Source organism: Nannobrachium achirus, assembly GCF_963921795.1.
Source record: "Nannobrachium achirus genome assembly, chromosome: 12".
NCBI classification, from domain to species: Eukaryota; Metazoa; Chordata; class Actinopteri; order Myctophiformes; family Myctophidae; genus Nannobrachium; species Nannobrachium achirus.
In genome coordinates this window covers 22,136,717-22,208,805 of record NC_137832.1, presented here as the reverse complement: position 1 = coordinate 22,208,805, position 72,089 = coordinate 22,136,717, and the positions used below count along the sequence as shown (strand labels likewise).

General features: G+C 40.7%; 1 protein-coding gene across 1 annotated transcript; it reads right to left on the bottom strand.

Moving 5' to 3' along the window:
* Positions 1 to 38,437: 38,437 nt before the first annotated feature.
* LOC308294941 (syntaxin-2-like) lies at positions 38,438 to 51,922 on the bottom strand (the record flags this gene model as incomplete). Its single annotated transcript, XM_080737880.1, has 10 exons — positions 38,438 to 38,533; positions 38,844 to 38,954; positions 40,559 to 40,696; positions 41,741 to 41,814; positions 44,351 to 44,459; positions 45,449 to 45,522; positions 45,600 to 45,674; positions 47,935 to 48,034; positions 48,129 to 48,224; positions 51,800 to 51,922. 10 exons carry the CDS (start codon positions 51,920 to 51,922, stop codon positions 38,438 to 38,440), a joined length of 996 nt encoding a protein of 331 aa, XP_080594006.1.
* Between the last annotated feature and the right edge of the window lie 20,167 nt (positions 51,923 to 72,089).

Here is a 72,089-nt window from a genome sequence, read left to right as displayed (position 1 = left end):
TGTGCTGGGCTCTGTTGGGCTATACGAGGCAGTACAGTACTAAAGCCTAGACATGTTCATGTAAAACTATTGGCTGTGTACACAAAGTCATGTAAAACTATTGCCCGTATATACAGGGGTTAATTATTATAATTGAATTTAAGGACACAACTGTTCAAGTGTGGAGAGCTACAGAGCTGGCGAGAGCCTAGTGCAGTGTTCCAGACGGATCCAGCCTCATATACTCCCCTTATAAGTCAGTGGTTCAACTATGGGACCCCTAGAGGGGTCTCCATACTCCCCTTATAAGTCAGTGGTTCAACTATGGGACCCCTAGAGGGGTCTCCAAATGATCTTGGGTGGTCCCAAATGTTTAGCTTAATGTGAAACATTGTGTTTCCACTCAACAGTATACAGAGGCTATCTGCACATTTCTAAAGAGACAATTTAAGGACTTTTTAATACTTTTAAAATTATAAATTAAATATTAGGGGCAGAAATTGTGAAAATATCAGATCTACATGCTCACGCCGCCCTGCGTTGTGAGGTGTTGTGAGCATGTAGATCTGCTATTTTCACAAGGCCGTGTTTTACAAAATGTAACGCCTCAACTCTTTGTCCAAACAGTGAGGCATTGTGAGCTTGAAGATTAGCTATTTTCGCCATCTGTTGGAACCAAGTCAAATAAATGCAAGGCCTACAATTCTCTGTCTGTCTGTCTGTCTGTCTGTCTGTCTGTCTGTCTGTCTGTCTGTCTGTCTATCTGGCAATATCCTCAGGGTGTCCAGTCAAAACACCACAAAACTGACATTCAAGGAGTAGTTCACCCCCAAAATGACTTATTTTTTCAATGTATTACTCACGCCATGGAGACTTGAGTTCAATAGAAAAAAAGTCACTTTGGGGGTGAACTACTCCTTTAATGAAATGTTTTTCTTCTCTTCACCCACACCAAATGATCACCACTCTGTTTTGTTACACACGTGTGGTTCTAAAGATGAAAGAAAAATGCAGGGCATTCACAATCCGGCTAATTAAACAACAAACAAATTGGAATTATCAGAAATATTAGTTAGTCGCACGCATACTGTACCAACAAAACACAGTAAGTCCAAATGGAAAACAAATACACTTGCACTGATCTGAAACATTCTCTCCCAGTGAACTTGACTGACCAGGGAACAAAGACAGACTGGTGCCACTCATCAAGCAGAAGCCACTGATCAAAAGAAGGCACTAATTGACCACACCTGGCTTGGTGTGTTGACAGCAAGGCTTATGCAGGCCAACCTACTCTGTCCCTGGCATGTGCGAGGTGCTTGTAGATCTGTGAGGTGCTTGTAGATCTGCTGTATTGGGTTTTTTAACTAGTTTGAAGTGTTGGTGCCATGCTGTGACAGCTTGAAGCAGGGATGGCTCCCCACAAACCCAATTGTGATGAAAAATATTTATGAAATAAATAAATGAAATATATATATATATATATATATATATATGTGTGTGTGTGTGTGTGTGTGTGTGTGTGTGTGTGTGTGTGTGTGTGTGTGTGTGTGTGTGAAAGACAACTGACTTTTATGTAAACCATACTATATGGACAGTTTGTTCTGCATGTCACTATGCTGGAAAGTGTCCTAATCGGGAGATAAACCCTGGGGGTCCCTGGAGGGGTGGAGGTTGTGGATTGGCAGGCAAGGAGTGTGTGTGCAAAGTTTGGCATTGAGTAATATGCTGGCTGTGTACACATGTTCACAGCGGCGTCAGTTCAGGAAAGGCTAAGGTATGGCAACATGACTGGTGTCTTGCAAGACACCAATCATGTTGCCATACCTTAGCAACAGGCACGATGAAAAGTACATTTAATTATTTCCCCCCTGTAGCCAAGGTATGGCAGCTGCCATAGCTTGCCATACCCAATTGACGCCCCTGCATGTTCACCTCCAGTAGGTTGGGAAAGTAGCCTGCCACCCTGTGGAAATAGGCTTGAACTGCAAGATAGGACCCTAAAACAAATAAAATGGAATAAAAAAGCATCCGTAAGACGGATGGGCGAACAAGTGGTGTCCATACGTAGATGGGGTCCCAGAGGACATGTAGAGCCCACCCCCTTATTTTTCACGCCCCCAGGGAACACACAGCGGGGTTTGGAAATTTGTCGTGTACACCAGCCCTAGGACCTCGGCTTCGTGGACCGATTTAACGATAGGGGTAATAATAAGGGTAATAATAATAATAATAATAATACCTAAGGTTAATATGAGCATCAAAACAATATTTTAAATACATTTCTATCAGTGTGTGCATTCCGGGGCTGGACCACACACTGACAAATGACATCATCAAATTGCAACAGGCATTTCCCTCTTGAGTAAACGATAAAAACTATTTAAAAAATAAATACAATATTTGTTTTCCGTTTTAGTAGTAGTTATAGAGGGTAATTATGATGTATTACAGCATATTTATTTGGCTTATTAGCCAGGGATCCTTCTAAAGGATTCATCAGAGATGGCAGATAAACTTCACACACAGACACTTCCATGCCCATCTCATCTCATTTATGCTCAAAAGGCCCTGAAAACAAGGCTCCAAACTGCCTAAGGCCCCTATTATACGGATACGCTGCCTCTCATTTTGGATTTGCTACCAAAACGGCATCGTTTTCAGTGCTCCTGTATGGAGGCAAACAAGACGGTAAGGATCAGTTCATCTGAGCAATGCTTATATGAAATGGTGGAGATTCTACAAATACAGGAACGTACACGGTGGACCAATTGACCGAATTCACGTTACGCAACGATTGAAGGGGAAAACCCTACTAAAAGCCTATAGAGTTAACACAGAAATCGCAAATTTAATGCAATTTCCAAATAGTACAGTATAAAATACGGCTAGCATGATCAAGAGCACAAGATAGTAAAAGGCACAAAGCGTTATAATTTACTTTACCGTTCGAAATAATTATTTGTTGGCTTTAAGTCCAGCTATTTATGTGCGCGTACGTGGGCGGGCTGTGAATAGGGTCTATAGGAACAAAGTATAACGCTAGCTGAATTCAAATTGTTTTGTTTTCTAATTTGAAAAAGCTCTTCAATGGTACAAATATCCCTCAAACTCTTATATAAATACCAGTAAGACGCCCTAAGGGCGGGAAGCGACCTCACCCTATAGGGGAACCACACTAACAGAATTCCTTTTATGCCCATATGTGGAGATCCCTGATGTTATCAATGTTAAGAACAGACTCGGGTAAAGAACATGGAACCGAGGAAATTTGGACCGAACCAAATGGCCCGAGAAAAATACAGATTTTGTAGCCCCGGACCGAATTGGCTCAGAGAGTGATTGGATCCGATCCGAAAAGGAGATTAGTTAAATTGGATCCAACCCTAAAATGATAAAAATAATCCTGGAAGACCCGTGCTACCCTCTAACGCAGAACACAAATACACCTCACTCATTTAAGACATGACTACAAAAACATGAATAGTAGTTGGCTGTATTTCACTGTTAGTGTGACTAACTGGTAGGAAATATGACAAAAAGTTAAAGGAAGGAAACGTGGCTGGTTAGGGTTAGAGTGGTCAATTTTATTTATAAAGCACTTCCGAATGTGTCCAAGGTGTGTTTTTGAGCTTGCAGTGCTTTAGAAAGGAAGTAGCTGTGGAATAGGCTAATGTATCCACTCTACAGGAACATAATTTATCAAATATGCAATACAATATTTAATATAAACTTTCCAAACCTCACCTGCAAAATGTAGTATCAAACACAGTATGTTCAACTTAGTTAAGGCAGTGTTGGACCTTTTTTTCTTCTTCTTTATTTTAATAATTACTGTGTGTGCACACTGTAATTCCCTATAGCCTTAACCTAAGCCCTAAATACCTAATGACCTGACCGAAACCGGCGTTAATTTATTCACTGTACTACTGTACATAGATAGCCACATAAACCATGCCACAACACTCCATACAGCACAAAAAAGGGACACAATGCTCGCAGATACAAACACCTCGACATGTTTACAAGGTATAGTAGCATAACCAGTAAGACTCCCTAATCGGGAGATAAGCGACCGTAGGTCGCTTATCTCCACAAATAGGGCAAAGATTTGTTTTTCCAAAATCTTCCTGATCCATGTTGATGACATGAGTGTAGACATACTGTGTAGTGATTTTCGTGATTTTAGGGCAAAATTTGTAGGAGCAGTGTCCAAAAATGTGTTTTTAAAAATCGGCCTGAAGGTGGCGCTATATGGGACAGATTCATGTTGATGGGATGAGTGTAGACATACTGTGTACCGATTTGCGTGATTTTAGGGCAAAAATTTTAGGAGCAGTGTCCAAAAATGTGTTTTGCAAGAATCGGCCTCATGGTGGCGCTAGAAGAGGGCCATGTGAGAAATGAGGGGTGGGGTGTCCGCCGAGGCGGACAAATAGGTACCGGCCCCGGCTCTCCCGGTCGCTCCTAGCCGGAGTTACAGCATTTTATGTGAGCTGCAGTGTAGGGGGTCCTCCACTGGGGGCACCACCACTTTTGCATGCGTTCTGGAGCACCAGGAGTCGGTGGTCCCCGGGAATTCCCCCTGAGCAGCCCCGTTGGGGTGGTCATTTGGTCATTTTTGCACATTTGGTCATTTTTTACATCTGGGGGTCCCCCAGGGACCTGGGGGTCCCTGTAGCTCGGGGGGTCCTTGGAGGTTGTAGTTTGGCAGGTAAGGAGTGTGTGCAAAATGTGGCATGGATGGGGGCAACGGTTGTGGAGATATGAGCAGGGCAAAAGTGTGACGTGTGACGTGACTCACGGACGGACATTTTTTTACACCTGGGGGTTCCCCAGGGACCTGGGGGTCCCTGGAGCTCCGGGGGTCCTTGGAGGTTGTAGTTTGGCAGGTAAGGAGTGTGTGTGCAAAATTTGGCATGGATGGGTGCAACTGTTGTGGAGATATGAGCAGGGCAAAAGTGTGACGTGTGACGTGTGACTGACTGACTCAGGGACGGACGGACAGCCGGTGGAGGTTTTGGTAGTAAATGCGACCTACGGTCGCAATAATCACGCCATTGATACAACAGAATCAGAAACCATATTCATCATTTCCCAAACCACAGAGTCGTACTTTCCCAAAGAAGGGAACTTCCAACTTCCAACTGTAGCAGCTGTAGCATGTACCCTACAGTATACTGTACTGTACTGTACTGTACTGTACTGTACTGTACTGTACTGTACCGTACCTTACTGTACTTTACCTTACTGTACTTTACCTTACTGTACCTTACTGTACTTTACAGTAACTTACTGTACCTTACTATGCTGTTCTGTACTTTACTGTACTGTACTTTACTGTACACTACTGTGCCTTACTGTACTGTACCTTACTGTACTGTACACTACTGTACCTTACTGTACTTTACTGTACTTTACTGTACTCTACTGTACCTTACTGTACTGTACTTTACTGTACACTACTGTACCTTAATAAACCACATAAACCATGCCACAACACTCCATACAGCACAAAAAGGGACACAATGCTCGCAGATACAAACACCTCGACATGTTTACAAGGTATAGTAGCATAACCAGTAAGACTCCCTAATCGGGAGATAAACGACCGTTGGTCGCTTATCTCCACAAATATCACAAGATGTCAAAATCATTGAAGGTTTACCCTACTAACCAACTGTTTACCATAGCAACCATGTTTTTTACCTTAGCAACCAACTGTTTACCCTAGCAACCAACTGTTTACCACAGCAACCATGTTTTTTTTACCCTAGCAACCAACTGTTTACCCTAGCAACCAATTGTTTACCATAGCAACCATGTTTTCTTACCCTAGCAACCAACTGTTTACCCTAGCAACCAACTATTTACCATAGCAACCATGTTTTTTACAGGGCCTGGGATTGATGACATCAGAAATCTCCATATATGGGCATGAAAGGGATTTTGTTTCTGGAAATATGTCTGTGGGGTGCCACATTTGGAATAAAACACTTACATCACACATCTGGATATCCATACAGCCCATCTAGTTTGCCTGTGTCCATTTATGCCCATATATCTGATGACATTGGGACAATGATCTCCATATATGGGCATAAAACTTATGTTAATTAGTAAAGCCTGGGGATCTCCATATATGGGCATGAGGGGTACCCTAAAAGGGCACCATCTGGGAATAGCAAATATAGTTATCCTAGAAAGTGAAAATCTTACATCAAAGGCCATAACTACCTACCAACCACCATACTGCATTCCTCATTTAACTACCTACCAGTAAGATGCCTAAGGGAGAAAAGCAAAGGGCGAGGTTGCACCATTTCTTGGTCTTCTGGCCAGTGATGTATATCGGACCATTTAACCATATATGGAGACATCTGGTACCCATAGATATTCACAGATATGGGCTTAATATTGATGACATAAGGGATCTCCATTGATAAGATAAGAATTATGATACATAATTCTATGTTTGTGTATGAAGCTCATATGACCATAAGGTTATATATTATGAACTGAGCGTACAGTATAGAGACCACATTTTGGTCGGATACTGTAGGGCTCAGGCTATTAGATTACAGGTCATAATAACTTTGGCTGCCCTGAATGTAATCATGTTTTGATATACTGTGATACTATGATATAAGTCACTAGTGGTGGAATATTACCAACACTACGTGGCACTTTCTTCCTGTTATTTCCTTGTTATGATATGGGAACGAATCAATGAGTTCCTACTACTTCCTTGTTATGATCTGGGAACCAATCCATAAGTCCCACGATCTTATACTGTCATAACTGTACTCTTTATATACATGTTAAACTTCCATTTTGAGAGAGAGAGTTTTAGAAAGCTGCCGCTATGGTACGCTCACTGTTTGTCTCCTCTGTCTGACTCCTCTCAAAATACAGCAATCTATGGACTGTCCTTTGGCTCGTGTCTCTTATTTTGGTTATGGATTTTATCCATAATCCATATTTATTTAACATTAATAACTTACATTTCAATGGTCCATCGAGCGAGGATACTGTTTGTAACATTGGCCGACTGAGGGACGGATAAGTGTTCAGGGCTGTTAGCCATTTAAGGTTCACTTTCTCTCCCCCGGTGGAACAATGTTGCAACACGTATCTGGAACCAGCCAGGAAATCCTACATTTCTGTATTTTCAGACAAAGGATTTTATTTAGACAACAGTGTTATCTGAGTTTTGGATTAATGTGGAACCTGCGTGGACATCCGGGAGCAGCGGACCGTGTTGGACCGTCGGACACAAGAGGTTGGATACTCCCCCGGTCCTTGGCTGCACCTGGATCTCTACGCCTGGCAAATTCCTAAGTTGATTAAGATAAGTACATATTTACTTAGTCCCCGTAACGTGTCGTGTCTTTGAATTTTGAATTAACGATGTTAATGTAATGATAATTAAGATGATTTGTGAATTATGTTTTCTCTCTCCGTTGGAGGAGTCTGCTCCTAATAATGTTTTGGTTTGACACGCGTCGTAAATTAACCCTTATCTACTAGATACAGATGGTCGTAAAACTCTTTGTTTCATCTTTGTTTCAGGGTGTATGTACAACACCTTTAATCTATTTTTAACTATTTCTGGTTCGTGCTCTCGCTCTCTCATTGTGATGAGGCAGAGACAATACTGATTTTCAGACTTTAACTTTTTCGGTACGGTCGTCGTCTTCCACAAGTTGTTGTTCAACTTGTTGTCATTATTTGTTTGGCTTTAACCTAGGGCGTGTGCTGTTAGTCTGCCTGTTGGTTATAGTTTAATTGTTCCAAGCGTGCGTTTTTTAAATCAGCTTGATGTTTTTGTCCTCCGCGAGTCAGTGTCTGTTAGATCAATTTGCAGAGTGTTTTGTCATTATTTGTTATTAAGTGTGCCTGCTATGCAATAGCAGAACACTTATTGTAATCCGCCATACTTAAGTCAGTCAGTCAGTCAGTAAGTAAGTAAGTAATGTTCTTGCAAATTTCTGCTCGTAATAACTGCCGCACAATTTACGCCACCGCCGCAATATATACATCAAAACGTGCGGCTCGGCCGGGAATGGTGTGCTATTACTTTTCTTTCCGATCCGCGTTACCATTGCGACGTAATTCACAAAAAACGACGCCAAAATACCCCATTGACTTAGAATGGGGGAAACTTCGGCACGTAATAACTGCCGCACAATTTACGCCACCCCCGCAATATATACATCAAAATGTGCGGCTCGGCCGGGAATGGTGTGCTATTACTTTTCTTTCCGATCCGCGATACGATTGCGATGTAATTCGCAAAAAACGACGCCCAAAAACCCCATTGACTTAGAATGGGGGACTCCGAAAAAAACCCAGAAACCTTGGCGCCACATAACTGCCATACTTTTGCCTAGCAACGTGATTTAAACTTTAAAATGCACACACAACTTTGGGATGAGCTGTAATTGATTAAGCCCCGCCCCCTCTGTAACAGGAAGTGTCCTTCGCCAAACAGGAAGTGCCTCTATAACTCATGAACCGTTTGTCGTACAGACTCGCGGCTGGTATCATAATTCTTTTTTTTTCTCAATTTTTTTTTTCTCAAATTTTTTTTCTCAAATTTTTTTTCTCAAAATTTTTTTTTCTCAAAATTTTTTTTTCTCAAAAATTTTTTTTTCTCAAATTTTTTTTTTCTCAAAATTTTTTTTTCTCAATTTTTTTTTTCTTTCCGATCCGCGATACGATTGCGATGTAATTCGCAAAAAACTACGCCCAAAAACCCCATTGACTTAGAAAGCCCCGCCCCCTCTGTAACAGGAAGTGTCCTTCGCCAAACAGGAAGTGCCTCTATAACTCATGAACCGTTTGTCGTACAGACTCGCGGCTGGTATCATAATTCTTTTTTTTTCTCAATTTTTTTTTTCTCAAATTTTTTTTCTCAAAAATGTTTTTTTCTCAAAAAAATGTTTTCTCAAAATTTTTTTTTCTCAAATTTTTTTTTCTCAATTTTTTTTTCTCAACATTTTTTTTCTCAACATTTTTTTTCTCAAAATTTTTTTTTCTCAAAATTATTTTTTTCTCAAATTTTTTTTTTCTCAAAAAATTTTTTTTCTCAATTTTTTTTTTGTTTATCTGTGTCCTCCTGTACATTCTCTATCTTGATTTGACACATTTTCTGTTAACAAAACAGCTGGCACGACATGGCGACTCTTGTAACTGAACAAACCCTTGCTATAGCAATGAGTACTATCAGAATATAGAGCTATTTAACACTTATTTTAACCTAAGGAAATCACCCACCATTAAACAGTTTGGTTTTTAATGAGCTGATGGAATGAATAATTATAACATATAAGGTAGTGAAAACTGGACTCACTGCGTACTGTGATGTTGACAGCATTGCTGTACTCTTTCAGTCCAGAGGTAGACTGACACCAGAACACACTGCTGATTGCATAGGTTCTGCTGATAGTGCATATGGTCATGGTCGAGGCATATGAACACTGTATGCCAGTCCAGTCTCCTCTGAACCACTCCACTGCCAATCCCTGTGAGTCTCCCTCACAGGTCAGTGTGACAGACTCATTGATGAAGTGTTGAGATCTGTCTGGACTCACTGTGAGAGAAACTGAAGAATTGAAACGATCTGAAACACAACACAGTGTCAGTGGTCAAACAAAGAGCACTGTTACAATGGCACAGTGGCTGACAAAGTACGCAACTCCAGTGTGTGTGTGTGTGTGTGTGTGTGTGTGTGTGTGTGTGTGTGTGTGTGTGTGTGTGTTCTCCATGATCGCCACCTTGTCGTGGTGGAGAGCCTTGTGTGTTCCAATGAACCTTAGAGCGATGCTGTCGGGAGCTTATGCTCCTGGTATAGGGTCACCCATGGTGGTAAGGTCGAGGGGGAGGTTCCAGACTAAGAGCAGTCCAAGCATTGCCCCACTGCCTTGTGGGCTAGTCTGGGCGGACAAAAGGCTAGGGGAGCACACCCTGAGAGAAAAGCAAGTGCTGGTTGAGTTCCGGCAGTCTCCTGCAGCTGGGAGGAGATGCCGGTCGTCCTGCGTTCCCCTTGCAATCGGATACAGCTCCCTACAGCGAAGAAGTGATGCTGGAGTATGCGCATCCCCTCCATCACTCTAAATAAATTCAGGCGTAGGTATCTGCTACTGACTCAGTGAGTTCCACCACACTCACACATTTCTACTGGCGATGGGGTACCTGGTGACGGGAGCAGGTCTGAATGATCTGGAAGCTTCTAGCTAGGTCCCTGCACTACTCTTTTTGATGCAGCAGCCCAGTCCATTGGCTACAGCAGGAAGAACTGGTTTGACAAACACTCCATTCACATCACCTCTCTTCTCAATAATATGCATAAAGCCCACAAAGCTTCACTCAATAACCCATCTTCTGCTGCCCAGAAAAAACAATGGCAAGATCAAAGGAGAGAGGTCCAGCATACTCTGAGGCAACTTCAAAACCACTGGTGGGTATCCAAGGCACAGGAGATACAATCCTACGCAGACAGGTATGACATGCACAACTTCTTTGGTGCAATAAAAGCCACTCATGGCCCAAGAACACATACTGTCTGCCCCCTCAGAACAGTGGATGAATGTTCCCTCATTAAGGACCAATCCCTAATTGTTCAGAGATGGGGGGAGCATTTTGAGGCTCTCTTAAACCAGCCAGCCTCAGTTGATCTCAGTTCTGGAGGATCCCCCAACTCTGCCCTCCATCCTTCCTTCACTGAGGTTTGTGCTGCCATAAGGGCATTGAAGAACAATAAATCCCCAGGACCAGATTCCATCCCTGCTGAGATCCTGAAGCAGGGGGGCTATCTATGCACCCGAGCAATCCATCGTTTCATCTCCCTAGTATGGTGGGAAGAAAGCATTCCTCAACAATGGAGGGATGCAAACATTGTCACCATATATAAAAACAAGGGTGACAAATCCATCTGTGGAAACAGCAGGGGTATAGCACTTCTCTCCGTTGCAGGCAAAGTCCTCTCGAAAATCATGCTCCATAGGCTTATTGAGAACATCACTGAAGACCTTCTGCCGGAGTCCCAGTGCGGATTCAGGAAAAACAGAAGCACAGTGGACATGATCTTCACCTCGCAGCAGCTACAGGAAAGAAATTGTGAACAAAAACAACACCTGTTCATGGCCTTTGTGGATCTTTCCAAGGCATTCGACACTGTCCACGGTGACCTACTTTGGAGAGTACTTCTGCACTATGGATGCCCGGTGAAGTTTGTTACAATCCTCCAGCAGTTCCATGATGAGATGAGGGCCAAGGTGACGATAGGTGGGTTAGAATCTGCCTCCTTCAGAGTAGGCACTGGTGTGAGACAGGGAAGTGTTCTCGCACCGGCCCTTTTTAACATATTTCTCCTGTGTGTAACAACACTTCTTCACAAGGAAATGGAGGAGGGGAGTGGGGTAACCCTAGATTACAGACTGGACGGGAACCTTTTCAACATTAGGAGGTTACAAGCTACAACAAAGCTCCAGACCAAACATATTCTGAAGCTCCATCATGCTGATGATTGTGCCCTATAGTGGCACACACACCAGAGGCACTGCAGGCCACACTGGCGGCTCCAGTGAGAGCCTACAGCAGAATTGGACTGTCGGTAAACACCTCAAAGACAGAAGTCCTCTGTCAATGGTCTTCAGAACCCTCACAGACACCACCATCCTTCTCCATTGCTCCACCGAAGAAGAGGCTGAAGGACCAACTAAAGACCACTCTAAAGAAGTGTGGAATCAAGCCTGCTTCCGGGAAGACTCCTCCTGGCGTGGACAACAAGGAGTCCAGCTGGCAGAGGAGAACCGGACAAAATAGCGCCCGGCAAAAGGTCAGAGGAGGAAGGTGGCCAAGACTGCACCTGCCCCATCAGGTCAGACATTCACATGCCCTGTCTGTGGCAGACAGTGTGCGTCCCGCATTGGATTATACAGTCATCAAAGAACCCACAAATTATAGCAGAAGTCATCATCAGCCACGATGGACTACCTCAAGCAAGTAAGTAAGTGTGTGTGTGTGTGTGTGTGTGTGTGTGTGTGTGTGTGTGTGTGTGTGTGTGTGTGTGTGTGTGTGTGTGTGTGTGTGTTAGAGAAATGAATGTGCTTTGTTACTGTCCACTGTTATGATGACTCAATGAACAAAACTCAAGAAAGGCAATGTTAAACATGTTAAAGAAATACAAATTGAAAACTATTTAGAAGTATTATGAATATGATGAATTATGAGTCACACTCACCACCAGAAAACACAAAGTGATTGTTACTGAAGTCAGTGTAATAGACTGGGTCTCCTCTCCCAGCTCTACACACATATCCTCCTGTGCCTGTAGGACCAGGGATGATGTAGGAACCTTCTACAGTCCCATTGAGGCTACCAGGTAAGAGCTCATTGTAAGAGCCTTCTGGTTCAAGAACAGCCCTGTACCAGTAGAACCTCCAGTCTGCAGCTGATCCTTTAACTTCACAGCTCAGAGTCACTGAAGCTCCAGGACTCAACCATGTAGGAGACACACTCAGAACAGCCTTGGGTTGATCTGTTTGGAAAGCACATTTCTCATTGTTTATAATTGTGGGCTCGCCTGTAACAGGCGAGCACACTTTAGATGTTGTCATTATTTATTTATTTATTTATCTAGTAAGTAGACGGGATTTTCGGTTCCTTTCTACTCCTACATACTTAGTGAGAAAATGAAAATAAAAACATCAATGTGTTCAGCTTACAGTGGGGAAGTGTGCTATTACTTTTTACAGCAATCGGCCAAATGGTGGCGCTGTAGGAAGCCTTCGAAAGTACGATCTTTGAACAGGTATAGCTCATGCTGTGTTATACATACAGCCATGAAACCTGTATACACGTATGCGTCTCCTCATGCCGAACAACTTTTACCCTCTGACTTTTGACCTCTGACCTTTAGGTCTCCCACAATTTTGAATTATATGAAATACAGTAAAAATCTATCTCCTCCTGGGATTTTTGAGTTAAGCGCACAAAACTTTTTTCACATGGACTTTGGACCAATACCTATACAGTGTATGTGGTGAGAAGTTTGTACGTTAAACCATTAATTTTTAATAATTCAATTCATATTGCGGTTTTATGCAAATTATTATTCTGCCTCTAAATCAAACATGCAAAGTGTTACTTTCATGGCATTTGGCAAACATGTAGAGGGTTAGTCCAAATATCCCTGAAACCAATCTTATTCCAATTGGCCAAAGGGGGGCGCTATACGAAGCGTTTGAAAATTCAAACTTCAAACGGACATAAGTCTTGACTCGTTTCGTTTGAAGACATGCAACTTGTTACACGCGTGCTTTGACTCAAGCGGAAGACATCTGTGTCGTTGTTAAGTAAGCTCCGCCCTTCAATTATCCGCCATTTTGAGCAGTTTGTATAACGCGTAAACCCGCTTTTATTCTGGAATTTTCGCATCACGTGCACAAAACTTTTTTTACGTGAACTTTGGACCGATATCTAAAGATCTGTCAGATCGGATTTCTTTAACATTGAAACATGCTTTTTTAAATAATTGAAACAATATTGCATTTTTATGCAAATTATTCTTCTGCCTCTAAAACATACATGCAAAGTCACATTTTCATGACAAAATAGTGTAGATGGTTAGTTCAAATATCACTGAAACCAATCTTACCCCAAATGGCCAAAGGGGGGCACTATATAATTTTGAGCAGTTTGTAAAACGCTTAAACCCATTTTTATTCTAGGATTTTTTTTGCAATTTGCATGAAACATTCTACACGCAATCTAAGGACCTTTATCTAACATGCCTATGAAGTGCACACAAAAAAATTATAAAATAATAATAATAAATATAGCTGCAAGCAGCGATCAAGTGTCCAAAGCCAAAAACACCTCAAATCATGAACACAGCCTGGGATGTGCGTGAAATCTTGCAAGCACATTCCCAATAGGTCAAGGAACAGATACCAACCTTCTCACATTGGCCTGTTATAGCGCCACCAGCGGGTCAACTTTTGCATAACACATTTTTGGAACAAAATGGACCAATCTTTGACGTCAGTAACGTCAAAGAGAGCACTGCCTGCGATCTTGACATTTTGTGCTTTTATAGCCATTGTTTTCTGGCTTGAAGCGAGCCCACAATTGTTTCGAAGGAACAATATTTTTCTAGTTTAACATGACATTTGTCTGTTGGAGTTATTGATATTGATCTATCTGCTCGCAATTCCATTGTTCCGACCGTCTCTCTCTCTCTCTCTCTCTCTCTCTCTCTCTCTCTCTCGCTTCTTTTCTTTTTATCATTTTACCATTGCAACGTAATTCGCAAAAAACAACGCCAAAAAACCCCATTGACTTAGAATGGGGGACTCCGAAAAAAACCAGAAACTTTGGCGCCACATAACTCTGCCATACTTTGGCCTAGCAACGTCATTTAAAATGTAAAATGCTCACACAACTTTGGTCTTTTTCCGACCAATAGGGATGAGCTGTAATTGATTAAGCCCCGCCCCCTCTATAACAGGAAGTGCCCTTCACCAAACAGGAAGTGCCTCTATAACTCATGAACCGTTTGTCGTACAGACTCGCGGCTGGTGTTTTTTCTTTTCTCAAAAATCTTTTTTTCTCAAAAAAAATTTTTTCTCAAATTTTTTTTTTCTCAATTTTTTTTTCTCAAATTTTTTTTTCGCAATTTTTTTTTTCCGCAAAAAAATTTTTTCAAAAATTTTTTTTTTCTCAAATTTTTTTTTCTCAAAAATGTTTTTTTCTCAAAAAATTTTTTTTCAACTTTGTGGCGAAACTAATTATTTTTTTTTCTCAAAAATGTTTTTTTTTTCAATTTTCTTTTTTCCTCAACAAACTTTTTTTTTTCTCAAAAAACTTTTTTTTTTCTCAAAAAACTTTTTTTTTCTCAAAAAACAATTTTTTCTCAAAAAACTGTTGTTAAAGTGCGACCCGTGATAACGGCCAAAAATGCGCCAAAACGCCACTAATTCGTCGAAATGGCTGACTTCCTGTTTGGTTTCTGATTGGCTGCTGGCCTTGTGACGTGGGTAGAGCTGCGAGGGCCCGGTCATCGCTGCTTGCAGCTTTAATTCATTAATAGTCCATGACCTTAATTGGGGCCTATTTCGCCAAACAGGAAGTGCCCCTCACCAAACAGGAAGTGACCCGTTTTCTCGTGAACCGTTTGTCGTACAGACATGTGGGTGGTGTCATATGGTGCAAAAAATGCTAATGTTAATAACGCTAATGCTAACACCAACCGCTACACAAGGTTGCAGGCACACTTAAAATTTCTTAGAAATTTTCTTTTCTAGTCTGTTTATACCGATAAATACTGTGTTTATTTAGGTCTCTCACTTTCATGGCTTGGCCCAGCCATTGGAAAGTGAGAAACAATATTTTTATCTTTAAAACTATTTTTATGGACCAGTTCTGTTTTCTGTAATATTAAGTACTTTTAAGACGCTTTAAAAGTTCTTTGAGAAATTAAAGTTAAGATTTAAGATTAAGAATAACTAACTCAAATTATTGATGTCTAAATTAATTTAAACTATTGTAACATTAAGATTTTAGAGCCTCCCATAGGATTATGGTTGTGTTTACAGTATCGATAATTCCTGAGAATGAATTTACTGTACTGTATGTGTGTGTGCGTGCATGCATGTGCGTGCGTGGGTTTGAGGTGGAGTGTGTGAGCTCAACCCCCCCCTCTCTCTTCATCGACGTGCATGTGAGCGTGCATGTGAGTGTGTGTGCGCACTTCTGAGTGCAGCGTGTGTGACTGTGTGCATCTGCCAAGGTCAGATTGTTTTTGTGTCTGATATCTGTTGTTTTGGGAACACGAGAGTGTTTTTGACCTCCTCTCTTAGTTTTCCACAACATTCTGATTGTTTACTGTCTGAAGTATTTTGTTTAATTGTTCTGTTCTCTTACTGTTAAAAACTTCATTACCCATAAATCTCTTGTTTTAAAACTTCCTGTTCCCTGGTTACCATAACAACCTTTAGCTGGGAAGGACAAAGTCACTTCCCCTTCTTTTCGCCTTGGGCGTCTTACTGGTACTAGACACAGTGTCTAGTAACTCACTATCCCTTCCTCACTGCTATACTGTATGTGTACAGTGTATGATTTAAAGCCCTTTTTATTGATTTAAATAATTTAAATTATTTATTTAACTTTAAATGTCACAACCTGTTGTAACATCAGAGGGGTGTGATGTATCTTTTGTTTTTTCATTTTAACATTTTTAACATTGTTTTAATTTGGTTTTTCATTGATTTAAGATTTATTTGAAACTTAATTGGAAATATTTCTGTTTCATGGGCTGGACGGAGAGATGGAGAGAGGAATGCAGAGTGTGGGGAAGGAGGATCGGGTCAACGGAAGAGACCCAGAAGAACCCACAGCTTCTGCATGTCCTCACCGCCGTCTCTCCATGCCCCACCATCATCATCATCATCGTCATCATCATCATCGTCACCACCGTCATCATCGTTTTCATTTTTCATTCTTTATTTTTATCTGTTCATTACATTTTAATTCTGTCTTCATTCATCTGTAAAAAACGATGAAATATTGTGTCACATTTCTTTAACTTTAAGGATTTATTACAGTCCTTTTTGAAAATTTGAATTTCTAAATATTATTAAAGTCTTCATATTATTATTATTATGATTACCCTGATAAAATGTTTAATGTGGAGGTCATATGAACCTCATACAAAAATTAAAAGGGTAGATTGATAAGATAAGAATTATGATACATAATTCTATGTTTGTGTATGAAGCTCATATGACCATAAGGTTATATATTATGAACTGAGCGTACAGTATAGAGACCACATTTTGGTCGGATACTGTAGGGCTCAGGCTATTAGATTACAGGTCATAATAACTTTGGCTGCCCTGAATGTAATCATGTTTTGATATACTGTGATACTATGATATAAGTCACTAGTGGTGGAATATTACCAACACTACGTGGCACTTTCTTCCTGTTATTTCCTTGTTATGATATGGGAACGAATCAATGAGTTCCTACTACTTCCTTGTTATGATCTGGGAACCAATCCATAAGTCCCACGATCTTATACTGTCATAACTGTACTCTTTATATACATGTTAAACTTCCATTTTGAGAGAGAGAGATTTAGAAAGCTACCCCTATGGTACGCTCACTGTTTGTCTCCTCTGTCTGACTCCTCTCAAAATACAGCAATCTATGGACTGTCCTTTGGCTTGTGTCTCTTATTTTGGTTATGGATTTTATCCATAATCCATATTTATTTAACATTAATAACTTACATTTCATCCATATATGGGCGTAAAAGGGATTTGGTTCCCCTGGCATCACAGGGATCTCCATATATGGGCATAAAATGGATTTGGTTACCCTGGCAACACGGGGATCTCCATATCTCCATATATGGGCATAAAAGGGATTTGGTTCCCCTGGCATCAGAGGGATCTCCATATATGGGCATAAAAGGGATTTGGTTCCCCTGACATTACAGTGATGTCAGTGGCTTGTTCTAGAGAGGGGATCTCCATTTATGGGCATAAAAGGGAATGTATGTATGATGATGTCAGATATCATAGACGTCATAGGACTTTCACATAACGAATAACTGAGTAAGCATGTAAACCCGTAAAATCTATATTTGGGCATGGCTGATTTATGACCTCATCATGATGACACAAGCAAACACAGCTGAATTGTATAAATGATCAGTGCAGAAACCAACAGAAGTATTTGACCAAGACTCTTGCTAGGGTAAACAGTTGGTTGCTAGGGTAAAACCATGGTTGCTAAGGTGGTTGCTAACGTACACTAACAGACCAGCAACAACAGACTGTTGCCACAGCAACATACACAAAGGTTTGTGTACACATGTGGTGTGATGTCATACTGATGCGGAGATATGAGCAGGGCAAAGGTGTGACGTTTGACGTGTGACCGACCGACCGACCGACCGACGGACGGCCGGTGGAGGTTTTGATACTAAACTGCGACCTACGGCCGCAATAATCACGCCATTGATACAACAGAATCAGAAACCATATTCATCATTTCCCAAACCACAGTGTCGTACTTTCCCAAAGAAGGGAACTTCCAACTTCCAACTGTAGCAGCTGTACCATGTACCCTACAGTATACTGTACTGTACTGTACTGTACTGTACTGTACTGTACTGTACTGTACCATAACTTACTGTACTTTACCTTACTGTACCTTACTGTACTTTACAGTAACTTACTGTACCTTACTGTGCTGTTCTGTACGTTACTGTACTGTACTGTACTTTACTGTACACTACTGTGCCTTACTGTACTGTACCTTACTTTACTGTACTGTACACTACTGTACCTTACTGTACTGTACACTACTGTACCTTACTGTACTTTACTGTACTTTACTGTACTCTGCTGTACCTTACTGTACTGTACTTTACTGTACACTACTGTACCTTAATGTACTGTACTGTACTGTACTGTACTGTACTGTACTGTACTGTACTGCACCTAATTGTACTGTACTTTACTGTACTCTACTGTACATTACTGTACTTTAATGTATACTACTGTACCTTACTGTACTGTACTGTGCCTTACTGTACCTTACTGTACTGTACTGTACTGTACCTTACTTTACCTTACTGTACATTACTGTACTTTAATGTATACTACTGTACCTTACTGTACTGTACTGTACTGTACTGTACCTTACTGTTCTGTACTGTACTGTACTGTACTGTACCTTACTGTACTGTACTTTACTGTACTCAACTGTACCTTACTGTATTCTACTGTACCTTACTGTACTGTACTTTACTGTACACGGTACTGTATTGTACTTTACTGTACTTTACTGTACACGGTACGTTATTGTACTTTACTGTACTCTACTGTACCTTACTGTACTGTACCTTACTGTACTGTACCTCACTGTATTGTACCTTACTGTACTTTACTGTACTCTACTGCACCTTACTGTACTGTACTCTACTGTACCTTACTGTACTGTACTCTACTGTACTCTACCTTACTGTACTTTACTGTACTCTACTGTACCTTACTCTACTGTACTTTATTGTACTCTACGGTACATTACTGTCCCTTACTGTACCTTACTGTACTCTACTGTACTGTGCTGTACTGTACATATTCTATGTGTTCTAGATCTATGTTTTTTATTCTGTGTTCTATGTATACTACTGTACCTTACTGTAATGTACTGTGCCTTACTGTACCTTACTGTACTGTACCTTACTGTACATTACTGTACTTTAATGTATACTACTGTACCTTACTATACTATACTGTACCTTACTGTACTGTACTGTACTGTACTGTACCTTACTGTACCTTACTGTACTGTACTTTACTGTACTCAACTGTACCTTACTGTATTCTACTGTACCTTACTGTACTGTACTTTACTGTACACGGTACTGTATTGTACTTTACTGTACTTTACTGTGCACGGTACTGTATTGTACTTTACTGTACTCTACTGTACCTTACTGTACTGTACCTCACTGTATTGTACCTTACTGTACTTTACTGTACTCTACTGTACCTTACTGTACTGTACTCTACTGTACTCTACCTTACTGTACTTTACTGTACTCTACTGTACCTTACTGTACTGTACCTTACTGTACTTTACTTTATTGTACTCTACGGTACATTACTGTCCCTTACTGTACTTTACTGTACTGTACTGTACTGTACTGTACTGTACTGTACATATTCTATGTGTTCTAGATCTGTTTTTTATTCTGTGTTCTATATTTTTACATTCTATGTGTTCTAGGTGTGTGTGTGTGTGTGTGTGTGTGTGTGTGTGTGTGTGTGTGTGTGTGTGTGTGTGTGTGTGTGTGCGCGTGCGTGCGTGTCCCTACTGTGTGGTGCCCCAGTATGGCCCTGCACTGCCTATACTGTGTGGTGGCCCAGTGTGGCCCTGCAGTGCCTATACTGTTTGGTGCCCCAGCCTGGCCCTGCGCCGCCTACTGGCCAAAATTTGCACCCAGGCTACCTTACTAAGGTATGAGGAAGAAACGTGCAAGTGGCAGTGTGCGGGTATATTAACCTTTATTGTTGATTTCATCATTAGGATACACAGGGGCGGTTTTTATAAACTGGGGTTCCCCACAAAGGTAGTAAAAGAGGCCCCCCCCATGAGCTCGCGTGAAAAATAGGTATGCGCGAAAAACAGTATGCGCGCGCGCGAAGCGCAGGAATTAAAAATGCCACCCTCCAACTCAATACCTATTCTGAAAAAGTGATGATTTAGCATGACAAGACAATGAACTTGACAAGATAATGAAGAGCAGAGGCAGAGGAAGCCTATTTGTTGTCATTATGGTTGGTTTTAAATACCTAACCACAATCATTTTGGATCTATTTGATTAATTTAAGAAGAGTACAGTAAGGTAAGTAAGGTAATCAAAGGTATATAGAGTAGGCCTATATGTATATTTTTATACAGGACATATTTGATGCAGGACAATAATTATTGCCAGACCCATGAAATGGGTAGGCCTACATAAGCAAATGTCGGTCTGTCCGGGTTTTCTATATAAAGGGTATATATGATGATGACATGATGATGACATGCCTACAAAAGGCATGATGTCATAAATGATGATGACAGACAGGGGGTCTGGCACAACCAGGTTGACCTGGTCTAGTTTTAATAACAATAAGGGAATATCAGTGAATAATAATACTTAATTTTTTTTTTTTTTTTACAATTTCTTTTTAATTATTATTATTATTATTATATTATTATTCCAAAGTAAATGTGGGTCTGTAGATTAATGTATGTTAAATTGGGGGTCCTTGAAATTAAAATGGTTGAGAATCACTGCTATAGAGCTGTAAATATCTTCTCTCATGGGGGTCCCGGCATATCTTTTCAAATGGGGGTCCCCCATAGGCTAATAAGTGTCAATTTGGGGGTCCTCTGCACAAATACATTAGAGAACCATTGGTCTAGCACACTGTTTCCCAAGCAGTGGGTCGGCTTCCATTTGTGGGTTCACCAGCGATTTCACCAGCGATTTACTGAGGTTAGGGTACTTACAGTAGGGTTAGGGTTAAGGTTAGGTTTACGGCAGGGCTACACCTACACGTTTGTCTCTTCATGCCAAAAAAAAGCTCCTTTTAATTGGATGTAAGTCCTGGAAAAGACACGCTGTGATTGTAGTCACTTTGAGCGGCAGAGTGCCTTCCACACTTCCACCAATGCTTTTTTACGAATCCCACCAATGAACTGCAGCGGTGGATGAGGTATCTGGCTTTTTATATCTACAGTATGGGTTATTGTGGCCTCCTGTTGGTGCTATAATAGGCCAATGTGAAACGGTTGCCACGTCTTCTTCTGCCTTTAACGGCGATTGGACGATGCATGCATGATTTGAAGCATTTTGTTCCAAAAATGAGTTTTGCAAAAGTCGACCTGCTGGTGGAGCTATAACAGGCCAATGTGAAAAAGGTGGCATTTGTTCCTTGACCTAGTGAATAGGGGAATGTGCGGGCAGAATATCTTGGAAATCAAAAGCTCCGCTCAAGATTTGTTCAAATAGCCAATTACAGTAGGATGGAATATGAAATATCTGACAGATCCAGCTTTATTACATGACTATTATAGAGATACTGTAAACTGATTTGTGTAATTTTTGGATAAAATCTTAAGGAGTAATATCAAAAAATGGGTTTTACATAAGTCGGCTCCTGGTGGCCTGAGGCTGATGGCTGATGTGAAAAATGCAGGGCAAAGGGAGTGCCTACAAAGTTTTACACTGATCAGTGGAGGAGTTATAGGCAAAAACACAAATCAGCCTTGAGGCTGATGTGAAAATGTTTAAGTTGCATTTCTTCCTCTGCCTAGTGGGAATGTGCGTGCACGATTTCACCAAAATTGCACGCTGTGTTCATGATTGGAGACCTTTTGTTAAAAATGGACCAATCCTGCAATCTTAAGCCAATCTTAGACAATCAGGATGGAATATGGAAAATCGGACAGATCCAAATCTTGGCCATCTGGCCAGTGATGTATATCGGACCAGTTACCCATATATGGAGACCCCTGCATGATATAGTCAACAATGTTATGTCAAAACATGCCTATATATGGGCATTACCAAATATGGGCATTCCCAGATATGTCCTTAATATTGATGACATTGGGACAGGGATCTCTATATATGGGCATCATCTGGGAACGCCCATACTGTATATGGACATTTTATTTATTTTATCCTTTATTAACACGTTGCAGTCCGAAATAGAATGGTGGTTGGTAGATTAGCCGTGAAATTTCTATTATTGTATTGTGATCTGAGACATAATATTATGTTTATAAACATGACCCCGCAGCCCCTCCATCTTGAACAGCGCCGCTGTTTTTTCTTTTTTTTTTTCCCCCAGGCCAGTAACTCACCATGATTTTCTCGATCTCCGTTGGGATAGAATGGGGGTTTTGGCCGATCGTCGATGTCCCCGTGCGTTTCGCGTGCGCGATCCTTTCACGTAAATGTCCCCGCAAATAGTCCATGTGTGACTGAAGAACAGAACTGAAAAGTTTCGCTAGCATAGCCCCAAGCAAGGCTGCAGGAGGAGCTCGAGTGTGTAGACAGTAAACGGATGGGTGGAAGGTGCCTTGGAGAAGGAGAGGCGCTGACGTCACCTCTGCTTCATGCACGGTCTGCATGAGCTATCAGTGCACGAGTGGTGACTAGGGAAGGTTAGACGATCGCCGATTTTCGGATCAAAAGCTTTTATTCCGGTTTTAAAGACAAAGTCCGGGAATGTACGACGTGGCTGAGAGTCCCTGGGGGGATGTGCGATATAGTACGGTTTTAACATTAAGGGGCCCCCCTTGGCTTAGAAGGTGTTAATATATATCCATATGCATTTATGGACTTAATATTAAAGTTTTCGGGGGAGGGAGGGTGTAAATCAGAGTAAAGCAGGCTCTTGGGCCAGTTAGGGCCTGGGATTGATGACATCAGAGATCTCCATATATGGGCATAAAACGGCTATTGTTTCTGGGTATGCCCATATATGGATTTATTATTTTATTTATTATTTTATTTATTTTATTTTATGCTAATAATAATTATGAATCCATATGCATACAATATTGTTATGCCCATACATGGAGATCCCTATCTGAACCAGCCACACAGATATGGGCCATGGCTTGGCCATCTGCCCAGTGATATACTGTATATCGATGACATCAGGGATCTGCATATATGGGCAAAAAAGAGATTCTGGGGAATACCCAAATATGGACTTTTACATAGGTGATGTCACCTGTGATGTCAGCTGTGATGTCACAGTGACAAGGGAACCAATAGACAGTACAAATGTGTACTGACTAATGGACAGACGGACGGACGGACGGACGGACGGACGGACGGACGGACGGACGGACGGACGAACAAGCTGCAACATTTCTCATGGTATACTGCAACCTTCGGTCGCAACAATATAATAGACTATATATTGCATCTTTTCAAAAAGGGACACGTGGACCAAGTTTTTCTAAGATAGACGTTTTGGACCAAAATTCTCCTTTAACCCCTTGTATCAATGTTACACATTGTGGAGTAAATTACTTACCTTTGTGATAAAGCGGGTTGGCTTTGGGATCACTCTCCATGACACTGAACATGTTCATAATTTTACAAATGAAGATTTTAACCTTCCAATCCATATCACTGAAGATCATCATCTGATTAGAGTCAGAGGGCGCCGTCCATTCGTCATCTTTCTTCCAGCGATAGGTGACTGGGCCTGAATCTGTGACGTCTCCACCATCACAGTCCAGTGTGCAGTTGGCTAGGAGAGGTCCACATGCCAGTGGCGTGGCCTTCACTGATGGCTTTGGGACATCCTCTGTTGGGAAAAAAAAAGAACGAAAAGCTCATATTTTCTGGTGTTGATGTTTTCTCCGGACTTCAGCTGGAACGTTCTAATGAGGAAACGGACCCCATCTCAAAGGGTCTGTGGCCAAATACTTAGCATTTTGGGGGTCCTTCACATGAAAAGGTTTGCGAACCACTGACATAGAAACATATAGGTTTTTCAAAAAACATTAGAAGGATTTGAAATATTCAAAGACTTACGCAATCTTTTCAAGATTTTTCAAAAATAGCAGATCTACAAGCTCGCAGCATGCCGCGCTCTGAGCTGTAAGGTGTAATTGCCCAGCCTTAACAGGAGTTGTCCACACTGGCATGAAATATACCCACTTCAAAATGACTGGCTGATATTATTTTAAACCCACTAGGAGCACTAACTATCATGGTGAAAGTTGTTGGAGATCATGGGTGCTTCAAGGGATTAAACATTTCATCACAGCTTGCATTTCAGCAACATGCCCAGTTTCCCACCACCAGCATCAAACAGTGCAAGCAGAGTGCAAAGTGAATCTGCTTGCATGTGGGCTACATATCTGCAGTTCTGCATTCACTGTTATGGTTTAAGTGATTTCCAATCAGGAAAGGCCTGTAGCCTACAAACACCTCCCATTCATCACCCATTTTATATTTATTGGATACAATGGTAACTTAATATCAAGCCCTAAACATTGGGGAATATCACTTACTAGTCAAAGTGCAATGAGATGGATGCCGGTTGTTATCCTATATGCATCTGTTGCTAGAAAACCCTAATCCATAACTTTTCAACATCAGAAATAGTTTACAGCTTACACATTATTCATTGCTTAGGAGGCAGCAGCATCACAGTAACAGGGACTAGGCATTTGTTTCACTTTCTATTCTCTTCTTCTCCCACCCTTTCTGAGTCTTCTGGGGGTCCCGGCATATCTTTTCAAATGGGGGACCCTGGGCTAATAAGTGTCAATTTGGGTGTCCTCTGCAGTCTGTACGAATACATTTGAAAACCATTGGTCTAGCACACTGTTTCCCAAACAGTGGGTCGGCCTCCATTTGTGGATTGCGGACACATTTTCATGGGTCACGAGTAACATTTCCTATTTAGTTTTTTTCTTTCATCAAAAGATTTTCAAAAACACCCCCTCCCAAAAAAACATAAAATAATGTTTCATGAATTGAACATACATTCAATGTAGAGTCAAAGAAATTCCATGAATTAGAAGAAATAACTAGTGAAACTAGCTGATCTACAAACTCAAACGGGTCATCCTACTGATTTAGACACAATTCTTCATCCTTGAATTGACAATCAAGAATGTTAATGAGAAAACATTCATTCACCCTAACCATTACATTTTTTTTAATTTTCTCTTCTGAAGACAGATGGTAGAAGTACCGGTACACACATGAACCATAACATTTATCCTTCACAGGACACAATTCATACTTACTGATCACTTTAACTGCGTAAGTCTGGATCAATCGACCGTTTACGTGCACAGAATACGTTCCACTGTCTTCTATGGTCAACATGTTGACGACCAACTTGCCAGTGACTGTATTCAATTCTGTGCGTTCTTTATATGTCCCGTAGTAATCCACTTCAGGACCTAAGACCATATCCCATTCTGCTATCTTATTGGGGCCATGTTTCCACAGGATGGCAGTGAGGGGTTCAGTAAGAGAGGAACGCACTGGATCCAATTCAAGCGTTTGTCCCAGTTGTACGTATTTCAGGGCTGTGGAGAAAATGATTTCAGTCACATTAAACAGTTAAAGCAGCCAGTAATGATAATAAAGTAAAACAAAACTATAAAAAAAAAAAAAAGTTCATGAGACTTGAGTCAAGGTAGATATCCTAAAAAAAATGGGTGTCTGTAGATTAATGTATGTTAAATTGGGGGTCCTTGAAATTAAAATGGTTGAGAATCACAGCTATAGAGCTGTAAATATCTTCTCTCATGGGGGTCCCGGCATATCTTTTCAAATGGGGGTCCCCCATAGGCTAATAAGTGTCAATTTGGGGGTCCATTTTATATTGGATACAATGGTAACTTGATATCAAGCCCTAAACATTGGGGAATATCACTTACTAGTAGGGTTACCAACCGTCCCGTAAAATACGGGATCGTCCCTTTTTTGGAAACTAAAAGACGTGTCCCGTATTGAACTGAAACGGGACGCTCTTTGTCCCGTATTTTAAGGTTGGGGGATAAATATGAATGACGGGATGATTTAATTGAGAAATGACAGCGATTCTGCCTGTCAGAGAGCTTCCACTTCCACTCTGCTCTCCTCTGAGACGATAAGTGCTGCATCCCATTGCTGTGAGAGGCGCTGCGCTGTTTGTAAGCAGCTGATTGGCTTATTAACATACGGCTCTGAGTGTTGCTAAGACACAGTCTCCGCCCCCTACACACTCCCTTCCCAAGCATGGGCTGTAGGTTCACTCCACAAGTTGCCTGCGAGAGACGAAACGAGTGCGTGCGAGCGACCATACGACAGTGCTCGGCTCAGAACATTGTTTAATGTCTTAAAAAAACGTGTGACAGAAGATTGTGTACAAACATATTAGACATGAATCCATGATAGGTGATAGGCTAAACAAAAAGGTGAAAAAGCAGGCAAGCAACAGAAAATAAGCCATGGATATTGGTATTCCTGGGAACACTACAGTAATCTTGTCTGCCAACTAAAGCGACCCCAGACAGGCTGGTATGTGAAATAACATAAGCATGCGTTGATTTTGTTTTTAAAACCTAATGGTTATTGCTGTATGCCAATATGATTAAACTAGTGTTGGGTACCAGAGAGTGGGCACATAAGGACCAGGTAGACCTAGGCGATATGTTTTGGAAAATTGAGAGACACCCGAATTAATATTGTGAAAGGAAACATATGATTTAATAGAGGAAAATACCCATTTTAGCCAACTTTATAACCGAAAATATCAGATTTTTCGGCCCAAAGACACCCGAATTAATATTGTGAAAGGAAAAATATGATTTAATATAGGAAAATGCCCGTTTTAGCCAACTTTATAACTGAAAATATGCGATTTTTCGGCGCCGCCTTCGGCGGCGCATGTTTACTTAGAAACTGTCCCGTATTTGAAACTCTGGGAGTTGGCAACCCTACTTACTAGTCAAAGTGCAATGAGATGGATGCCGGTTGTTCTCCTATATGCATCTGTTGCCATAAAACCCTAATCCATAACTTTTCAACATCAGAAATAGTTGTACATTTACAGCTTACAAATTATTCATTGCAGCATCACAGTAAGTAACAGGGACTATGCATTTGACACTGTTTCCCAAACAGTGGGTCGGCTTCCATTTGTGGGTTGCGGACACATTTTCATGGGTCGCAACTCGCAAGTAAGATTTCCTATTTAGTTTTTAATTATTTAAAAGATTTAAAAAAATCCCCTCTCCCAATTATTTTTTTTAATAAAATAATGTTTCATGAATTAAAAATAAATTCAACAACATTTTGCTAATCTAGAAATTCCATAAATTAGAAGAAATAACTTTGAGATGTAGTGAAAATAGCTGATCTACAAGCTCAAACGGGTCATCCTACTGATTTAGACTGGAGAGTATTTTTTGCAGGTCGTTCAGTCCGAGTGTATCAAAAATGCACCTCGGTTAAGGTGGAGACAACCTCCCGTTGGCCCGACCAGGTTAACATTCACCAGGTTAGCATTCATCAGCGTCGGCAGGTTAGCATTTCACCAGGTTAGCATTCACCAGCGATTTACTGAGGTTAGGGACTTAGGGTTAGGGTTACGGCCGGGCTACACCAAGCCGTTTTGCGCGCGTCAGTGCGTATGCGCGTGTATGCGGGGCGTGCGTGCGTATGCGCGTTTTGGATAGATCCAATGTATATCAATTCAGCCGGCTACACCAGGCTCACGGATCGCGCGAACCACGGATACGCATGCTGTAAAAATAGGATCGGTTCTATTTTTTACATACGCGTATGCGTTTTGTACACAGACTCTCTGGTCTCCCGCACATATACCCCCTCCTTGGTGTAGCCAGGGGCTTTTCGCACACGCACAGACAACGCACGCATACGCGCGCGTTTTCTGGTGTAGTCCGGCCATTAAGGTTAGGTTTACGGCCGGAGGGTCTGTGTACAAAACGCATACGCACACGTACAGGTACAAAATATAACTGATCCTAAGGAATGCGTATCCGGGGTTTGCGCTATCCGTGCACCTGGTGTAGCCGGCTGAATTGATACACATTGATTGGATCTTTCCAAACTCGCAGACGTGCGCACGCCCTGCAAACGCACTGACGCGTGTGAAAAGCCTTGGTGTAGCCCGGACGTTAGGTGTAACTCCATCCCCCTGACTTTCGGCACCTCCGTGCAGCCAATCACAAGCTTCAGCTGCCTTAACCCAGTTGCTTTTTTGATATAGTCTGACTGAACGACCTGCAAAAACACTCTCCCAATTTGGACACATTCGTTAATCCTTAATCCTTGCATTGACAATCAAGAATGCTAATGAGAAAACATTCATTAACCCTAACCATTCAAATTTACATTTTCTCTTCTGGAGACAGATGGTAGAAGTACACACATGAACATATGAACCATCCTTCACAGGACACAATTCATACTTACTGATCACTTTAACTGCGTAAGTCTGGATCAATCGACCGTTTACGTGCACAGAATACGTTCCACTGTCTTCTATGGTCAACATGTTGACGACCAACTTGCCAGTGACTGTATTCAATTCTGTGCGTTCTTTATATGTCCCGTAGTAATCCACTTCAGGACCTAAGACCATATCCCATTCTGCTATCTTATTGGGGCCATGTTTCCACAGGATGGCAGTGAGGGGTTCAGTAAGAGAGGAACGCACTGGATCCAATTCAAGCGTTTGTCCCAGTTGTACGTATTTCACTTGCTGGGCTGTGGAGAAAATGATTTCAGTCACATTAAACAATTAAAGCAGCCAGTAATGATAATAAAGTAAAACAAAACAAAACTCATGAATCTCTTCTTAAACAAAATCGAACAAGGTCAACTGCACAGTCGAAGTTAAACTACGTTTGGGTGCCAAAAAACTAAAGAAGGGAACGAGTAAGCATTAGGGTAAACGGCTAACAACACATTTCTTCCAGTGGTTTTAATCTAGGTAGTGTAGTACCTGTTGTAATATTGGTTTTCCTTTGATGGCAGGGAAAACCTCCTGCTGAGACAGCTTGACTGGTTGAGATGGGTGAAAGGAGTGCATGTTTTGCTTCATGCATAAACAATTATGTCCACCACGGGTGCATAGCGTTGTTCAGACGTCTCATTACTCCGATATTGCGTTCGTCCGACTCTCCACATTGGTAACACCATCTCTAACCCTAACCCGAACCCTAACCGCATGCCGGACTAATGAAACGTCAAACTTTCAGAATGCTCCGGTCAACCACAGCTTGCCAACTCAGATGGTGCGCTTGTCGCTCAATTGTCATAAGGCAAAGGCCCGTAGCAAAGGCCCTGGATCCCATGACCTGGATAGTCAGCTGCGATACGGGATACGATTAGCAAATTGTAATCTTGATTGATACGGGGACACTAAGGCTTGCCCACCTGCCCCGGCAGGTAAATAAACCTTTCGGGCAGCACAGCAGGTGAAGTTTGCTTTCAGGTTGCCCGACCGGGCAAGGGGATAGTGAGCGGACCCCCCGGGCAAGTGCTCATTTGAGAGGGGACGCAACTGTCTATAAACACAAAACACCTGAACGTGGCCAGCGTGCTCTGTTTTCTGGTCTGTGGAATATAAAATAAGAGCACTGTTCACTATGCTGTTTTCACTGTTACTACACTTTAAAATATAAAATAACAAGTGTGAAACTATAGACATAATCATTCATAGCTATGTATGTATTTGGTATTTGGATTCGATGGTATTTAGGTATGACATTTTTTAATTGCACTGCCCCAGAAAGTAACGATTTATTAAGTAGAACATGACCTGTACTTGCCCGACAGGGAAGTGCCTCTGAGACCTTAGTGTCAACCAGGGCAGGAATTTCAGGGAGGCAATGAAGGCCATGGCCGTCGTTGCCCCTCAGTTTGGCCTTGTGCCCCTCAAACCAATGGCATGACCTGAGGCCACAGTGGCCTTACTCCAGCTGACTGTACCCCTATCCCTATAAACTTCTTTGCCTTTTTTTATATTTTGGAAAACATTTTAAAATACTTCAAATAGCCGATCTACATCGGCAGGGGTCATCAACATGTCTGTACACGGACAAACGTGTCTGTGGAACGGACATGGACAAGTCCGTGGCACATTTAGTATTTTGGTTATCATGTGTACATAATCTATCCTAAATATTCAATAATAATAAAGCATTTGTTTGAATTATTTTGGGGACTGGTAAAGTGTCAGGATGATTAATAAGTCGTGTTGGCTACATGATTGCATCAGGTGAGGATGCAATGCAAGACAAGACAGAGAGAGAAGTAATGTTTGCTAATACTTGTTCCACTGGTATACCTTACATCACACAACTTACGTCTTTCTTACGCACTCTTTCTCATGAGTTTGGCAAAAGACAAAAGAATAAAACAATATTTGTTGATGGGTCAATGAATTGCAAAAACGATGCCGTGATAGTGAAGAAAGGGAACTTGGAAAGACTCTTTCTGACCAACCACAAATCATTTGACTGCTAGAAGGAAGTGAAGCCTTACGTATTTGTGTACCATACATGGAACTGGATGGAGCTGGATGGAAAAAAAGGAAAGAAAGGTTTAGTGATATTGAACTAAACTAAACTGATATATAATTTTTTTAAGACCTCATCTTTAAACCAATGCAGTAAGTTTAACCCTTAAATTCAATTAAATTCAATTCATTATTTCAATGGACTAAAATCTTGTTTTATTTGATGGCCTTCCTGCCCTAGCATTTGGCCTTTGTGCCCTCAAAAAATGGACAACACCAAAGGCCAAGTGGCCTTGCCCCTAAAAAGACAAAATTCTAGGCCTGGTGTCAACCCCTGTTGATAGATAAACTCTAAGAATTTGTATTGATTAACCTGTTGAAAAGTCTATGAACGGAACCCAGCAAGTCTACACTTTTGGGTGTGTGAACCGCATAATGTTAGCCATGTCAGTCATGCCAGACTAAAACCAGACTTCACACTCAAACCCATTTCTCAGAAAGGGTGAGGAAGGGCTGTTTCCTTGTTCTGCTGTGCGTGTTACATATGTATTTGTGAGTGCTGACCATAGGTGCTGACGACTTCCTTCCTTCCTTATCTTTGTGCCTTTTTGATCAGCGGTGCACCCATCACACTCCGAAGACTTTTAAGTTGAGAGCACCATTTACATTGTTTTTCTAAAAACTGACGCCAAACATATTGAATGAGAGAAAGAGAGACAGCAACCGTGGTTTTGGCAAGAAATCTACTGTATAAATGAGAAATTCTGTTGGCATGAAAAAGTTCATCTTCTTTGAAAACAATCAGGCTCATGCTCAGGCATGGTTTGTGCACTTATGCTGCACTTGGTGACATAGCGTTAGGTATGTGCATGAGGTTTATAGAAACCATCGCAAACAAGTTGGCCTACCGCCCGAATTATCTGTTTGCAGATACTCCAATGTTAGACAAGTTACTGTATATAGTTGAACCCCCAAATAATTTAAACAATTTTTCAATGGATTCCCGGCAGCCATTGCAGACGTCATCTTGAATGACGCCTTTCCAGAAGTTAGATTGTCCAAGATTTTTAGTATGATATTTAGCATTTCCAAATAACAGAATCCATTATATCATCTTTTAATCAATTATTTGGTGGTTCATATACTGGTCCGTCTAAATATTGTATGTTGTAGGCATATGTTTTCCCCATATTTATTTCATCCTGTGAAAAAAATATTTTAGTATTAAATGTCCTAAATACATATTATTGTAAAATTGTTGTCATCTGCGAAATACAGTCCAGTGACTTGCCTCAAGTCTCAAAGTAATCAGATGTCCTAATATTAAACCAATGTAGAAAAGGGCAAAATATTATTATATAATAATTATCTTGACCAGTAATACTATTTCCACACAGTCCCCCAGTAAAATCGCCATCACCTACCTGATGCCATGCAGATGCCAGACAGCGCCAACAGCCAGAGACCCAATGGAGCGCTGAGACCCACCTTTTTGTCCATTTACCTAAAATAAAGTATAGGCTATACTTTAAAATAACAGAGGACAATAACACGGTGTTATAACATCTGTTACAAGTCATAACTACAACTTACATGTACTTACAGACAAATAATGTCCAAGGCAAAAACGTATAAGAAGAATTCTCAGCAGAGAATGTGTAGAGCTCACTTGTTCACTGGAGAAATACTGCCTCTACTGAGTTCAGTTTCTCTTTTGCTTTTACGTTTAGGGGGAAAACAGGGTAAGATGAACCTGTGGGTAAGATGAACCACACCCTGTATCTTTAAAACTATACACATGAGTTGTCATTTAACCTTAAAATAAGAACACACACATCATTTGGCTCCACCTGGCTGTGGAGTTGACAGACGTGGCAAGCATATTTCTATTCTACCCCAAAAAGTGTTTTTTTTTTGCTGGTCGAAGTAAATGTTTTACTTTTATGTTAAAATTATTTTTATGTTAAAGCAAATGTACCCAGGTCTAAACTTTAAGCCTAGGTTTTCACTGGTTTCACCTGACAACAGGGGTCTCTGCTTTTCGCCATCTCAAAATGTAGTTTGTACTGTTTTCTGCAGATTACACTGAGACAGTTTCAGACTGTTTCAGGATCCACATTGGACAGAGACCACATGGCCTACTGTATCATACTATTATAATTTCGGGGCGTGACAGCGGATCTTTAATACCTTTTTTTGCCAAAATCGATGGGTGGGCCAGCTTTCTACATGGGTGGGCATGGGCCCACCCAGGCCCACCCATAAAAACGCCCCTGATTGATTAGGTTTCTAATGGCCCAATTGAATCGTTACCAGGAGGAGTTACATTTCAGTTGAACAACAGAGGATCCCCAGTGGAGGCATCTTCACATAATGTTCTAGCAGATAAACATGAGAGAGACAGCCTATACGAATGGTCATTGCCCGTTCGAACATAATTATGTGCTCCAAATTATGTGCAGTTTGGGTTATGGGGTGTGCACAGTATATAAATAAGGGAATAAAGGGTCTCAGAAGTAATGTTGGAGCTAGACATATCAGTGATGTCAGTCACTCCAAATTTGGGCATCGTTTATCAATCAATCAATCAATCAAACTTTATTTATATAGCACATTTACAAACAGTCAAGCTGAACCAAAGTGCTGTACAAGTTAAAAACAAAAACATTTCAAACAATTCATGGAACAAACAATTAAAAGCAACAAAATAGGGAACAATAGACAATAACGCACAAGAAATAATAATAATAACAATAATAATAAAAAAGGACTAATTATTTTTTATAAAAAAAGTTTATAGTGTCAGTGATGTCAGCAAGCGTCTATATCAGACAGACATCCGATACCGACAGACAGACATTCAGTCATTTATTAGTAGGATAGTCAATTGGTCAGACAGCCATAGAAACAAAGGATCTGCACTGAGCCCAGGTCACTATCAAGCTTTGAGGAGGTCTCATTTCTTAATACCAATGCCTACTGACTGTGTTGTATAAATTGCCCAATAAGGTGAATGAAAATAAAAGCCTGGGTACCAAGGCTAGAAAGGACATGGCTCCTGTCTACTACAGCACAAGAAGGTTAGCCAGTTGTGATGTGAAAATGATGTGTAAATCGAAAAGATGTTTCTGACTATTATGTCAGCTCTTCTCTATTATCTGTATGTGAGAGGTGAGATCACAGCAGAAACAGACCACAAGCCACTAAACTCTACCTTTAACAAGCCTCTCTTCAATTCACCCAAACGGCTCAAGAGCACGCTGCTCACATTACAGAATAACAGCCTCAAGTTAGGAAGGATTCAGGCCAAAGACATACACAACCAACTCCTCCATCAAGCCGTCCATCTGAATGTTACCAGCCTCCTCCTGATTCAGATCTGAAAGCACACAGGGAAGATGAAAACCTGGTATAGTGCCACAGGATTGGCCGGACGACCTAACCTATAATCTAGCAATCAGCTTTTCAAATGTGCCCCAAATCCTTAGCATGGATCTGATCTGTTCAGACAAGCAGGCAAAGACCTTCCGCCCGTATCTCAACAGAAAATATCCATTCTGCCTTCAACATGTGGGCCCCAGATCACCCTGGTGGATGTAGAGGGAACATTCCACCAGTGTTATTGGGAAGCCCTGAGACCAGCAGATGGGGAGGCCCTCAGACACCTTCTCTGGCAGGTTAGTTTAGTGGTTCTCAAACATTTTGGGCTTCAGCACCCCTTTTGTCTGATTTCTGAATCCAAGTACCCCCTTTAATCGACAACAACATTTTGATTAGAAAATACTGATATCAGAAGTCCAGTTTTGATGTCAATATGTTGAAAACATTGTATTGTGTGTGTGCTAGTCAACATTCTTCAATTGGTTTAAAGCTTTACGGAGCAGCACATTCACATACATGTGACAATGTTTTATCACTAAATATAACAGTAAAATAAATGTTTACATTTTCCATTTCTCTCAAGTACCCCCTGTTGTACCTCTGCGTACCCCTAGGGGTACACATACCCCCATTTGAGAAACAGTGGGTTAGTTAAACTACCAAACAGACTGAAACATTAAAATCAGACATGATCGTCCTACAACTCCCTCACCCACCCAGCACTCCCTGCTGACACCAGTATCCCTACCTGGCTTCTAATTGTGTTCGTATTAATGCCCGACAAAGCCGGAAGCACCATGGTGGATTCAAACCTACAACCTCCATGATGGTGGGCAGGGACTTTACCACTGCGCCATCGAGCAGTTCCCAAACTGACGCTCTACCTCCTATTAGGCACTGATGGTTTATCATTATAAACATTGATAGCCGAAAGCCGAAAGATAGTTGATAATAGTTTTTCTCTAAGTAGGTCCTTAAGTTGTACAAGCTTCTGTGAAATGTATCATACCAGTGACTTAATCAGAGGAAAAACAGGCTTGATTGTTTCTTAAAACAACGCAGCAACAATATGATTTCATGTGTTAGACCTTGACCTGATAACCATAATATCCCTTGATCTGACATTTGCAGATAATTTGCTCAATGAACTAGTCAATTTGCATGGCCCTTGTAAAGGTTTTGATAACTGATAGCTGAAGATTTCCTTGATCCAATTCCAGAAGAATTCTAAAAGTACAAGTACACAGAAGTCTATTTGTGCAAAGTGCTCATTAGTTTAGAAGTAAACAGCAGTTTATGTTTCCCTCCAAACAGTCCATAGTTCCAAATATTATGGCACTTAACCACTTAAACCCATAGATCTGGTAAACTGAACCTGAATTAACTCAGGGACTGCTTTTTGTCTACACCAAATCTCCTGACCAAAAATAGTCGATTTATAAGTTCACAATACATCGTTGTGAGCGTGTAGATCTGCTATTTTTGGCTAATTTTCCCCAGTCCATGATCCAACCCTACAATCCCCCTCACTCAGTTCAGCTAACACATGGAAGCTGTCTGAAACTTCCCTAAAACATCTGAGACAACGCTCCACACGTCCCAGACTCTTCTCCCATCTGGCTCCCAAACTGTGGAACAAACTCCCCATTGCAGTTAGAACTCACTCCCAGATTTACGCCCCAATCTGAAGACTCACCCATTCAGACTCCACCTTAGTCTGTTACACTTTGGTTGTGGAAATATCCAACCTTAAACATAAAAATAAATTCTATGACTGCTTTTTTTATAATATCATAATTTTACTTCATTATAAAATACAGTGAATTATATCAAAATGTGCGTACTTGAAATAACAGTCAAATGTACTGTAACATTTTACACTACAAATACAGTGACATAAGAGGTTACATACATACTGTACAGTATGAAATATTCAAAAGGCACTTTCGGGGTCATGAGCAAACAGGTAAAAATGTATTGGATAATTGTACCATTAAGTAAAGCAATGATTGCCATTTGATTGATATATAATTCTTTCAAGAGATGTGGGCACAATTTAGTGTTATTGTGAATGGTGGACACACACATTTATGGAATTATAATTTGAAAACCTTTTGAGAAAAGGCCTGAGCTAGTATTCCTTTAATTTACCTGATGATAATCATGATACATTTAATATGAAGAATAAAGATATACACAAATATACACACATAGGTCAATACAAAATGAAGAGTGGTTTGAAGTTTATGTTAAACTTTATATTTTCTGTTTTAACATTAACTATATTAGACCACAAAAACAAACAAACATTATAAAAATATAAGGGTGCTTGCTAACATGGCATTGTATTCGTTAACACTATAGAATAACTATCTACTATAATAGATCATTCACAAACTGATAGTTAATGAGTTACAGTACTAATGACTTGCTAAATGTTTTGTAAATAGTTGGTTAAGGGTTTATAACTATGCCTTATAATAGATCTCTCACAAAGTGGTAGTTACTGTATAAATGCCTTTTAAATGTGTGTTAAGGATTTATAACTATGCCTAATAAATATTGAATTGATCACAATCTCTTCAATTGGTCTTCACTAATTCTAAGATGGCATCATTTTTGTCTACCCAACATTATGGTGCACTCATCACTGCAGGACTTATATTGAGAAACTGGAAGAGATCTTCCACACTGGGGCACGCAGATTGGACTTAACACTGAGGCTGCATCTTATGAATATTTGATTGCCAGGAAGTATGGGACGATTTATTTTTGTATATTAAAGGTTTGTTCCATTAATCACTATTGATATAATTATATAAGAATGAAGGGGGTATTTTCCTTGGTTTTGTATTTTATGTGAATTATCTAATGTAAAAGTAATAAATACTTTTATGACAAAAATAAATAAATAAATACCACTCCACCGGAAAAATCACCCGTTCATTGTTCAGAGTCAGCTTCATTTGAAAAAATAATGGTGTCATCATCTGTTCAAACCTGCTGCTGAGCCAACCAATGGATGTTAGAGAAGTAGCGTGAGTTGGCAGCAAGGCTTGTAACGAAAGTTATTCGTCAACGAGTTGTGATCAGTTAAATATTTAAACTATAATCATGAATAATTAACATACATTTAACAAGTAATTATTACCTCTTAAAGTAACAGTTTGTGAATGATCTATTAACTAGTTATAACAGAAAGTTATTCTAAAGTGTTACCGATGTGCTAACTGCTAAGAGGATACTTTAAAATGGACTTTCATGGAACGTTTGCAGAGTCCAATAGTTCAAAAGGAAAACAGACAAAAGGAAATGATTAAACATTTTCACTTCCTTCTCCTATTAAAACAAAGACAAAATGAAATGTCTGTGACATGGCAAATGTTGAAATGATGCTACATACTTTTTTTCCTTCTTATTTCTTTTCACGCATTGTCCAACAATATTGCTACATCCCACTTAGCAGTTGGCAAATTCACTCTCCAGACATTCTCCAACTGGTCTCTGTTATTTAGGAGCAGCTCAGTAACATCTCTTAAAGTAGTATAGAAAAGCAGTGCATTCTGAGGTCTGTTACCACTGGTATAAAGACAAGTAGGTCAGGTCATTCACATCATACACACTTACTCTCTGTAGTGGTCGAGAGATTGTCTTCGTAATGCTGTTGAAGATTGCTGCGGGATGTTTGCTTTAAAGGGTACAGCAGACTGTTCTCAGCTCCTGAACTGCTGAATCCATCACACAAAGATTCCTACTAATATGATGAGTAAAAGGAGGAGACTTGCTGCCCCACACATGGCAAGGTATATCATTTTCTGTTGAAGGGTAAATATGGGGAGATAAGTCAACAATGTGTCTGTTCCAAACGTTATCTACAATAGGCCTTGCTGGGTACACTAGTCTGCAACAGGCATATTAACCATAAGTAAATCGTTGAAAATATGGAAAGTGGATTAGTGTGAAAAGTGGATGCATTAGGGATGGGACGATATGAAAATGTCATATCACAATTATTGTGACAAAAGAAATCGTGAGTTACGATATTATCGCGATGATGAATATCCATTATCCTGGGGCGGAACATTTGTCAAAAAATGGCAGATCTACAAGCTCACAACGCGTCGCAACGCAACGCGTTGTGAGCTTGTAGATCGGCAATTTTTTGGCAAAGACATTTGTAAGAGTGAAAAAAATACTGTATCAAGTACGTATAAGTATCTTTTAGCAATTATAGAGGGTTTAAGTGGTACCGGATTTGCAGCTCGGCAGATAAAAGGTGAATTGATCCCAGTCCATGACAGAGGACGATATCACGATAAATGAAATATCCACGATACAATTATCGTGAGTGTTTTTTATCACGATAAACGATAATATTGCTTATCGTCCCATCCCTAGAATGCATGTTGTACTCAGGAAACGAGGCAATGTGAATGTCGGCTTGTCATTACCGTAACTCAGGCAGTGGGTCAGAGCGCTTCTCATACAGGAGGTTTTTTTAGTCCAACAGACAGGCCAACAATTAGTGCAATGACAGCAAGCAGGATCAACAGAGCAAAGGCAATGATAATGTACATCTGCCAAGTGAATAGAAGGCAGTCATTAATTACACACCTTACCCTAAAAATAGGACTGTACTGCAGAACCAACAATGTGAATACAGAAACAGACTCGGCTATAAGTTGCAATATTTATCAGACATTCTATATGAAAAGGGACCGCTGACACTTTAACTACGTAAGTCTACAAACTTGTTCTTTGTTAATTAATTATCTTTTGTAAGTAGACTACTTAATTTGGCGAAAGATACATTCGTTGTCATACAATGCAGGGGCTAATGACCAGAAAAATCCAGTGTGTGACCGTTGGTTAGGAAATGGCACATACCCTGCGGGATTTTTTCTGGTACCTCACTGCTTTTTTAGTCTCTTCTTTTGCACGGCCAATGTATTCAGCAGCATTGGAGACGTTATTTTCAATGTTATTGACCATATCCCCCTGTAGGGTGGGTAAAGGTTAGTACATTCATGTGTTAAGACTGTGTCAATAGTTTATACTGTATTTGTTATTGGGACATTTCTCTAAACCCACATAGTGATGTATTTTTGAGAAGAGACAAATGAGCAACATAAAGTACGGTAACATACAGTACATTGACAGACATGTTACAGGGATAACAGGACAGAGTGCTAGAGGACAATGCCAGACATACTATAGAAACACTACTTTCTACATACTTCACTATTACATAAGACCAAGCAAGGAATTGACATTCAAAAATACCGTAGTTTATGATTAACTAATTATGCTTATGTTGAATCACAATGTTTAAAGCTGTACTATGTAACCTTTCTCTTCTACCCCGGATTTGAAACCAGGTCTCCTGTGCAAATGCTGAAATCTTTACCATTGAGCAACTAGAGCCTGCCTGCTTGTTCAGGGGATAAATTGAATTGACCTTCAGTCCAAAATCTGTGTCAAACCAGGAACGGGATCGCGTCAAAGGTCATGTCTCACCTAGACACAGGATCTACAGTAAATGTCGCAATAGAAGAGCAAGGAGATAAAATATAACTACCCTAATTGTATAAGTTGTATTAAAATGTTCTACCTGCTTTAAAGGTAATATGGTGAAGGAAGCTCTTTTACCCATATCAACATCGCTCTAAGACAGTGGTTCTCAACCTTTTCAGGCCGCGACCCCCAAAATAATCCTAATTTTGAACTGGGGACCCCCACCCTGACAAGCACTAAGAGTTGAGGAATTACATTTTGTATAACGTTGCAAGGCCTTGTAAGCTTTGGCTATTTTCACAATTTCTCCCTCTAATATTTGACAATTTGGCCAATGTTTAATTTGTCATTTTAGAGGTATTAGAAAGTCCTTAAATTGTCACTTTAGAAATGTGTAGATACCCTCTGTCTAAACACTTAAACTTCATGTTGGTTTGTTTACTGTTGAGTGAGAAAACAATGTTTCACATTAAGTTAATCATCTGGGGAACCCCCACAAAATAATTTGGAGACCCCCCCTGGGGGTCCCGATCCACAGGTTGAGAACCACTGCTCTAAGAGATAACCAGTGGTGTAAAGTAACTAAGTACTCTTACTTAAGTACTGTACTTAAGTACAATTTTGAGGTATCTGTACTTTACTTGAGTACTTCCAATTTCTAATACTTTTACTTCTACTCCACTACATCTCGGATCCAAATATTGTACTTTTACTTCGCTACATTTTTTGAAAACCTTAGCTACTAGTTACTTTGCAGTTATACATTATAATATAAAAAAAAAACATATATTAACCACTTTAGCCTTATTTTATCCCTTGGCTATTTGAAAATAGCCGATCTACAAGCTCACAACGCGTCGCGATGCGACGCGTTGTGAGCTTGTAAATCTGCTATTTTCAAACATTTTGTACTTTTACTTTTACTTACTTTAAGTACATTTTGATGCCAATACTTTCATACTTTTACTCAAGTACATTTTGAATTCAGGACTTTTACTTGTAATGGAGTAGTTCTATATTGCTGTATTGATACTTTTACTTAAGTATAAAATGTGAGTACTTTTTACAACACTGGAGATAACCATTACCTGAGTCTCTACCAGCAGGGCCATATCCATGAACATAGCATGGAGTTCTCTAATGCTGGACTCCAAGCGAATGATGTCCTGGTGCCGGGACTCAATCTCATTCAATGCCTGCCGTGTGATCTGAGAATCAGAGATGATCTGAAGAGAGAGAAAAAAAGACAGAATGTGCAATATTTATTGGATTTCATATTCATAATCAGAATAATCTGTAGTGTTTATTTGTGACTAACTAGTACCAGTAAGACTCCCCAATCGGGAGATAAGCCGACCGTAAGGTTGCATACACAAACTTTAGAAGGCAATGGGACAGATCCATGTTGATGACAAGACTTGGCATGGATCGGGGCAACGGGGGCGAGATATGAGTAAGGGAAAAGTGTGACGTGTGATGTGTGACTGACAGACAGACTGACTGACAGCGGGTGGAGGTTTTGATAGTAACTGCGACCTGACGGTGGCAACAAGAAGTGGAATGGTCTTTTGTGTGGTCCACATTTTGAAATCAATGTCTTGTCCACATCATGGAATCACAGTGAAGCCAAAACTCAGGTAAAAAAGAAATCCAGGCAGGTGATTCTGTAGTTCTAAATGATTTAATCATTTGCTGCATGGCCAATACAAATGTATTCTTGTAGGCTACTTCCAGTTCCAACCATACTCACTGTGAGGTTATTTCACACATCCCCACTAGATGGAGCTAGTTGTTCACCTTTGAATAGTGAATGAGAAGAACATGCCCCCACCACACAATGAAATCTAATTGATTGTTTGTTTGTTTGTTTGTTTGTTTGTTTGTTTGATTGATTGATTGATTGATTGATTGATTGATTGAAGAATTTATTAGAGGTTTGCATAGGATAAAAGTACAGTTTAATGACAGTACAAGTCACTGGTACAAGGTCAACTAAAAGAAGATCCTAGTAAGCTTTTCGGCTTATTTACACAGGAACAACAGTATGTATCGTATCTCAAATAACATTGAAAGACAGACGGATAGAACACAGTACTTTGTCATAAAATATTAAATAACAAGGGAAATAGAAATAATAGTAATAGAGAAATATTTACAATGGAGAAGGGGAGGTATAATCACTATAATCACTAAACGATAGATAGCAGTAAATTATTTTCATCTTTTCTTTTCTCTAATCTAAAACATGAGTTGTCCTTTAAGAACCTTACGTCCGATACGAAGATTGATGGGTTGCCACTTTCCAGCATATCCTCCAGCTCTTCGTTGGTGGTCAGTCTTCCAGCTGAAATGAAAATGAATAGCCATAAATACAAAAGCTAAATCAAAGAGACGATAGCACCACAAGAAGTGGATCATACACAATTTCCGGGTCATATTGTATTTGTGAGACTACATATCGAGGCAGTGTCATGGTGGTGTCATATATGCATCACTGACTCTGCTGAAGATTCTGTACGTGTTACTTTCCAAAGGGTTACATGTTACAGCCTGGAGTTAAAGTTACTTTAACTTCTTCAAAATAATTCCCAAAAAGACACTAATTGACACAACTCACATTAAATACCATTGAATAAGACATCACAAAATGATCACCTGTGTTAAATAACAGACTCTAGTTTTCTTGTCTAATGTTTTTGTTTGTGTGACTAATATTAGATTACTTTATATTAGGATAAAATGGCAACTAGAGAAACAGCTGGTGAAATTATAAAAAGAAAATCGGTTCTCCCCCACTGTCATCCCTTTAGTCGTACAACAAACTCCCCCAGGGACACAGGTTTCTGTGCAGCTGACTGTGTCACAGACAAGGGCATGTCCTCAGAGGGAAACATGCCCAAACAAGACCCTGTTATTATACATACAGAAAGTAGAAAGCAGAAAGTGTAGCGCTAGTTAAGTGATCACCCATAGACTTAACACACACAGCGCAATACAGACACAGGTACATGGGATCGTGTGACTGGATCAAAGGCGTAGGTGAACTACTGTTACACAGGCCTCGGAGCCCTCTGCCCTCTGCCTGTTGCCTAGGCAACACTAACACAGCTAGGCGTGCGTCTCTTGTGTCAGTTCTTCCGTCTGCAAAGTGGGAGAGACTGTCATTAATGCGGACCGTGGGGATTTGTCCTATTTTCGCCATCCACTAAAGTCATTTCCCATATGTACATAACATACAGGTACATGATGCATGTGTGTCGTCTAATTTCTTCTACAGTCAGAAGGATTCACGGAAATGTCACTGGAAATTATTAGATTATAGTCCACTTGCCAGAATCTGAACCCTGGCATATTGAGTACACCAATGTTTTATGATAGAAATGTTGAGTATGGGTCCCCAGCATGTAGAAACTGCCGGATGCTAACTTGCATATGTTGAGAAATTTCATAATTTGCATAATTCGATTTATTTAGCATAATCCCCATAATAATGGATAATATGTCAAAAACTGATTGGCCGATTTGAACAATATTGGAGTGGTTTTGGGGGTTATTGAGGATGCTGAATCCATTTCTGACATTTTCTAAATTCAAAATGGCCGTTTTAAACCGGAAATGGCCATATACCAACTGGAAAATCAACAAAAAAGTATCAAAATCACCCCATTTTAAGTTGATATAAGGCCATTTCCGGTTTAAAACGGCCATTTTGAATTTAGAAAATGGATTCAGCATCCTCAATAACCCCCAAAACCACTCTAATATTGTTCAAATCGGCCAATCAGTTTTTGACATATTATCCATTATTATGGGGGATTATGCTAAATAAATCGAATTATGCAAATTATGAAAATTGCTCAACATATGCAAGTTAGCATCCGGCAGTTTCTACATGCTGGGGACCCATACTCAACATTTCTAACATAAAACATTGGTGTACTCAATATGTCCGGGTTCACAATGGGGCTCTATGGGCTGGCAAGTAGACTATTATCTTGAGTAGCAAACAAAAACAAAAAAAATCTTTCAGCACAAAGACTTCTTAAAAGCGTTATGCTGAATGTCGTTTATTTGTTTGCTACCCATGCCAATCTAATAAAAAAAGTACCTGAAGGATATTTCCATGAGTGCTGGTAATCCCTATGCCTGTAAAAGAACTTTGAGACTTCGAGTTGGTAAGAAATTACTGGAAGAAGTTGAGTAGTTCTCGCATTCTCGTACATTGTATAAGCTATATTCACCTCCTGTATAATTGCTACCTCAACCATTTCAAGGGCTTAAGACTACTGGCAAAGGCAAACCCAATTCAAGGCTTGGAGAAGATTTTAAATAACTAGTATCAAAAACGGCCATTGGAGACTAGCGTAGGGAGGTATGTGATAAATATAAATTTTACTTTAGAGTGAATAAAACTCTCCCATCAGAATTGAATGGCTTTTCTTGTGCCAAAATGGCTGACATCCTGAAAGAAATAACTGTTTAAAATCCCATCCTTGCCAGAGACTATTTATCAACAGATTTGGTGTCCAGAGGTGCTGAGTGGAGAACCCTAGGTGGGGTATCCTTCCTGTTTTTTGTCCAAATTAGGGTTTTGTGATATGATGAAGTCACTATACATTTATCTCCAGCAATAAAACTGTAAAAAGAAAAGTTACAACATTTTGTTTTGAGGGTTTAACCCAAATCGAAGCCAGTGCTGTTAAATAAACATTACCCTGATTCCGACACCAGTTTTTAGTTTGCAGTGCTTTTAGTTTGGCGTGACAAAAAGAATGCTGGCACTACGGAATAAAAGAGATGGATCAAAGAGAACATGTTTTAAATAAGGATGCTGCCTGTCTGGCGTGTTGTTCTGAAGCAACATTTCATTTGTCACTCACTTATCTCCAGCTGCCTCTGGATCCTCCCTTTGCTTCTTTCCCGAAAGGACACTTGAGTCTCATTGTATTGCGTCATGACCTCCACAAACTTCCTGGATAGCACTGTGTGCTGGTGGAAAGGAGAGCGAACACAATGTTAGGACAGAGGAGGGGTTTCTGCTTCAAAGGCTCTCTCACAATGTACAATCTCATGATTTAATAACCCACAATGCAACACAATGTTGCAATAAATAACGACAGAACAGCTCCAGTTATACAGACCCCTGTGGCCTACAACAAGGCTGGGAATTTCTAAACAGTGGCGAGGCGCTAAATCTTTGGCTGTGGCTGGTGGGTTTAGCATATTGCCAAACATCATTATCCATCTGGCTGAAATATGGGGATGTGGCAGCATTTACCAGCTACATGGGCATTGTGTCAAAAAAAATGTTTGCACTTTTTTTTTTTCCTGCAACCTAAGCAAAACCAAAAAGAATCCATGAACTGTTTAAAACCTGGAGAGAGATTGTAGTGTAGGTCTTTTAAAGGCACCTCTGTAATGTACACACATGACAAATGAGCAGTTACATGTAATGTCTTGAGAGAGAGGGCGAGATCATTTAGCGACCTCCAACCGGGTTGCAACCGGGTCGGTAGTTTTCAGCGACCGGGTCGCTAAATCTACCGACCGGGTCGCTAAATCACCGACTGGGCCGCTAAATCTACCGATCGGGTCGCTAAATCACCGACCTGGCCCGGTCGGTGATTTTGCAGCCCGGTTGGTAGATTTAGCGACCCGGTCGGTAGATCTAGCGACCTGGTCGGTGATTTTGCAGCCCGGTTGGTAGATTTAGCGACCCGGTCGGTAGATTTAGTGACCCGGTCGGTGAAAACTACCGACCAGGTTGCGACCAGGTTGGAGGTAAATGCTAAATGATCTCGCTCCTACTGGGTCTTGACTTGCATTGCGTTTTGAACTTGTTCTTTGACAATGTATCTAAGCTATCAAATAACGTATCTTCTGCAAAGCAAAAGAAATGTAAGAACACAATATCCCTTGTTTCACTACTGCTACCTAAAATCTGTGACAAAACGCAGAATCATGGCTAGTGTCCTGACCTGAGTTTTCTGGATTCGGAAGTCAACTGAGGTTCTGTTAGCCATGTCATCCATGGGCAAGCTTTGTTCCATAGCTTTAAGGAGAACACAAACATCATTTTATATACAGTATAAAAAGAAAACTGAGAAATTACGCTATGGTTAAACTTACATTTTAACTTAGCTCGCACAATGTTGGCAGTGCCTTTGATGTTGTTAGTTAATGTGTTGAGTTCATCCTTTGTTGCTAGATTTGAGAGGGGGAAAAAACAAGACAAAATAAATACCGGTAGGTGTTTGAAATATGTTTTCCCTTTGAAGAGACATTGTATGCATGTATTCAATGCAGCTCTCCTTAATGTAAATATTGGAAAAGATATTCATCTTTTCATGTAACTTGGCAACTGCCCAGTGGCAATATTTCCCCAACGCAAAAAACAAAACGCAGGCCTGCTCCGTTCCCCATGGTGACCAGTGCAACATCACGGATGCTTTAAAAATCATCAAGCACACAGGGGTGTCGCACCAAATTGTGGGCCCTGGGAACATGGATTCACTGCGGGCCTCCCATGAATGGGAGCAGCGCGGCACTCGGTCTTGGGCCCTAGTAACTCAGTCCCACTTTTCCCCCCTTGTGTGACGCCCCTGCAAGCACATGTGTCTGGTTCACACTTCCTGTAACATTTGACAAATGAATGGGTTCAACTGAAGGGTCTCTGAAGGGTCTTTGTCTATGGCAGGTTCTCAGGCCTCCATACTGGATCAGTTGTGACTCCCAAACAAGGCCAGTGATTGATTCTTACAGCTGAAACAACAACCCTCCTCAAGCTTGATTCTAAACAAGCAGAGTAACCACTGGCCAGCATCTAAAAAAAATACTGCCCCCCTCCTCCCCCACATCTCTGAATTAACCTACTTTTTATTGTAGGATTTCAATGCTGCTATCAGATAGGTACAATAGATATTGAGTTATTGTGATCTATGCTGTCATAACTGGTATAACATTAGGGATGAAGTGTAGATTGACAGGAAACAGGGAGAGAGAGAGACGGGGGAGTGACATGCAGCGAAGGTTTCGAGCCTATGTGGAATGCGCCTGGACCACTAGGCCAGCGGGTGCCCGGTTATGAGTGATTTTCACTATTTGATAAACACTGCTATGATCTTGAGAGATAATGTCATCAGAATTCCAATCGACTCCCCTGTTACGTAATAGATCTGTGAGTGAGTGACGACATGTCAGTCACCCTGGATGCTTGTAGGTAGTTAGGCATGTAGGTAGGTAGGTACAGTAGGTAGGTAGGTACCGGTAGGTAGGTAGGTAGGTATAGTGTAGGTAGGTAGGTAGGTAGGTAGGTAGGTAGGTAGGTAGGTATAGTGTAGGTAGGTAGATAGGTAGGTAGGTAGGTAGGTAGGTACAGTAGGTAGGCATGTAGGTAGGTAGGTAGGTAGGTACAGTAGGTAGGTAGGTACCGGTAGGTAGGTAGGTAGGTATAGTGTAGGTAGGTAGATAGGTAGGTAGGTAGGTAGGTAGGTACAGTAGGTAGGTAGGTAGGCATGTAGGTAGGTAGGTAGGTAGCAGGTAGGTGGGTAGGTACGTAGGTATAGGTAGGTAGTAGGTAGGTGGGTAGGTACGTAGGTAGGTAGGTATAGTGTAGGTACGTAGGTAGGTAGGTATAGTGTAGGTACGTAGGTAGGTAGGTATAGTGTAGGTATAGTGTAGGTATGTAGGTAGGTACTAGGTAGGTAGGTAGGTAGGTAGGTAGGTAGTAGGTAGGTGGGTAGGTACGTACGTAGGTATAGGTAGGTAGTAGGTAGGTAGGTAGGTACCAGTAGGTAGGTAGGTATAGTGTAGGTAGGTAGGTAGGTACTGTATGTAGGTAGGTAGGTATAGTGTAGGTAGGTAGGTAGGTATGTAGGTAGGTACTAGGTAGGTAGGTAGGTAGGTATGTAGGTAGGTACAGTAGGTATGTAGGTAGGTAGTAGGTAGGTGGGTAGGTACGTAGGTATAGGTAGGTAGTAGGTAGGTGGGTAGGTACGTAGGTAGGTAGGTATAGTGTAGGTATAGTGTAGGTATGTAGGTAGGTACTAGGTAGGTAGGTAGGTAGGTAGGTAGGTAGGTATAGTGTAGGTAGGTAGGTAGGTAGGTAGGTAGGTAGGTAGGTAGGTATAGTGTAGGTATAGTGTAGGTAGGTAGGTATGTAGGTAGGTACTAGGTAGGTAGGTAGGTAGGTAGGTAGGTAGGTAGGTAGGTAGATAGGTAGGTAGGTAGGCCAGTGGTGATGCCAGTGGTGAGCGCACCTCATGGCGTGCTCTGTTGGAGCAGGACATACATGGCCTACTCTACTTGTTCACATGACGCAAGTTGGCACTCGACAGTAGCCTGATTTCAGACTCTGCGCTGGAGCTTGCAGTCCACTCAGAGAGTGGGCGGGTCTATTGGCTGTGCAGTTCTAGTTATTTATGTTGCTGGGTGCGAATGGGCTTCTTGATGGTAGAAAACTTACTGTCATCCGGATTGGGTGCTGACAGGATCATGCTATGGACCTTCCTCACCTCTTCCACCTGGTAGGAGATCCTATCAATGAGCCCCCTGACTTCATCCACCTAAACCGTTCAAACAGGAAACAAACCATCACTATAGATGGATAGATGGATGATTGCATACATGTCATTTACTAGCCATGGAATAAATACTCACTTTTCTGAAAAAACACTCCATGAAGTCCACTGTGACCGAGACATCATCCTCGAACGGGTTTGTGCTGTTCTGTTGCAAGAACGGGTTTGTACTGTTCTGTTCAAGTGAAATGTATGGGGAATACGCATGAGATGTTTTGTGGTTTGAAGTAGAACACAACAACAACAACAACAACAACAACAACAACACATACTGTAGGTCTATACCCAGTGGTGGAAAGTAAAGTAGGATTCAAGGATTCTAATATTGCATTTTTACTCCACTACATTTATTTGAACACTATAGTTAATTCGTAGATGTTTTTATTATTATTACAAAACATACATTAGCCACTTCAGGCAGAGCCTTATTAGCCTATATCAATTTTGGTCATTTGAAAATGAGAGCTTATTGTAGAGCTTATTGTAGATCTTCTATTTTCAAATGATTTTTAAGCCTATACATTTTATAGGCTATATTTGAAAGCTTGTGAAATGGGACATTCTGCATAATGAGTAGGTGCAACAGGCCAGGATGTTATTGAGTTTGAAGTCCATCAAATTCGTTTTCATTTAACAGCATCGATACTTTTAGATATCTTATTATTATTAATAATAATATTATTTTACTGTTTTCATAACTGTCATCAACAACAACAACAACAACAACAACAACAACACATAGGCCTAATATGTAGACCAATCATGCGCTTATCCAATCGATTAGTCGTACTTACAGCTGCAGTTAATTCTCCAAATCGATCCTTCATCACAGCGTCTTTATGCTTATTATCTTACACCCGTTGGGTCATTCTGAACACCACACAACGCATGATGGATGATTTAACAATAGTTGGATAGTTCGCTATAAGCTATAAGCACAAGAGGGTTAGCTTGACAAACATCTTAGGAGCTCGACAGGAGAAACATGCGTTATTGCTTTCCTTTCTAGAATATTACTTTTGAAGTAGTTGAAATAGTCTACTAGCCTACTGTTTAAATAACGAGGGGCTCCATAAAAAGCGGATGGATGGAGCCATGGAGGTTTCGTATTATCTACGGAATATTCTATTTCCAAGGTATTCCCTACAAACAGTATCTAGGTTCCATAATAGATCCAACAACACAAACCGCTTGGGGAACGCCTCTCTGGGATGCGCGCACAGGCACGATCTGAGCCCAGTCTATGGGTCTGTCTGTGGCTGAGCCTGTGCGACAGTGCGCGCATGTAGAAACAAGTCAGAATCTCAATCATAAATTGATCTTGTTAACTCTCTTTTGTTTTCGAGCGCACATCACACGATATAAAACTAACTTGTGCGACAGTCAGTTACACGAGAAGGGTGGCTGATCAGTGATCAATAAATGATGAGCAGCTCAAACATATAAAGGCCACACAAAGAATTGGCCACACAGTGGCGCTGTTTACTTTCATTTAAAGTTGACAATGACGGCACTTGGAGAAACGTTGCTCAAATAGAGCTATCGCATACGGGACGACGATTGACGGGCACGCGCAGGGATGCGGATAGGCCTAGCCTATAGCCATAGATTCTTAAATCCATGCATGATTCCATCTAATCTTCATTCGAGTGATCATCAGTGGCGGAAAAAGTGGCTACTCAAATATTTTATGTAAGTAAAAATATCAAAACTGCAAGGGTTAGTCCAGAATTTGAAATGTACTTGAGTAAAAGTACAAAAAAAAAGGATTGGTATCAAAATGTAGGTTACTTAAAGCACCAAAAGTACAAAATGTTTGAAAATGGGTAGGCTATGTTTTATACTAATATTATAATTCTCTGCAAAGGAGAGAATCATCTGCAAAGGAACTAGTAACTAAAGTTGTAACAATGTCAAATAAATGTAGTATTTACGTATGAACAGTATACCACTGTTCATGTCATAGGCCTATTGCTATTTCAGGGGCCGTACCTATGTTCCCAAGGGTCTATGTTCCCAAGGTTCTATGTTCCCCACTTCCCCCCCAAAAAGGTTCTATGTTCCCCAGGTTCTATGTTCCCCACCCCACTCCTCAAAAAAAGGTTCTATGTTCCCCACTAAACCAAATAAAGGTTCTATGTTCCCCGCTCACAAAAAATGCAGGAAATGGTGGGCACAAACAAAAAATGCAGGTAATGGTGGGCACTGGTAATGGTGGGCCCTGGGCAATTAGCCTTGGGTATATCCTTTTCATCAGAGGCATGATCAACATTAGCCATCATCTGCAGTTTCCAGGTGCTTTATTTATAAAGCAGATAAGAAGTGTTTTACACACAAAAGTAAATAGGCCTACAATTATACAAGCTGAAAGACATCTTCACCCATTTTCAACTATCATCATATAATTGGTCTTCACTAATGCTTATTATAATATGGTATAACTTTTACTCTGTGTGTCATAGGAGGTCTGTGGACACTACCAGTGACATAACAACTGGTGGCCCTCATCTTCACTTAATGCGGCCCACAGGGTAACATCAGAATTCTGATATATTGTTGATTTCAGCTGTCACAATTCCAAATATGCTAAGATGAACCGTTTGAATAACTTTAGTAGCTTAATGACTAGTAATAAAATATATATATTTTTTTTTAGGTCCAAAGTGAATAAAGTTAACATAATTGTACACATTTTGAGCTTGTAGATTGGCTATTTTTGCTATGTTTGTGTGACAGAATGACAAAGTAGGGCATTCATTCATGAAAAAATGAAATAAAATACTGAATAATGGTATCTGGTTTCTGTCTGACAGAATATGCATTGCGGCAGGCCAGAGAGCAGAGAAAATGGTGTCTCATAGTTTATTGAACAGCACCATCTAGTGGCCCGAAAATGGCATGGCATATTGAAAATGGCAGGGAATGGTTGCTAGGGTCTAATATGTGTTTTCCAAGGTCTAATAGGTTAAAACAGGTGGTTGCTTGTGTAAAGTGTCGGTTTCTGGGGTCTAATAGGTGGTTGCTATGGTCGAATAGGTGGTTGCTATTGTCTAATATGTTGTTGCTATGGTCTAGTTGAATGTCCCAGTTCAAATATGATTATTTTGGGGCTTGTGGCCTGAGAAGGTGAGAACCACTGATCTAATAAGCAGGTGCTAGGCTCCACTGTAGCTAAATGGCATTTACCTTGAAATTAATGTATTTGACCTTCATTTCTCAGGTCAGCCTTGGTGGACTATACAACATATTACACCATTCATTAAAAGTGTATTTTGTTCTTATATCTTATTTTGAAGTATAGTTTTGTGTTTCCTGACTTCCTTTGTAGTTGTTATCTGTCTTGTCTTGTCTTGTCTTGTCTTGTCTTGTCTTGTCTTGTCTTGTCTTGTCTCACCTATCTTGATTATTGTTAATTTGTATCACCTGTGTCCTGTTTGCCCCAGCCTATCCCTGTGTTGATTATCTTTGAGTTTCACCTGTGTCTAGTTATTCCCTGTGAATTTTTACTGTTTGTTTCAGACAGTTGGTCAGTGTGTGTTTTAGAGTACTGGAGAAACTTTCTGCACTTCAAATCTGAGTCTACCTGCATTTGGGTCAAGTTTTTAGCTTTCCTGACAAAAAGAGGACACAAGGCAGTTTTATATCTTTGTTCAGTTAGTCAGAAAGACAATGGCTAGAGTAATTATTGGAGACAGAGGAGGAAAAATATTGGCACTGAATGATTTCAGATACCACAGACACAGCACTAACCAAGACAGCATTAGGTGGAGGTGTTGGAGAGAAAACTGCCGGGCTGTACTGAGGACCAATGTCTTTGATGTGGAGGAAGACAATCCAAACATCCAAGTTCTGGCAGTTTTTAGACACAACCATGCTCCTGATACAGAAATGGTGAGAAATGCAGATTTTCGCCAAGTGGTGAATGGAGCGATAGCAAGGGAGCCCAGTGTACCCTTAAGGCGTATTTTCAATGCAGAGTTGGTAGCTCAGCGGCGCCGTGAGGTCCGTGGTGGAGGAGACAGGCAACCACCACCTCAACCCTTCCTGTCACTAAGATCTAGCATGGTCAGAGCAAGAGCAAGAGTAATGCCCCCTATCCCAGCTTCAATTGATAATGTAAGGATCCGAGGTCCATGGGCTGAGACATGGGGCAGAGACCAGTTCCTCATACATCAAGACAACGATTGGGGCGTAGCAGTTTTTGCCACAGAAGACAACCTGAGACAGCTGCAACGCTGTCGTACGGTTTACATGGATGCAACATTCAGATCGTGTCCACGTCCCTACACACAGGTCTTTAACATACTGGGGGACATCCATGGCTTTGTTGTCCCCCTTGTCCACGTCTTGATGGAACAACGAACAACTGGGCACTACCTTCAAGTGTTCCAGGCTGTGAAGGCTGCAACTAGGAGAATAGCCCATCACCATTGGCATCCACAAAATGTCATATGTGACTTTGAGATTGGCCTGAAGAGTGCAATCGAGACAGAGCTTCCACAGGCTAGGATTGGAGGATGTTACTTTCATTTCAACCAAGCTTTGTGGAGGAGAGTGCAGCAGCTTGGAATGACTGTTCCGTTTCGACAGGACCGTCGACTGAGAGCAGTCATACGCAAAGTGATGGCCATAGGACACCTCCCTCTGCCACTGGTCCAAATGAATTTTGATATTCTACTACATCACAGGGACACCAGGCACGCCCTCAACAACCATCCTGAGTTGCAGGACTTCTTTGAATATGTGCGAAACACATATCTGCAGCCTGGAGCGACCTTTCCACCAGCCATGTGGAACGTTTTTGAGCGCAACATGGAGCAGAGGACCAATAACCATGTGGAATGTAAGTGTCCCTTTGAATATTCTTTGCAATTATAGGCCTAATCATTCTCTTATAAATTTAAAAATGTGAAATACATAATCTTTCTTTTTCAAAAACAGAACAGAGCAAAGATGTCATCTTTAATACATTTCATCTACAAATAGCCAAATGAAATATAATTCATGTTATTAAAAACTCATTGGATGCCATCCTGCATTTCTGTGTGGTTTAGCCAGTGTGCTGTGACTCACACACAGCACACGCACACACAAACCTACATGATATCGGAATTATTTTGCCATTTAAAAAAACAAAAAAACAAAAAAAAAAAAAAAAAAAAACGTTGCGAGAAAGACTTAAAATTAAAGTTGGCTATTAATGTATCTATTGTGCTCTAGATTCATTTGCCAAAGATAATTTTGTATCCTTTTTTATTCCAGCCTATCACCGTACCCTGAATGATGCTGTTCAGGTGCGCCATCCTTCACTTTGGATGTTCATTCGCCACATGAAGGACCAGCAAACTCTCTCTGAGGAGAAGCAGGCGATGGCTGATCGTGGAGATGCTCCTCCAATAAGGAAAAGAAAGTGGAGGAAGATGGAGACAGAGCTTCAAAGGCTGAAGGAACAGTATAACCAGGGCAACAGAAGCCTGGCTTCATACTGGAGGTCTGTCAGCCGCAAGATTCACATTGGCTAGACATATATCCCTCATATATCCCTAGACCCCCTTGCCTTTTTTACAGGTATTCCCCCTCTTTTGAGAAGCATGTTCTGTCTTCTACATGTTGATGTAGGCCTTTATATGATGTTAAATTCTTAAGTGTTATTGTAGCCAAGCTATATGGAGAGTTGCTTCATGGGGAAATGCTTTACATCTTTGATAATGTTATTGTTCATGATATTGGTATTAATTGCCTGTTGGGCATAGCACAACACCTCCAGTGTGTTCCTGTTATTGTTCATAATATTGCCTTTATTAATTTCATGTTAAGCATAGGACATGGTGATTTTAAGTATTTTTTAAAACCCTTATTCACATACCATTTTAATAAGGCAATATTTTGAGCAATGAACATGACATGCTAATAATTATTGTACATCCCTCAACCTCCTTGCCTTTTTTACAGGTATTTCCCATTTTTTGAGAAGCATTTTCGGTCTTCTACATGTTAATGTAGGCCTTTATATGATGTTACATTCTAGAAGTGTTATTGTACCCAAACTATATTGAGAGTTGCCCCATGGGGAAATGCTTTACATTTTGCCTATATTATAGGCATATCTTTTTGCTATGTTAATGATGCATTATTATTATTATTATTTTTTTTTGCTATCTATATTACTACATTATTAAGTGTTATTGTAGCCAAACTATATGGAGAGTTGCCCCATGGGGAAATGCTTTACATCTTTGATAATGTTATTGTTCATGATATTGGTATTAATTGCCTGTTGGGCATAGCACAACACCTCCAGTGTGTTCCTGTTATTGTTCATAATATTGCCTTTATTAATTTCATGTTAAGCATAGGACATGGTGATTTTAAGTATTTTTTAAAACCCTTATTCACATACCATTTTAATAAGGCAATATTTTGAGCAATGAACATGACATGCTAATAATTATTGTACATCCCTCAACCTCCTTGCCTTTTTTTACAGGTATTTCCCATTTTTTGAGAAGCATTTTCGGTCTTCTACATGTTAATGTAGGCCTTTATATGATGTTACATTCTAGAAGTGTTATTGGGTAACACTTTACTATAAGGTACAAAGTAATACACTTAGTTAATGCTTAGCTAACACTTTATTCCTGATTAACTAATACATCAGTTAATCATGAATTCATCATGAAAAATCATCAAGTAATGTTGGAATAGCTATTACTTAACTAACTTAATCTATCAGTAGTTAAGACTATGTTAGTTAATAGTTAGTTAACATCAACCATATTATGGATGGTTTGTAGATCTTTTTTTTTGGACGGGATCCAGTCCAATATGGGAGACCCCTGGAAGTTTTAGACCAACCAGTATCACCGGGTCAACACACTAATCCTACCCGCCTATGAAGCACTCATCCTGGGCATAGAATTGACCAGAAAAAACTGATCTACAAACCATCCATAATATGGTTGATGTTAACTAACTATTAACTAACACTAGTGGCGTTTCCATAAAACTACTTTTTGCGCATTAACGGCTGATTCGCTAAATGTTTTTATGGAAACACTTCAATTTGCGAATAAACTTTCATTATCCGCAAAAAAGATTATACGCTTAGAGGAGGAGGATTTTGAGGCTTAATCGGATAAACTAAATGCGCAAAAGTGAATGGAAACGGGTCAGACAATACATTCGAATAAAGTATGACGTTCTGGTCCATATCTCCTATATAACACTTTCCCCCGCCGCTTAATTAACGTCCATTGTATAGCGTTCGTCAGAGAAAGACAGCTGCTGATCGACAGATCTCTCTCTCTCTTTTTCTCCATCTCCATCTCTCTCTCCCTCCCTCCCTCTCTCTCTCACTCACACACATGTACAGGCGCGCGCACGCAGCCACCCACGCACACACACACTTTTCATACCGTCCACATCCATCCGCCCAGGTTGTATAATGATTGCTTGCGATGGAAATTAAAACTCAATACAGGTTTGTTTTATATCAGCAGAAATATATCCAGATAGTCACTACCAGCATGGGAACAGCGCACGGGTGACGGACTGACTCGCTATATGTTGCTCTTGCAAGTACACGCCCACTGCCTGATCTACAAACCCTACAACGTAGCGTGGAGGGACACAGTTTGATCTTGGAAATCTACTGTTCCGTGCGCCACACAGTCATACGACTAATCATAAATCAGGCACCATGGCATGAGAAGCAGATAGCACGCAGACCAGTTTAGCAGCGGAGAGAGAGGGTATAAAAGTCAGAGAGAGTAACAGAGGCATGGATGGAAACGTCAAAGAAGTGAACTCATCGTCAAAATGGGACACAAATTCCTTATTGAAGCGTTTTTTTCCTCCATTGCGCGAAGCGATGCGATGGTGTGTTGTGTGGATAATACTTTATGTGTTTGTGTGCGTGTGCGTGTGCGTGCGTGTGTTGCAAGGCGAAGCTCTCAGAACAGCCCGTGACATTTTGTATTCATTATATTATGTATTATTGCGTTGTTGTGTCGCTTGTCGCTCTTCTTCTGCAGTTATAGAATGTCGTAGGACTGAAAAGGTGCGCCACCTATTGGTTTTCCAAACGAACTACTACCCTTATTCGAATGACACCCGCAAATGGAAACGGGCTAAATTCACTTAGTCTAAATGCGCATTTCTGATAATACGCTTCCCTAATGCGCTTAAGTTTATGGAAACGCCACTACAGTCTTAACTACTGATAGATTAAGTTAGTTAAGTAATAGCTATTCCAACATTACTTGATGATTTTTCATGATGAATTCATGATTAACTGGTGTATTAGTTAATCAGGAATAAAGTGTTAGTTAAGCATTAACTAAGTGTATTACTTTGTACCTTATAGTAAAGTGTTACCCTTTTGGCTATGTTAATGATGCATTATTTTATTTTTTTTATTTTTTTTTGCTATCTATATTACTACATTATTAAGTGTTATTGTAGCCAAACTATATGGAGAGTTGCCCCATGGGGAAATGCTTTACATCTTTGATAATGTTATTGTTCATGATATTGGTATTAATTGCCTGTTGGGCATAGCACAACATCTCCAGTGTGTTCCTGTTATTGTTCATAATCTTGCATTTATTACTTTCATGTTAAGGATAGGACATTGCAAGTATTCTTTTGAAAATCCTATTCAAATAAAAAATATATATTATATATTAAATAAGTTATTTTCTTTCTTTTTTTCTGACCAATGACCAAGATGCTTGCCATGAAACTGACAATGATACTATTTATAAGATGTGTTACACTTTCTCAACAACTGCTAAATGTTGAGCGGCTCTGTGTACTATGTATGGAGTCTGTGAGGTCAGATGTAGATATTTGGAGATCTAGGTGATGATCGAGTCATCTCCATGTATAGATATCCAGGGTTTGATGGGGTCAGTGTTGTGATCTTCATATATGGATATCCAGATGATGATAGTCAGCAGTCTTGAGTTTCAAATTAATTCTGTCTTGGCCATGTGGAGCGTCCATATATAGGCATTGCCAAATATGGGCTTAATATTCAGGGATCAGGGATCTCCATATATGATTGCCAGAACTGAAGGCGGTCTTGTGATATCACAACAGGTCAGCTATAGACATTGAGGCTTTACTGACCCACTGACTGGCTGACTCACTGAAAGACAGGATCATAGTAAACTGCAAACTACCGTCGCAAATACATTGGACATAAAAAAAGATAATAAAATGTTCATACTAGTCATTAACACATTGCCTGCCCCACGTTTTTTATTAAACTCTTCCAAAACATGTCAGGGTTTTGGAGCATTTTGACTAATTTGCAATGAATATTTTGGAAATGTGTTTCTATGTCTATGAACAAATGGAGTATACCCATTTGTTCATAGACATCTATACTTTATTAAAAAAAATAAACAAGAGTTTAAATTATGTTCCATGATTTTCTATGAATTTATTAGCGACTACTGCGCCAGCCCCAAATGGCCTAATTTGTTTAAAAAGGCTAGAAAAAAGGCTTTTTATGAAATAACATGAATAAGTCTCTTATTGGGTTGATTTTGTTGTTTCAAGCCAATAGATGCAACTGTAGCACTGTGCTCAGTCTCAACACACATGCACACATACACACATACACACGTGCACGCGCACACACATGTGAAGAAGGACCATCCTATTTGAAAGGAACCCTGTGTCATGTGATTTCTTAACAAAAGGAAACACTTGTAACTCATCTCTACATCTTTGCATAAGACTTTTTTTTTCTTAACTAATGAGCAACACATCTCTACATCTTTGCATAATCTTTGCAGCATGCCGTGCACACTCTCTCACACGCACACACACACACACACTTTGGCAGATCAATGCAGAGAAAAGTTTGCTGGATCAATGCACACGTGCATGCACAGATTGCACACACAACTGGATACAATTATTTTACCCCTTTTTGAGAGACCTTTCAGCGGGGTGCGTTCTTTCTTGTCCAGACCATAGACTGGTCCAGACAGAGGCTACTACGACCAGTGGATGACCAACACAGGGACAACACCGGAATCGTGTTGGATCATTTTGTTTACTGTTGTTTAGCCACATGGATTATAGTTTTATGAGCCAGCAGACTGTTTGTTTATCAATGGAATATCTTTACGAGCCAGTAGTGCACTGGGGGAGGAGGAGGTGACAGTGTATCAGGTAGGATCAGGCTACACCCTGGTTTTTTCATCACAGGGGCAGGCTAAACCCTGGGTCTTTCATTGTGTTGTGTGTGCAGGGGTGTCGTGTCGCACCAAAATCTGGGCCCTGGCTACAAGGATTCACTGCGGGACCCCCATGATTGTTCTTCATAGGGGGGATTTCAAAAATAGCAGATGTACAAGGTCGCAGAGTGCCGCGCTATGAGCTTGTAGATCTGCTATTTTTCAATAGTTAAAGTATAAAATAATTATGTCCCCTCCACCTTGGGCCGTAGTAACTCAGTCCCACTCGCACTCCCCCCTTGTGACACCCCTCAGTCTTCCTCCTCCTCTCCCACTATAAATACAGAGTGTCTTCACCTAAATACACTCAAATCTAAACAAATTCTACTGTCATCTCTAGGTTATCAATCAACTATCTAAACTCTAACTCTAACTATAAATATCCTATATTCAAATCTCAACCGAGCCTCCCGAGTCCCAACCGATATTTTTTTTTTTTCCCTCAGCTGGCGGCTTGTGTAGTCGCGTCTCTTAAACTGCTGCAGACTTTTCTCCCTCTCACTCTGTTGTATTTGGATTGCCTGATAACATGTATTTCAATGCAGTTTTTTGACCTTTTTTCTTCATTCACGTGAATGACCTGGTTCCCTTTGATGTTGCCCTACTGTATTAAGTCACAGGCAGCGCGAGAGCGTCATCAATTGTAAAACAATGAAAAGACTATAGCCCGTAGATAAACGGGCTGGGCGGTAGATAGCTGGGCAAAATAGAACGTTTATAAACGGGCTGGGCGGCAGATGTGTTAAAGGGATAGTTCACCCAAAGAAAAAAAAGGTAGTTTTTCCCCCTATTGATTGATTACTCACTACATGGAGACTTGAATTCATGGATGTGTTTTAGTTTTAGTCACATTCCTAAGCCAATAAGTTGATGACCAACAGTGGTTCCTTATGGATAATATATCAGTATTCCAATATTAACCTGCAGGCTGCGTTTAGTGAAGGTGGGGGCCGCATGTGCCCATGCATGCTCTATACTGTAAAAGGTCAGTTTGGCACCAAAACCATCTCGGTACTAGGGACATGTGGGCACCAGGGACATGATGATGATGATGATGATAAAATGAAAGAATGAATAAATAAATAAATACATAATATTATATTATATAGTACTATATTATATTACAATATATAATATAATAAAAAGGAAAGACATTATAAAATGACATTAAGAAACACAATTGTGCTTTTGACCATGGTTGGGGGTTTAAATAACATTGGGTTAAATATCACTTACCAACAACACAAATCCTAATTCAGGTGCCCAGTTGTCCAGGTGCCCACATGAACAGCATCCACCCATAAGTGCCCACTCGACTAGGTGTCCAAATGCCCAGTCATCCAAAAAATATGGTGCCCAGATTTCCCTAGTGCCCCCCTGTCCCACTATATAGTATTTGTAATTGTTTCTTGCATTTTTGTATGAGCGGGGAACATAGAACCTTTTTTAGGTAAATGGGGAACATAGAACCTTTTCTTTGTGGAAGTAGGAGGGGAACATAGAACCTGGGGAACATAGAGCCTTTATTTGGTAAGAGGGGAACATAGAACCTTTTTTATAGGTGAAAATGGGGAACATAGACCCTTGGGAACATAGACCCTTGGGAACATAGGACGGACCCCCTATTGGGGCCCGTTTTGGTCATATTCTGCAGTGGCTGGCTCTGGCTGCTGCCTGGCTGGTCTCATATCTGCGCTGCGCAATCTCCAATTACGCACCCTTTACGCACCCATTGAACGCTCCTCCTCAGATGATCCAAAGATGACATCACGTAAGTCTACAACCCAATACGTCTCCGCGGAGAATTTCTCCACTCGTTGCAAATTCAAGACTCACTCACAGAGTCTGTGAGTGAGCTGTTGCAAATTAGATGGTGGCAGGCATTTTGGGTCATACCATCTGAGCCTCTGTAAGTGCTTGCAGTGCAAATGGTATGGTCCAGGTGCATTCAGGGATGTATCAGATATGATACAACAGGGTTTTGTACCAATTATTGGTTACACTGACACCACATTGCATAATTTAAACGGTGTATCATATATCGTCACCTTATTAAACTAATGGCCTAAGTCATTTTTTCCGAAAACGAGTTTTTGGCCTAAATCACCTCCTGATGATGCTTGCCACCTCTGGTAAAAGCGCCTCAGTCCCAACTTAAAAGGCCTTCCTGTTACAACCTATTAAAACAATTGCCTATGTCAAGACCCCCCAAGACTGAGACTTAGGCCATTTTATTTTGCCTAAGTCATAATAAAATGTGACTTAGGCCATTTTAACACACCTTTCAAAATGGCGTCTTCCAGGAGAAGAAACAAGAACATATCATTTAAAGATGTTATTTCCATGGTTCAGGCCTTGCCCCCTATTGGTTATAACTTTTACTGTAATAAAGGTTAGTGTTGTATGTATACAAGGTTGCACACACTTAGCGAGCTGGAGGCACACTTAAAATTTCTTAGAAATGTTCTTTTCTAGTTGCCCTCAAAGTCTAGTAGGGGCCCTCACAGACTTCTAGTTGCCCTCACAGACTACTAGGGGCCCTCACAGACTTCTAGTGGGCCCTCACAGACTACAAGGGGCCCTCAGAGACTTCTAGTGGGCCCTCACAGACTACTATAGTTGCCCTCACAGACTACTAGGGGCCCTCACAGACTACTATAGTTGCACTCACAGACTACTAGGGGCCCTCACAGACTTCTAGTTGGCCCTCACAGACTACTATAGTTGCCCTCACAGACTACTAGGGGCCCTCACAGACTTCTAGTGGGCCCTCACAGACTACTAGGGGCCCTCAACGACTTCTAGTGGGCCCTCACAGACTACTAGGGGCCCTCACAGACTTCTAGTGGGCCCTCAAAGACTACTAGTTGCCCTCACAGACTACTAGGGGCCCTCACAGACTTCTAGTTGGCCCTCACAGACTACTAGGGGCCCTCACAGACTTCTAGGGGCCCTCACAGACTTCTAGTTGGCCCTCACAGACTACTAGGGGCCCTTACAGACTTCTAGTAGGCCCTCACAGACTACTAGGGGCCCTCACAGACTACTAGGGGCCCTCACAGACTTCTAGTGGGCCCTCACAGACTACTAGTTTCCCTCACAGACTACTAGGGGCCCTCACAGACTTCTAGTTGGCCCTCAAAGACTACTAGGGGCCCTCACAGACTTCTAGGGGCCCTCACAGACGTCTAGTTGGCCCTCACAGACTACTAGGGGCCCTTACAGACTTCTAGTAGGCCCTCACAGACCACTAGGGGCCCTCACAGACTACTAGGGGCCCTCACAGACTTCTAGTTGGCCCTCACAGACTACTAGGGGCCCTTACAGACTTCTAGTAGGCCCTCACAGACTACTAGGGGCCCTCACAGACTACTAGGGGCCCTCACAGACTTCTAGTGGGCCCTCAAAGACTACTAGTTGCCCTCACAGACTACTAGGGGCCCTCACAGACTTCTAGTTGGCCCTCACAGACTACTAGGGGCCCTCACAGACTTCTAGGGGCCCTCACAGACTTCTAGTTGGCCCTCACAGACTACTAGGGGCCCTTACAGACTTCTAGTAGGCCCTCACAGACTACTAGGGGCCCTCACAGACTACTAGGGGCCCTCACAGACTTCTAGTGGGCCCTCACAGACTACTAGTTTCCCTCACAGACTACTAGGGGCCCTCACAGACTTCTAGTTGGCCCTCACAGACTTCTAGTGGGCCCTCAAAGACTACTAGGGGCCATCACAGACTATTATGGGCCCCCACATACTTCTAGTGGGCCCTCACAGACTACTAGTTGCCCTCAAAGACTACTAGGGGCCCTCACAGACTTCTAGTGGGCCCTCACAGACTACTAGTTGCCCTCAAAGACTACTAGGTTCCCTCACAGACTTCTAGTGGGCTCTCACAGACTACTAGGGGCCCTTACAGACTTCTAGTGGGCCCTCACAGACTTCTAGTGGGCCCTCACAGACTACTAGTTGCCCTCAAAGACTACTAGGGGCCCTCACAGACTTCTAGTGGGCCCTCACAGACTACTAGGGGCCCTCACAGACTACTAGTTGCCCTCACAGACTACTAGGGGCCCTCACAGACTTCTAGTTGGCCCTCACAGACTACTAGGGGCCCTCACAGACATCTAGTGGGCCCTCACAGACTACTAGTTGCCCTCCCAGACTTCTAGTTGGCCCTCACAGACTACTAGTTGCCCTCACAGACTACTAGGGGCCCTCACAGACTTCTAGTTGACCCTCACAGACTTCTAGTGGGCCCTCAAAGACTACCAGGGGCCCTCACAGACTACTAGGGGCCCTCACAGACTTCTAGTGGGCCCTCACAGACTACTAGTTGCCCTCAAAGACTACTAGGGGCCTTCACAGACTTCTTGTGGGCCCTCGCAGACTACTAGGGGCCCTCAAAGACTATAGGTTCCCTCACAGACTTCTAGTGGGCCCTCACAGACTACTAGGAGCCCTCACAGACTTCTAGTTGGCCCTCACAGACTACTAGTGGGCCCTCACAGACTACTAGGGGCCCTCACAGACTACAAGTTGCCCTCACAGACTACTAGGGGCCCTCACAGACTTCTAGTTGGCCCTCACAGACTACTAGGGGCCCTCACAGACATCTAGTGGGCCCTCACAGACTACTAGGGGCCCTCACAGACTACTAGGGGCCCTCCCAGACTTCTAGTGGGCCCTCACAGACTACTAGTTGCCCTCACAGACTTCTAGTGGCCCTCACAGACTTCTAGTGGGCCCTCACAGACTACTAGTTGCCCTCACAGACTACTAGGGGCCCTCACAGACTTCTAGTTGGCCCTCACATACTTCTAGTGGGCCCTCACAGACTACTAGGGGCCCTCACAGACTACTAGGGGCCCTCGGCCCTCACAGACTTCTAGTGGGCCCTCATAGACTACTAGTTGCCCTAAAAGACTACCAGGGGCCCTCACAGACTTCTAGTAAGCCCATAGACTTCTAGTGGGCCTTCACAGACTACTAGGGGCACTCACAGACTTCTAGTGGGCCCTTACAGACTACTAGGGGCCCTCACAGATTTCTAGTGGGTCCTCACAGACTACTAGGGGCCCTCAAAGTCTTCTAGTGGGCCCTCACAGACTACTAGGGGCCCTCACAGACAAAAACATTTTGCCTAAGTCACTTACTGCAGAAATAATTTGGCCTAAATAAGGTTTATAATTGCCTAAGTTAAAATGGCATGTTCAGATATTGGCCTAAGTCATTTTATCCTTACATGTTACATGATTGACATACACCTTTATTTGTATGTCAATAGTCATATTTTTTCATGTTTTTTGGAATTGAAATAATTAAGAAATATAATATATTCTACATTTGGCACAGTTTTTTGTGTTTCCTGAAAACCTTGAAAAAATGACTTAGGCCATTAGTTTAATAAGGTGACGATATGATACATACGGCGAACATTTTATTTGGCAAAAAGGTACAATAGCCTTTCAATAAAAGACAAGAACAGACAAGCTACACAAGAGAAACATGAAATGAAACATTTCTAAAAGGGAACACATGAAACGAAACAGTTGTATTTCTTTTAAACAGTCTGTTTTCTTCTTATAACCGATTGTGATGGCTGGGACCACAGCCACACATTCAGACAAGACTCATATTCACATTTGCATTATATTGTACCCCTTTGTATTGGCAGGTGTACTAAAATACATTTTTCTCTTTGTGCAGTGTGTTCCTGAGCATGGGGGTGGAGCCAGGATGGACCAGGCCAAGGCACTTGATTGAGAGGGGGGGATGGGCATTAGTTTGGTTCTGTCTAGTTATTGTTAAGTTCTGTCCTCCCCTGTGTCTAGTTATTGGTTTGGTCCACCCCTATATAAGTCCCCTCATGTCTCAGTAGGTCAGTTCTGTTAGTGGAGTTCATTTCCTGTTTTGTGGCACTGCACGTTATTTTCGTTTACAGTTATGTTTAGTTGACCTCTTAAAGGGCCCTATAACTTTTGTTTGAATCTTTGTTGATTATTTGTTATTTTTGGAAATTAAAACAAACTTCGAGTTTGAAAACCTGTGTTTGTCCTGCTTTGACTGCTCGGTCCCTCACGCCGATGTATTCATTTGGTTTATACTAAGTCGGTTTATAGTCTACTAGCCAGAATGTGAACCCGGACATATTGAGTACAGTAAGGTTTTATGTTAGAAATGTTGAGTATGGGTCCCCAGCATGTAGAAACTGCCGGATGCTAACTTGTATATGTTGAGCAATTTTCATAATCAGCCGCTAAAGTTGGTGTCCCATTAACTTTACATTACAGGAAAAATAAGCAAAAAAATAATCTGCTTTAAGTAGCATATGAGGGGTCTAACTAGGGGTATTTCATGATTCTGAATCCATTGCAAGCATCCGTTTTGCATGAAAAACATTCCTTGGGCTAAAACGGACCCCAGAAACATGTGAAAAGTGATGATTCGGCACTTTTAATCACTAAACCAAGGCCGATATTTCGCCAAGGAATGATTTTCGTGCAAAACGGATGCTTGCAATGGATTCAGAATCATGAAATACCCCTAGTTAGACCCCTCATATGCTACTTAAAGCAGATTATTTTTTTGCTTATTTTTCCTGTAATGTAAAGTTAATGGGACACCAACTTTAGTGGCTGATTATGAAAATTGCTCAACATATACAAGTTAGCATCCGGTGGTTTTTATATGCTGGGGACCCATACTCAACATTTCTAACATAAAACCTTACTGTACTCAATATGTCCGGGTTCACAATGGGGCTCAATGGGCTGGCAAGCGGACTATTATCTTAACCACGCTCGAATAAAACATGTGCTTTGTGCTTAAAAGGCCATTAACTAAATGAAATGTGATTGGCAAGAGAAAAATTACTCAAAACAAAACATACAATGTCCCTAATGACAGGATGGATCTCAATCATAAGATGTACATGCAATAAGACTAATCTTCAAGACCACAAGGTTCAGCACAGGAACACCATAGCATGAAATATTAAAGAAACCTCACAAACACAGCAAGTGTGTAGACCACATAATTCTCTTTGCAAAAAGTTCTTAGTTGTATTAATAAAGGGAAATGTAAACTTCTTGTAAATGCAGGCATGCAAGTTTCAAGTGTTACAAACCAAAAACTATGCACATGTCCTCCCTGTCATCTACCATGTCCACCCTGTCATGAACCATGTACACCCTGTCATGATGTCCATTATCCTAAGAAAGACATTTTATTTATTTATTTATTTATTTGGTTGAATGTTACACAAAAAAATGATGGCTGAAAGCCAAATAATTTGATTTAGCTTACTGTACCTCACAATGATAACAAAATGTGTCTAGAACATAGAGGATATTGCACCAATATCAGCTGTACAATGATAACATTATATTGCATACAGCAAAATAAGCTATCAATATATATCAAATTTATAACTAATGATTATTCAAATCACCAAAGTAGTGGATAATGAACTTTAGTAGGAATGAGCACAATTCCAAATGCCACCATGATTATGTTGAGGTTGAGGTAAATGCAGAGCCCTGTCTGTGCCTGTTGTATCATATCTGATACATCCCAGCTGGACCATACCATTTCCACTGCAAGCACTTACAGAGGCTCAGATGGTATGACCCAAAATGCAGAGTCCTGTGCCTGTTGTATCATGGCAGATGGTATGACCCAAAATGCCAAAATGCAGAGTCCTGTGCCTGTTGTATCAAATATGATACATACGTTATACGTTTCGGTAAACAACAGTTCATTCAAGTTATGCAACCCTTATTTCGAAATATTAGGACAGATATACAAGGAAAACCTACCAGAAAATCCTCCAAAGCAAAATGTTTGGCCTGCGCAGTCAGCTGTTGCAAATTAGATGGTGGCAGGCATTTTGGGTCATACCATCTGAGCCTCTGTAAGTGCTTGCAGTGCAAATGGTATGGTCCAGGTGCATTCAGGGATGTATCAGATATGATACAACAGGGTTTTGCACCAATTATTGGTTACACTGACACCACATTGCATAATTTAAACGGTGTATCATATATGATACATACGGCGAACATTTTATTTGGCAAAAAGGTACAATAGCCTTTCAATAAAAGACAAGAACAGACAAGCTACACAAGAGAAACATGAAATGAAACATTTCTAAAAGGGAACACATGAAACGAAACAGTTGTATTTCTTTTTAACAGTCTGTTTTCTTCTTATAACCGATTGTGATGGCTGGGACCACAGCCACACATTCAGACAAGACTCATATTCACATTTGCATTATATTGTACCCCTTTGTATTGGCAGGTGTACTAAAATACATTTTTCTCTTTGTGCAGTGTGTTCCTGAGCATGGGGGTGGAGCCAGGATGGACCAGGCCAAGGCACTTGATTGAGAGGGGGGGATGGGCATTAGTTTGGTTCTGTCTAGTTATTGTTAAGTTCTGTCCTCCCCTGTGTCTAGTTATTGGTTTGGTCCACCCCTATATAAGTCCCCTCATGTCTCAGTATGTCAGTTCTGTTAGTGGAGTTCATTTCCTGTTTTGTGGCACTGCACGTTATTTTCGTTTACAGTTATGTTTAGTTGACCTCTTAAAGGGCCCTATAACTTTTGTTTGAATCTTTTGTTGATTATTTGTTATTTTTGGAAATTAAAACAAACTTCGAGTTTGAAAACCTGTGTTTGTCCTGCTTTGACTGCTCGGTCCCTCACACCGATGTATTCATTTGTTTATACTAAGTTGGTTTATCTTAACCACGCTCGAATAAAACATGTGCTTTGTGCTTAAAAGGCCATTAACTAAATGAAATGTGATTGGCAAGAGAAAAATTACTCAAAACAAAACATACAATGTCCCTAATGACAGGATGGATCTCAATCATAAGATGTACATGCAATAAGACTAATCTTCAAGACCACAAGGTTCAGCACAGGAACACCATAGCATGAAATATTAAAGAAACCTCACAAACACAGCAAGTGTGTAGACCACACAATTCTCTTTGCAAAAAGTTCTTAGTTGTATTAATAAAGGGAAATGTAAACTTCTTGTAAATGCAGGCATGCAAGTTTCAAGTGTTACAAACCAAAGACTATGCACATGTCCTCCCTGTCATCTACCATGTCCACCCTGTCATGAACCATGTCCACCCTGTCATGAACCATGTCCACCCTGTCATGATGTCCATTATCCTAAGAAAGACATTTTATTTATTTATTTATTTATTTGGTTGAATGTTACACAAAAAAAATGATGGCTGAAAGCCAAATAATTTGATTTAGCTTACTGTACCTCACAATGATAACAAAATGTGTCTAGAACATAGTGGATATTGCACCAATATCAGCTGTACAATGATAACATTATATTGCATACAGCAAAATAAGCTATCAATATATATCAAATTTATAACTTATGATTATTCAAATCACCAAAGTAGTGGATAATGAACTTTAGTAGGAATGAGCACAATTCCAAATGCCACCATGATTATGTTGAGGTTGAGGTAAATGCAGAGCCCTGTCTGTGCCTGTTGTATCATATCTGATACATCCCAGCTGGACCATACCATTTGCACTGCAAGCACTTACAGAGGCTCAGATGGTATGACCCAAAATGCAGAGTCCTGTGCCTGTTGTATCATGGCAGATGGTATGACCCAAAATGCCAAAATGCAGAGTCCTGTGCCTGTTGTATCAAATATGATACATACGTTATACGTTTCGGTAAACAACAGTTCATTCAAGTTATGCAACCCTTATTTCGAAATATTAGGACAGATATACAAGGAAAACCTACCAGAAAATCCTCCAAAGCAAAATGTTTGGCCTGTGCAGTCAGCTGTTGCAAATTAGATGGTGGCAGGCATTTTGGGTCATACCATCTGAGCCTCTGTAAGTGCTTGCAGTGCAAATGGTATGGTCCAGGTGCATTCAGGGATGTATCAGATATGATACAACAGGGTTTTGTACCAATTATTGGTTACACTGACACCACATTGCATAATTTAAACGGTGTATCATATATGATACATACGGCGAACATTTTATTTGGCAAAAAGGTACAATAGCCTTTCAGTAAAAGACAAGAACAGACAAGCTACACAAGAGAAACATGAAATGAAACATTTCTAAAAGGGAACACATGAAACGAAACAGTTGTATTTCTTTTTAACAGTCTGTTTTCTTCTTATAACCGATTGTGATGGCTGGGACCACAGCCACACATTCAGACAAGACTCATATTCACATTTGCATTATATTGTACCCCATTGTATTGGCAGGTGTACTAAAATACATTTTTCTCTTTGTGCAGTGTGTTCCTGAGCATGGGGGTGGAGCCAGGATGGACCAGGCCAAGGCACTTGATTGAGAGGGGGGGATGGGCATTAGTTTGGTTCTGTCTAGTTATTGTTAAGTTCTGTCCTCCCCTGTGTCTAGTTATTGGTTTGGTCCACCCCTATATAAGTCCCCTCATGTCTCAGTAGGTCAGTTCTGTTAGTGGAGTTCATTTCCTGTTTTGTGGCACTGCACGTTATTTTCGTTTACAGTTATGTTTAGTTGACCTCTTAAAGGGCCCTATAACTTTTGTTTGAATCTTTTGTTGATTATTTGTTATTTTTGGAAATTAAAACAAACTTCGAGTTTGAAAACCTGTGTTTGTCCTGCTTTGACTGCTCGGTCCCTCACACCGATGTATTCATTTGGTTTATACTAAGTCGGTTTATCTTAACCACGCTCGAATAAAACATGTGCTTTGTGCTTAAAAGGCCATTAACTAAATGAAATGTGATTGGCAAGAGAAAAATTACTCAAAACAAAACATACAATGTCCCTAATGACAGGATGGATCTCAATCATAAGATGTACATGCAATAAGACTAATCTTCAAGACCACAAGGTTCAGCACAGGAACACCATAGCATGAAATATTAAAGAAACCTCACAAACACAGCAAGTGTGTAGACCACACAATTCTCTTTGCAAAAAGTTCTTAGTTGTATTAATAAAGGGAAATGTAAACTTCTTGTAAATGCAGGCATGCAAGTTTCAAGTGTTACAAACCAAAAACTATGCACATGTCCTCCCTGTCATCTACCATGTCCACCCTGTCATGAACCATGTCCACCCTGTCATGATGTCCATTATCCTAAGAAAGACATTTTATTTATTTATTTATTTATTTGGTTGAATGTTACACAAAAAAATGATGGCTGAAAGCCAAATAATTTGATTTAGCTTACTGTACCTCACAATGATAACAAAATGTGTCTAGAACATAGTGGATATTGCACCAATATCAGCTGTACAATGATAACATTATATAGCATACAGCAAAATAAGCTATCAATATATATCAAATTTATAACTTATGATTATTCAAATCACCAAAGTAGTGGATAATGAACTTTAGTAGGAATGAGCACAATTCCAAATGCCACCATGATTATTTTGAGGTTGAGGTAAATGCAGAGCCCTGTCTGTGCCTGTTGTATCATATCTGATACATCCCAGCTGGACCATACCTTTTGCACTGCAAGCACTTACAGAGGCTCAGATGGTATGACCCAAAATGCAGAGTCCTGTGCCTGTTGTATCATGGCAGATGGTATGACCCAAAATGCAGAGTCCTGTGCCTGTTGTATCAAATATGATACATACGTTATACGTTTCGGTAAACAACAGTTCATTCAAGTTATGCAACCCTTATTTCGAAATATTAGGACAGATATACAAGGAAAACCTACCAGAAAATCCTCCAAAGCAATGTTTGGCCTGTGCAGTCAGCTGTTGCAAATTAGATGGTGGCAGGCATTTTGGGTCATACCATCTGAGCCTCTGTAAGTGCTTGCAGTGCAAATGGTATGGTCCAGGTGCATTCAGGGATGTATCAGATATGATACAACAGGGTTTTGTACCAATTATTGGTTACACTGACACCACATTGCATAATTTAAACGGTGTATCATATATGATACATACGGTGAACATTTTATTTGGCAAAAAGGTACAATAGCCTTTCAATAAAAGACAAGAACAGACAAGCTACACAAGAGAAACATGAAATGAAACATTTCTAAAAGGGAACACATGAAACGAAACAGTTGTATTTCTTTTAAACAATCTGTTTTCTTCTTATAACCGATTGTGATGGCTGGGACCACAGCCACACATTCAGACAAGACAAGACTCATATTCACATTTGCATTATATTGTACCCCTTTGTATTGGCAGGTGTACTAAAATACATTTTTCTCTTTGTGCAGTGTGTTCCTGAGCATGGGGGTGGAGCCAGGATGGACCAGGCCAAGGCACTTGATTGAGAGGGGGGGATGGGCATTAGTTTGGTTCTGTCTAGTTATTGTTAAGTTCTGTCCTCCCCTGTGTCTAGTTATTGGTTTGGTCCACCCCTATATAAGTCCCCTCATGTCTCAGTAGGTCAGTTCTGTTAGTGGAGTTCATTTCCTGTTTTGTGGCACTGCACGTTATTTTCGTTTACAGTTATGTTTAGTTGACCTCTTAAAGGGCCCTATAACTTTTGTTTGAATCTTTGTTGATTATTTGTTATTTTTGGAAATTAAAACAAACTTCGAGTTTGAAAACCTGTGTTTGTCCTGCTTTGACTGCTCGGTCCCTCACACCGATGTATTCATTTGGTTTATACTAAGTCGGTTTATAGTCTACTAGCCAGAATGTGAACCCGGACATATTGAGTACAGTAAGGTTTTATGTTAGAAATGTTGAGTATGGGTCCCCAGCATGTAGAAACTGCCGGATGCTAACTTGTATATGTTGAGCAATTTTCATAATCAGCCGCTAAAGTTGGTGTCCCATTAACTTTACATTACAGGAAAAATAAGCAAAAAAATAATCTGCTTTAAGTAGCATATGAGGGGTCTAACTAGGGGTATTTCATGATTCTGAATCCATTGCAAGCATCCGTTTTGCATGAAAAACATTCCTTGGGCTAAAACGGACCCCAGAAACATGTGAAAAGTGATGATTCGGCACTTTTAATCACTAAACCAAGGCCGATATTTCGCCAAGGAATGATTTTCGTGCAAAACGGATGCTTGCAATGGATTCAGAATCATGAAATACCCCTAGTTAGACCCCTCATATGCTACTTAAAGCAGATTATTTTTTTGCTTATTTTTCCTGTAATGTAAAGTTAATGGGACACCAACTTTAGTGGCTGATTATGAAAATTGCTCAACATATACAAGTTAGCATCCGGTGGTTTTTATATGCTGGGGACCCATACTCAACATTTCTAACATAAAACCTTACTGTACTCAATATGTCCGGGTTCACAATGGGGCTCAATGGGCTGGCAAGCGGACTATTATCTTAACCACGCTCGAATAAAACATGTGCTTTGTGCTTAAAAGGCCATTAACTAAATGAAATGTGATTGGCAAGAGAAAAATTACTCAAAACAAAACATACAATGTCCCTAATGACAGGATGGATCTCAATCATAAGATGTACATGCAATAAGACTAATCTTCAAGACCACAAGGTTCAGCACAGGAACACCATAGCATGAAATATTAAAGAAAACCTCACAAACACAGCAAGTGTGTAGACCACATATTTCTCTTTGCAAAAAGTTCTTAGTTGTATTAATAAAGGGAAATGTAAACTTCTTGTAAATGCAGGCATGCAAGTTTCAAGTGTTACAAACCAAAAACTATGCACATGTCCTCCCTGTCATCTACCATGTCCACCCTGTCATGAACCATGTACACCCTGTCATGATGTCCATTATCCTAAGAAAGACATTTTAT